At 34.5% G+C, this 72,089-nt stretch overlaps 2 protein-coding genes and 1 non-coding gene across 3 annotated transcripts; all 3 read right to left on the bottom strand.

Moving 5' to 3' along the window:
* Positions 1-11,849: 11,849 nt before the first annotated feature.
* Positions 11,850-40,136, bottom strand: x16 (x16 splicing factor). Its single transcript, XM_073968215.1, has 3 exons — positions 39,917-40,136; positions 39,234-39,715; positions 11,850-13,723 (listed from the first exon to the last, which is right to left on the bottom strand). The coding sequence occupies exons 1-3, from the start codon at positions 39,917-39,919 to the stop codon at positions 13,354-13,356; spliced, it is 855 nt and encodes a 284-aa protein (XP_073824316.1). The 5' UTR covers positions 39,920-40,136; the 3' UTR covers positions 11,850-13,353.
* On the bottom strand, positions 18,743-20,876 carry nop5 (nop5 ribonucleoprotein). Its single transcript, XM_073968189.1, has 2 exons — positions 19,424-20,876; positions 18,743-19,234 (listed from the first exon to the last, which is right to left on the bottom strand). Exons 1-2 carry the CDS (start codon positions 20,692-20,694, stop codon positions 18,928-18,930), a joined length of 1,578 nt encoding a protein of 525 aa, XP_073824290.1. The 5' UTR covers positions 20,695-20,876; the 3' UTR covers positions 18,743-18,927.
* On the bottom strand, positions 19,302-19,381 carry LOC141396008 (small nucleolar RNA SNORD53/SNORD92). The gene has a single exon (XR_012411104.1). It is a non-coding gene; the product is annotated as a small nucleolar RNA SNORD53/SNORD92 (small nucleolar RNA).
* Positions 40,137-72,089: the final 31,953 nt, after the last annotated feature.

Genomic DNA, 72,089 nt, shown 5'->3' on the forward strand with positions numbered 1-72,089 from the left:
TCTTATAGCTCATTTAGACTAGCCATAAATCCTCGACTGGATTTAATAAATCCAGTACAAATCTCATTGCATTTAGATATACATTTTGGAGGATTTAAATGTCAGTCAGCTGATTTTTGTTCATAGTACAATTACCAAGGTAGATGCATCAGCCCATCTGAGCGAATGTGAAACGTCAAAAGAATTTTTTGATAATTGAATTCGTGTCAAAAAACATACGTCAAATTACAAAGGTATTCTTTAATACTGAAAGTGTTAGCACATTATGCTACTAATGCTAACTAAAGAGCAAATAAAGAATTATTTTATCGCAGTTTGCCCACCTAAAATAAATAAACGAATTATTTTATCGTTTAGACATCATAAATATTAGTCTTGGTTGATTAAAATCAACTTTGTACATCAAAACAAATTTAATTTTTCCGCCTTGTTTACAAATTTTTACATTTTAAATTATTTTTAGTGTAGCAATTCACCGATGCATCTACCTTGTTTCTTGTGCCAGCTTGCAACTTTTTGTATTTTCTAGCAACATGTTGCAAAAAACAGAGTTGTATACGAGGATTTATGCCAGATTTAAAACAAATCCACTCAATAGGAGGATTTATTTTTGTATGGGAAATCTGGTAGATTTTGGCTGGATTTAGCAAATAAAACCTGATAATGCGCTAAATCCGGCTAATGGTGTCATATCTAAATGGCATATTAGTTGTATTTATGTCTTTGACCATTTTTACCATTTGTTACCATTTTTAACCTGCAAAGCGTTCCTTAACCCCAAAAAGTGGTAAAACTGGCAGCAATTTTTAAGAGAGTGAGAGAGGAGAGAGAGCACATATGCCTTTCTCTTCTACCACAGGCTACCAGACAAATTTCTGCAGGTAAAAAACGGCAGAACTGATTTTTCGAAGAAAAAATGGACGAAAAACAGATTAAAAAGTCGAACGCTGACAAAAGTAAATTAAAAACTGTGAAATAAAAGACGAAAATTGATTTTTTTAATGTTTCTTTTTGACATTGCTACCAGATCTGCCATTTTTCCGTTCCTTTAGTTTTCTGGTAAAAATGTTCATGTGTGAGCAATTTTGACACTTTTCTCTTTTACCTCTCTTACTATTAAAAAGGTAAAGGAACAAAGCTATTAATAGCCTTTATTTTATATGTGAAGTACATTTTAAACATTTCATCCCCCGTTGTTTACCAAAGGAAATATTCTCTCGGAGAGGCTAATGCAAAAAAAACCCACCAAACTCTCTGTCATTTATTTTGAGAGAGGATTATTAATGGGTATGTTTTTTACGTATGATTTGTCACTTCTCCCATACAAGATGTATACGAAAAATGACAACTCATATGTAAAAAACATATCGTGTAAAGTACCCATAAGGTAGATGTACCCAGCAAAATTTATTTGAAGTTGTTCCTTGTGAAGTAGTGATTGAATAGCTTTTTTTTGAAGCAGTCCACGCAGAGTCATGAAAAATGCAGTCCGTTCTTCACATTTTGACAATGTCCGATTTGAATGCATTTCATAAATTTTTCACATTTTAGGAATTTCAAAATTTTGCAAAAAAAAACTTAAAAAGACAAAGAACATAATTTGTTTCTTGTTAATTATAATAACAGCAATATGTTTGCATCCATAAAAAGTAATTTGTATACAAAAAATAATAAAAGTGATTTCGAACTACATCTTTGTTTGTAGCCAAAGAAGTAGTTGAATCATATGTTGTTGTGATTTATTCACTACAAAGAACTAATGCAAAATATGTGCTTAAGAAGTAAATTAGATAGTATCCTCACTGCACCATGCCCTTGTAAAAATCATGACTTCTTTCACGTAAAAAGATGTAGTCCGACATCACTTGCACTCATGATTTAACTACTTCTTTGGCTACAAACATTTTGCTGGGTATTAACAATCTGTTACAACAATGTCAAAAAGATTTTGTAGAATTAATAATTTTCTTATTTTCATAGCACAACTTCATTCCGAAATTATTCATAATTTTGTTTTTTAGTTCTTATGTTAAGTTTACATTTACGAAATCTACTCGATTTCATCTGTCTATTCCATAGCTCAAACGTCAAATGAAATCTCATCTGAAATCCATTGGATTTCATTTGACGTTTAACCTATGGATTTGACAGATGAAATCGAGTGGATTTCGTAAATGTAAACATAGCATTACTTTCAAACAAACAACTTGTTTACATCTACCTTCATAATATTCCCTAAAGTACACATAGGTTTTCATTGTTCGATTACCGGTTATTCTCGAAACATTCGATCAACGATTTCGATCGAATCTCGTCATGCCGCTTTTTTATCGTGTTGAAATCTTTTTCACGAGCAAATACTCGATCGAATCACGTAATTAGGCCCCTGATTGTTTATTAAGCCCTCGGCACATACGGTCCGTTTAAGCGATCGGCACATACGGTGCGTTGTGCGTTGCGTTACAACAACCAAATGAAAAAAGTGTAAGTGATGCCAAGTTTTTTGAAAAACAACAACATGGCTGACGCATTAAAGTTAAACATAATTTAACTGTTTTATTATTAATACCTCGATTTGCATTAATAATTGGTTCCGGCGAACTTCAACGCAATGCGAAACAACGCAAATTGAAACACAAATTGAAACACGTTTGTGTGAAGAATATATTAATTGGTTACAAAAAATTCGTTTTGGAATTTATTTTCTAAATTTTGCAGTCAAAATTCATGTGAATGTGGTAATTGATACAAGTGCTATATAAATGATATTATTATTAGCATATAAAAACATCAAAATCGGTTAATTTGTGAAAAACTTAACTAAAAATATTATAAATTTATTCTAATAAAATTATTTTTTTTATACTATCGTTACATTATGCGAATGATTCAGAACATTTCAAACCTCTTTTTTCTGCTGCAATCTTATGCTAAGTTTACATATACTAAATCCACTCGATTTCAACTGTCAATTCCATAGCTCAAACGTCAAATGAAATCTCATCTGGATTTCATTTGACGTTTAACCTATGGATTTGACAGTTGAAATCGGGTGGATTTCGTAAATGTAAACCAAGCATTAGTAGATGTAGTTGGTTCTTTTTTTTTTTTTTTTTGGATTTTGCTTTCGTAATTTTACGAAAGATGGTTTGGTACCCAGAGTACTCATCACCAAAACTGATTACTCCTAAGACTGGTTATGTATAAGACTGGTTACTTGTTATCTTCGTTTGTTTTGATACGTTGTTTCGATGCTTCGTATTTGTTTACAATTCTATCTTGGATTTGTGGATGAATTGACACAATTCCTTAAAGTTCTCAAACGAAAAGGTTTTCAGTAATGAGGGTAAATCTTTATATTTTTGAAAGATTCTGTACTGCGCCCTCAGATTGCTGTGTTTGGTGCAGTGAAATATCAGATGGTTGTCGGTTTCTTGTGTGTTGCAGCAGCTGCACATATTTGAGCTTTCTACCTTGATGCGATTTAAATATATTTTGCCGTAGGTATGACCCGTCAGGAGCCGATTTATTAACTTAATGTCATGAGGAGACATTTTTGAGCCAATGTACCAGTGTTTTTTGGGAGGTGTTGGAAAAAATTGGAAAAAGTGTGTGCCTTTGGTTGTCGAAATCTCTCTGTATTCTGTTACCCATTCTTCCCACAAGTGTTGATATATTAGCGCATACGCATCTTTTACAGCTATATCAGTTTGGATTGTTGCTCCAACTTGTGCCGCCTGTTTCGCGAAGAAGTCAGCCCTTTCATTTGCAGGGATACCAATGTGTGATGGTGTCCAGATAATAATAAGTGAATTGATGTTAGACTTGTTGATTTTTCCAATAATGTTGTTTACGAGATAGTTGTTTGTTGTGTTACGTTGCAGGATTTGACAAGCATTTTTGCTATCCGTGATAATAGTTGCCTTTTTAATATTATCTTCTAAAATTATATCTATGGCCTTGTTGATGGCGTGAAGCTCTCCTGTAAGAGACGACGTTTTGGAATGTATTCTGAAGACAAAGTTTTGGTTTGTGGAAATATTACAGGCCGCACACCCTGTACTGCTGTCTGTCACTGAGGCATCTGTGGCCCAGATGGAGTATCCAGAGCATTGGAGCTCCTTGACTTTTTCTTGAGTGATTGCTCTGAAGAATTCATTTGACTCAGAGTTTTTTGTGGTTTTGAAGAGATCTAATATAAATATGACTTTATCGTTTGGATATTCAGTCTGATTGATTACTATTTTATCAAGAATGTGTTTGAATTTATTGTAAATTGTACCAAAGCTTGACTTATTTGTTGGGTAGGTAGCTACATAATTGTAGTAGTTTCTATTGTAGATTTTGGATTTTATAAGTTCCTTTGCAGCAAGGTATTGGCTTCTTTGGCGAGGAGGAAGCATAAGTGATAATGCGTAAATGTTATGCACGGGTGTTGAAGGAGTGAGACCAAGATTTCTTCTTAGTAGCTGGTTTTGAAAGGATGTAAGTTTTCTGTTTAAGTATGTAGGCATGTGAGCCATTGAGGAAATAGAGTATTCTGTTTTTGATATAACTAACGATTTTGTTAGGTTGATGGATATGTTTGGAAAAAGACCATGTTTGGTACTGTTGACCATTTTTAATGCGTTGAGGGTTGGAGTGCATGACTTCATGACTTCATCGTAGTGTTCTTTTAATGATAGACTATTTTTTATATGTCTTCCTAAAAATTTTATCATTTTGACATGAGAGATTGTTTTGCCTTGTAGTCTGATAGACGGTACTTTTCTTGGCCCTTTTGCAACATACATTACGACTGTCTTGTCAGTGTTGTATTTTAGATTTAAACGTGTTAAAAGATTGTGGAAGCTATTTGCTTTGAGCTGGAGATTACAGTTTGCCGAATCAAAATCTTTATGAGCCGATACGATGATGAAGTCATCTGCGAATTGGAACAAGTATGTGTTTGAGTTTGTGATACCATGTAGACCAAGCGTGTAGATGTTAAAGAGGGTGGGGCTCAAGCAGCTTCCTTGAGGTAGCCCATTGAATATTTCTAACTGATCGTTGCCCATTACAAGTATTCGTTTGCTTAAGAAATTAATAATCCAGTCATTTATGTCTTGTGGCGTATCAATCTCATATAGAATTTTTTTAAGCAGTTCTATGTTTACACAGTCATATGCTTTTTCAATATCCAGTGATAGAATAATAACCTTTTCTCCTTTTTCTTTGTGGTGATTTATAGTAAAAAGTAGTTGGTTTATACACGTTGATGCAGATCTGTGTTTCCTATATGCATAGGTGTTTTGTGGAAGAATGTCTCTTTCATCAAGGAATTTTTGTAAACGATCTTTTACCATAAGGTTTATAATTTTGAGAAAAACTGGTATGAGGGAAATAGGCCTGAAATTCGTATACATTTCTAAATCCTTACCTCGTTTTGGTATTGGGATGATTTTAATTTTACGCCAATTTTCTTGTATATTACATTTCTTCCATGACTCGTTCATAGCTTGAAACAGATTGAGCTTTGCACTGTCAGATAAGTGGTTTACCATTTCATAGGTGATGCCGTCTATACCTGCTGCCGACGGTTTTTTCTTTTGTTTAATAACAGATAAGAACTCCTCATATGAAAAATCAATTGGTGCACTTACGTCGCTGCGTGTAAATGATAAAGCATTGTTGTGGGGGACTTGGTCCCTGAGATGAAGCAGAAATTTCTTGTTGTTATCTGATTGCCACATGTTTTTGCAATTTGTTGATTGGCTGTTTTTACAGCCGCGAACGATTTGGAAAAGAGCTTTGGAACTGGGTTGTTTGTTAAGTGTTTCTATTCTACACTTAAAGGAATGTTTCCTTGCATATTTGGTTGCATTTCTGAAGTTTTTAATGGCATCGATTAACATTTTCGCGTTTGTGTCGTTGCTAAGTAGGTCAAATCTTTTTTGTGCTGCTATTTTAAGTCTATATTGTTTTTCTACATATGGGTCCCACCAGTCTTTGGGGCTTGCATTGTTTTTGATGGTATATGTTGATTTCTTGATTTCTGAGTGAATTGCGTTGCTTATATCCTCAAAATTATTTTTAATGTTTATATTGCTAAGTCTTTTTAGAAGTTTTTTCTTTGCTAGGAATTTTTTACCGGTGTTGTTGATGGAGTTAATATTTATAACTATAGGTAAGTGATGACTACCGCCGATGGTAATATTGAGAGCTTTCCATGATAACGGTATGAGGGAGTTTGTAAACGATAAGTCGAGTACTGAACCTCGTGGGTCGGTGATGCGTTTTTTGAACGTGCAACTGCCATCGTTTATACAACGAAAATTGGACATTTCAAAGATCTCTTTAATGATTTTACCTCTTTGTGAGACGAAGGTGTCGCCATAAATTGAGTGCCTGGCGTTGAAGTCGCCGCAAATGAAGGTGTTTGGTACCGATTCTAAAAAGGACACTAGTTTTGATATTTCGGATTTTATCGTCGCGCTCTTTACTGAATGTGGAAGATAAATCGAGACAAGTGTGGTTCTTCATCTAATGTATGTTCAGAGCCAATGGAAAATATGGAAATGGTCGCAGAGAAAATCATTAGATAGAAACTCGTTTTATTACCAAATAAAACGAATTAGGCCCAGACTTTTTGGCATATCGTGCATATTTGTACATATCTGCATAAAATGAGCATATCGTCACCATAATGCCAAGTTTACACTTGCGCTCTAAAATCCACTGGATTTCACGAAATCCTGAAATACACCCCGGTGTTTACACTTATTTTTTTGTTGATTTCAAGCATATCACAATAATCAAGGTAGATGCAAATGCGCAGCTGATCGAACATGAATTTTCGAAAAAAGTTGTTGTAAATTGAATTAATCATCAAAAATTTACGACAATATAGAACTTTACTGCTTATATTTCGAAAATGATCGTAAAATTATCTATATATCGTATTAATTGTTTATAATACTATAAAACTAAAAAATGATTTTATCGTTGAGACATTACAATAATAAATTTTGATACATAAAAGTTGTGTTCAGAAACTGCAAAATATTACTACTTGCAGTATTTTCCCCGTTTAGTGCTAGAAATGCGTTCCAGTACTCCGAAATCTAGCAAGACTTGCACTTGATTTTGAATAAAAGGCTCTTCTCCTGTTCTCTGCTATAAAAATTTTTTTTGGAATTTTGGAATCTGGACACGATGGCTGATACGCTGATTTTGGCATTTTTGCTGGAGTTTTTGCAATTTCCGTCATTTTTTCGTTCCCGTATTTTTTAAGAAATTTGTATGGGGAAGCAATTTTTGACAATTCGGTCTATTTTCTAACATTACCATTAAAAAAAGTACGGGAACACAATGAAAAATAGCATTGTAACAATGTAATTTAATATTTTTTCACGTTGTTTACAAATTTTGATATTAACATATTTTGTTCCAGCAATTCTCACATCTACCTTGTTTATTGTGATACGTGAAAAGTGTTGCAACTTTTGGTACTTTTTAAGGCAAAAGCAAGGTTGTATATCATGTGTACTGTGATTTCGATGTTGATTTCGCTGAAATCACGAAATAAGATGATTTCATTTTTGTATGCGAAATCATGATAAATTTTGCATGATTCCGCGCGAAATCACGAAACGCCTTCGAAATCACGAAAAGACGCCGAATGTAAACCAAACATAAATGCCGGAAGACGTAACCGAAATTCGTTTTTTATATACTCGCCTTCATAAGATTAATATTCCATAAAACAGTTTTAATTTTATAACGTTTTTTTCTTCTCCTGTGGGTTACGTCTTCCGGCATTTATGGTGACGACATGCAAAAACATATTCAAGGAAATGGCTGAAATTTGGTATTAAGTCTTCGTTAGGGGTATTCAACTTTACAGCTGAGTTCTGTCTGCATAGGTCCACGTCTTCATATAGCCCCCCCCATAGAACGGTACCTACCGATATTCGGTATTTTGAAAGTTGTAGCCTCAATATCCCACCGAAATGACTGAAAATTGGTATATAATTTAGTCTTCGTTTGGGGTATAAAACATTCCACCTGAAATTTGTCGGCATAGGTTCACGTCTTCATATAGCCCCCATAGAATGGTACCTCCCGATTTTCGGTATTTTGAAGGTTGTGGCCTCAATATTGCACCGAAATTACTGAAATTTGGCATTTTGTATTCGTTGAGGGTATAAAACTTTCCACCTGAAATTTGTCGGTATAGGTCCACGTCTTCATATAGCCCCCATAGAACGGTACCCCCGGATTTTCGGTATTTTGAAGGTTGTGGCTGTGTTTCTACATTTCTCTATTTTATTGACTTGTCTGAAGAGAATTTTAAACAGAAAACGAGTACACATTATTGTACCTATTATTGAAATATTTGTTGCATAAGATAATATGTATATAAAACGCATATGGTAATATTCAAAAATGTTTTTCAATCGTTGAAGTTGAGGTTCACCATTTAATAAGTCGCGAACTGTTAATATATTTTATAAAATATTAATATATTTATATTAATTGAAGTGTTTTAACCACGATCTCATAATATGGACCATAACAAATAATTTTCGTGGAAGCTGCGTTGGCGGTAATATTAAAAAATGGGTAAAAATGTGTTGAAGTTTACAAGTTTTTTTTGTGTTTTTTCTTGATTTCTGGTCAAACCACGGAAAATTCAGACATAAGCTCAAAGAAAGAATTGAAGAATACCCCTTGGGCAACATGGTTCTAATGTATGACTTTTCGATATATACACTGCATCCCCCTAAAATCGATGCTGACATTTTGAAGTTTTGAAAACTGGGTTTTTCGAATTTTTCTTATAAATAGTGGGTGCAACTAGATAATAATCCAAACTAGTTTATAGGATTGTAGAACTCGCGATTCCACGTCGTTCGATGTATATCTCATGAGTGTGCTCCGTACAGCTTCCTAGTAATAGGAGTCCAAAGGCGAAAATTTTCTGAAAAAACCTATTTTTTGGCTTTAAAATTTACAACTGTCGTACAGGTACCCCTGAACCCTGCGTGATTTTAGTTTTTTTCGTGCCGGATCTAATGAGCTCTTCCGCGGTCGAATCCATCCACTAAAACGCCGGATATAGATACCTTGAAAGTAGGAAAATCTGCAAAAATATATTTTGACAATTCCGCGAATTGAACCGCGATTTTCTTTGATAATTTTGGCATAAATGTAATCCTTTATACGCGATTATATTATTTGCCAAAAAGGTGTGTCACAAATTACAAAGATTCAGGAGTAATATATGCCATTTAGATATGACACCATTAGCCGGATTTAGCCCATTATCAGGTTTTATTTGCTAAAACCAGCCAAAATCTACCAGATTTCCCATACAAAAATAAATCCTCCTATTGAGTGGATTTGTTTTAAATCTGGCATAAATCCTCGTATACAACTCTGTTTTTTGCAACATGTTGCTAGAAAATACAAAAAGTTGCAAGCTGGCACAAGAAACAAGGTAGATGCATCGGTGAATTGCTACACTAAAAATAATTTTAAATGTAAAAATTTGTAAACAAGGCGGAGAAATTAAATTTGTTTTGATGTACAAAGTTGATTTTAATCAACCAAGACTAATATTTATGATGTCTAAACGATAAAATAATTCGTTTATTTATTTTAGATGGGCAAACTGCGATAAAATAATTCTTTATTCGCTCTTTACTTACCCTGCGTTTACAAATGACAGGACAGTTGACTTCATGTATTGATTGTCAAAATACCAAAACTTGCCTGTGTGACGTAGGCGTCCAGACAACTGCAAAAACTGTTGTAAAATTATGAATGAAAATCATCGATTTCTTCTCGTTTTCCGTTCACATATTTTGTTTTTGTTCATGTTCTTTTGTTTTCAACACATTTCAATTATCATATCACTTCTTTTTTACGAAAATGTCAAAAATTTGTTAACCCGACTGTCTGTGAAAAAATGATGGACAGCTGGGAGACAAAAGACAAATATATATATATGTGTTAGTAAATCAGAGTTGTATTTGAAGACAAATTGTCTGGTGTAAACGCCTAGTTAGCATTAGTAGCATAATGTGCTAACATTTTCAGTATTAAACAATAAATTTGTAATTTGACGTATGTTTTTTGAGACGAATTCTATTTACAAAAAATTCTTTTGACTTTTCAAATTCGTTCAGATGGGCTAATGCATCTACCTTGGTAATTGTGCTATGAAGAAAAATCAGCTGACTGCCATTTATATCCTCCAAAATTTATATCTAAATGCAATGAGATTTGTACTGGATTTATTAAATCCAGTCGAGGATTTATGGCTAGTCTAAATGAACTAATATCCCTATTTATCCCAAAATAGAATGCGGTGGCATATCCGCAGTTCTTGATGAATCTGTCTAAAATAATTTATATTGACGTATTTTTAATGGGCGGCCATTGAAATCGGATGCACCTTATAATTATATGCACCATCGCGTAATTTTTGCCCACTTGAAGGTTTTTTGAATAGTAAGGTGCAACTGATGGCACACTTTGGCCGCTGAATGAAACATGGGACAATCCATGTATATTGATAGACATGGACTCCCTGTATCCGAAAAGCGCATGCACCTCAACCGATTTAAACCAATTCGCGAATTATACGGTTTTTAACTTCTATGTTTTTTCTTTGATTGTAATTTCAATATTACTCTCTACTTCTTATTTCTATTGCTTATCACAGAAAGTAAATATACTATCACGATGACTAATTACTTTTCTCGTAGAAGTTTAAGCAAAATACTTCAGGATTTGGATCGAAATTTAGCGAAATAATAGAATAACTCCCAACATTTATTTTTCAAATTTTTCGTATTTAACCAAAAAATATTTTTGAAATAATTTCCAAAAATAAGTTTCCGTTCTTTGTTGTTGCTGTAATATGCAAGTTATAAACGTGATCTTTATAATTTTGGTCTCACATTTTTCTACGCGTTGTCTAGATTCTGCACGTATTTTTAAATTATTTTTTTTAGAAATTTTTTGGACTCTGATTCAGAATAAATAAAATTTATTCCAAGATTTCTTCAATATTTTTTGATTTTCCGCGAAAATAAAAATAAATTTAGCATCTACGGATAGATATCAAATGCTGCTAACGATTCATATATACATGTTCTTATTACAACACAATAGGAATTTTTAAATATTTGTTTCTTTACAAGAGGGTAAAACCGCATATAACTTTTGAGTGCAGCATCCAATTTTGTGAACGCGAACATATTTGAAACCACAATTTTTTTCGTAACCCATGTACCAAAAATGGCGGATGTGCTCGCCAAAAAAGTTTTTAATTTTTTTCTATGTAATTGTAAAGGAAATTTGAAATTTACCATATGTCATAGGCTGACATCGTCGCGACTTCATAAATGCAGCATGTCTTTTTATTGACATCGTCGCGACTTCATAAATGTCACGCGACACATCACACTGCGCAGCAATTGCCGAATTTGTGCAATTTTTCCAAGTGGACTGCACACCAATTGACGTTTCTTAAGTACTGTTATGCCAACTGACATTTGCAAAGGAAACAGGAAAAATACGTAGGAAACTATTAGAAAAAACGGAATTTTACAAAAAGTCAAGCAATGTGTGCGTTCATGAATGCAGCAAAATGACACGTCTCTTTTTTGACAATGTCAGTGTTGCCAATCATATTTACCTCGTCTTTTTATGATTGTGTTATTTTTTGCAATGCCCAGTCCCAAAATTTGACATGAATCGGACCAAAAATAGGGGTTGCATAAAATTCCGCCGTCTAGTAATAAAAAAAATTACATGTAATAATGAGTCCATAGGGTTAGAAGAAAATGCAAGTAAAATATTTAATTAAACGTTTATTGATAGAAATTATGCTTAATGATTACACTTTATATCAAATCAAAATTACATCATATTTATATTTGACTGACGTACCGATTTGGGGTTGAGGTTTGTCAATATTAATTAGTTACATAATGAAAAATTTAATATGATTTCACTGTTAATTTGTTATGATTCTTGATTCTTTTTTTTTAATTCTTATTATAAAGAAAATGGATTTCAGGTTCTCTAAGGTATCGATTATGGATTGCAACTCAACTATACATATATGCGAAGCCAAAAAAGAAAATAGTACAATTAAAATTTGTGAAACGACAGAAAATGTAAAATTCATTAAGTATCAGTGTTTTGAACTTTCAGCTCTTACCCCCTGTTTTTGTAACTATTTTTGGTTCGTTCGTCTATATTCGTAATAATTTAGGCATCCATAGCTCAGCCCCCAGATGACATACGGACCTAATTTTTCGTAGACACGTTCCATATATAGTTAAGAAATCCTCTTTTAAAAATCAGAGCTCTACATTTGCGCTGAGGCGAGTAAATCGATCTACAAAATTTGACAGTTCGTGTGAGAAGAATAAAATCTATTACAAAAACAGGGGGTTAATTGTAAAAAAAAGAATGAATTTTAAAGCAGAAATGGAATTTGCTGTCGGCAACGCAACTGGAGTCGGGTTTCAATGCATAATCTGCCTATAAAGTTGTATGTTATGTACCAGAGATCAACATAATTTAAAAAAATACCACTAATTACGGTATGTATATATCTTCAAACGTTATTGATGTATTAACGTTTTCTGTGGAAGTTCTAAAAATATTTCAGTTGATAAGCAGTTGCAATAAAATATTTATTTCAACTGTAAAACAAAGAAAATAAAAAATACGAATACTTTTATACTAGTACCTATTAACGTCAGAAACTGCTCTATCTCGATTTTCGTACGTAAAATGTATAGAAGCAACTGTCACAGAAATCAAGATAGTCATTATCATGGTAATAAGCCCTAGTATATAGGTTCAATTTCAGTTTTATTTGTGTTTTAATGCATTATTTGATTCAGTTTAATTTGGCCTAGGCTGCTGTTTTTTAAGGTTTTAATTTGAATAGACAATAAATTAAAAAAAAAACTACTAAACAGCTTTGTCCAGAAATATAATATGTAATGATTAAATAAAATTGTTTAAAAATAATCTTATATAAAAATTATACAAAATCTAATTAAATAAGAAAATGTTTTTGCAATTTGTAGTCTTTTTAAAATTGAATACTGTCACAGCAAAATATTGAGACTTTCAGACGACAGTGGTGTTTGCTTTATGGATTTTGTTTAGTGTGTATTCATTTAACATCTAGATCCTAGTTTCTAAACTTTAGTTAGCAGCTATTTATAAGGTGTAGTTAGTTCAATGAATTGATTTTGGAAAATATAGGAAATTATATGAAGTATGTATAATATGTTTTCACTTTATATATGCTGCTACTTGATTTTTGCTCAATAATTGCTAATCTCTGTGTGAGTTTGATCGCGAACGTGAAATTGACGAAGCACCTCCTCCACCGTGTCTACGAGAGGATTCTGTGCGGCTCCGTTTAGAATGAGTAATACGCTTAGGAGAAGGAGAATCGTGTTCATAACGTCTCTTTGGAGATGGGGAATCTGCAATAGCCGCGCCACCATTACGTTCTTCTTCACTGTACCTGTAAGCTGATTCTCCATTTTCACGTCCATTTTCTCGAGATCGACCATATGTTTCTCTAGCCTTGCGTGAAGTCTCTCTAGTTCCTGAAACAGAGCGACTGCGGGAACGGGATGCAGATCTCGAATGAGATCGACGACCTCTTGATACACTGCGTGACCGGCTGCGTGAATGACTGCAATGAAGAAAAAAAGTGAATATAAACACGACTAAAAAAATATGTTACAAGAGAAATATGTGTATACTAAACCAAGGCGAATAATAGATGAAAATGAAATAAAACCACTGTAAAATACCATAATCAGGCATGTCACAGATTCCGATCGGAATGGTTTCAATTCCGTAATTTCATTTCGATCGTTTTTGTTTTAGCTTCTTCAGATTTCGATCGATTTGGTGAATTCCGAAAATCATATTATTTAGTATAAATATGGCAACATTAGAGGAATCAAAGGAAACAAAACAAAAACATATGATTAGAAAAAACTGTAGAAGTGGAAACTGTGAAAATATTTGGTCTGTTCCTTTACTTTTAAAAATGGTAACAGTGGCAAAAAATGGTAAAAGTGGTAAACTGCTCTCATATAAATTGTATGCTTTTTAAAGTAAAGGAACGCTTTGCTTTGCTGGTTAAAAATGGTAACCTCAGGCACGTAAAGGAACAGAGCAATTGTGTTTTAATAATGCTTTTTTGTGCGAAAAGAAAGTTAATTTTTATTGGATTTTTAATTTTTCTATTGTTACATTGTTGTTATAACATTGAAAAATACTTCGTTTGAGTTTTATCTTCTTTTGTTTTCTTTCATCATTTATCATTCGTAATGTCAGACTGTTTAGTTTTTACAAATTTACAACGAAAAAATTATGTGGCAATACTATGTTAATAATTGGTTTCGTTGATTGAGAAATAATGGAAATGTTATATTTTTTTAAATAAAATTATAAAAAATATGAAATTAAATGTGATTTTGTTAATAAAACAATATTTTAATTGTATTTAAGTGTTTTTGGAGTATTTCAAAGCGGCATGTTTGCAAAAAATACAATTCCACTTGAAAAACCAAAAGTGGTTTCATTCCGAAAAAAAATTTTCGTTTTTCGGTTTCTGAAGAAGCTAAATACGGAATCAATTCCACTTTCGATCGGAATTGGTTTCTGTGACATGCCTGAATATAAACAATTTTTGGTACAGTATTCATAAGTTTGACCTATTGCATAACTGTTCTTCCGGGTTCGTAATATTAACATCATCGACTTTCATCGCCAAAAAGAATTTTTCGCCCCCCAGCCTTTTCAGTTTTAATGCCCAGTCTTCCGACCTTATTATACTACATTTTATGTTAAAATAACAAATTTTATGACTTAAATATAGTAGCTTAAAAATATTAAGGACGGGATGCTAAACTACTCCAAAGCAAACAAAATACTGTGCATAATTAAGATTAAAAAGACTTTTTAATTGTACACCTCATTACAGAATCTTTTCTTTTTAATTTAAAATAAATGAATTAAAACTACTCAAGGAAGGAGTGAGTGGGGGGTGGGGTGGGGTATTATACTACTCCAAACAGAACTCACTATATATATATGTATATATCATTGGGTTTTGCCTACTCCAAATTGAAGTAACTTGCAGACAGTTGTGTATACCTGTTATAGTCGAAACTTCAATTTTTCGAACTGCATGTGTATACGTCGGAAAAAAAGCAATTAAATTTAGCCCTGATATGTCTGTTTCTATTCGGATAAGCAATATAGACATTGAGTTTGTTGATCTTGTTGGGGGTTATAGTTAATAGAAGTTTAATATTTTCTCAGCATATTAATTCAATTGTCTCTAAAGTAAATTTTCTGTTAAGAAAACTTTATTATGTAGAGCTTTTCCTGTCTTTAGAGGTTAAGAAGAAGTTGGCGCATGCTTTGGTCATGCCTGTAATTTTGTATTGTGTTGAGGTCTATTCAGGAACATTAGCATGTAATTCTGGAAAATTAAGTTGGTGTTTAATCGTTTGATTCGTTTCGTTTATGCTTTGAATGTTCGTCGGCATGTAACGTCCATATTTGTGATTTTATTGGTTGTAGGTTTTTAGATTTCGTATCTTTGCGTTGTATGCTTCACTTTTATAAAGTAATAAAATGTCAAACTCCATTGTTTTCGGTAGATCAATTCACATTTTCGAGATCAGTTGTATTGTATTGTTCCTATGGAAAATACTAAACGAAACGATTGGAAATGTTATTTAAAGTATTTTTACATACACTGGCCAGAACAGAATCAATCGTTGCTTGCTTTGCGTGCTTTCCAAATGTCAAATTATAAAGGAATTCCAGAGCCTGCTAGAGGGGAACGCATGCGGACTGGCAACGAGGTTTTGGTATTCCTTTATAATTTGACATTTTTTGAAGCAAGCAAAGCAAGCTACAATTGATTGTGTTCTCACCTTTAAGGCCTCGTCACATAAGAGGATTTCTGGCTTAATTCATTAAGTCCCGGGCCACACTAGAGTAATTTCACTGAAATGTTGACATGAAATTATGCGTTTCTAGACCGAGTTCCATAGTAGAGTAAAATCATGAAATGCTGTAGTGGGGAATTCGATCTAAGAACGCCTAATTTCATGAAATAAGTTGCATGTTCTTCCAGCTTTAAGTCAAAAGTCAATGCAGAGATGCGGCAACTCTACGCGTCTGAATGTGTGCTGAAACGCAATTTTTGTATGCTTTGACTTTTGACTTAAAGCCGGAAGAACATGCAACTTAATGAATTAAGCCAGAAATCCTCTTATGTGACGAGGCCTTTACATTGATTACTGACAATGAAATTTTATCGGCAGTGAGGTTGATAGTTGGTGTGGCAATGAATATGTGTGAGTGTATTGGTATTTTTCGAACTGTCACTTGCATGTGTAAACGGGGGTAAGTTTAATCGGTTACTTAAAACCAGGGGTGCCAACTTGGTGGTTTTCCCGCTACTTGTGGTGATTTTTGACGTACAAAAACCACTGTTTAAGCAGGAATGTCAACTGTTTTAAGGTAAAAATCGCTACAGACCTATGATGAGTATGTGGCTGTAGCGATTTTTACCTCGAAACAGTTGGCATCCCTGCTTAAAACCGGTTAAAAAATCGGTTTTAGCGTCGGAATATCCGGTTCAAAAATTGAGATATCCGGATCTATCCCCATGAAAATTTGTTATTAAGGGCCAACCCTATAGCTCTGCGTGTGCGTTCAAAAATACAAAATACATGTATTTCAAATTGAAATAAATTTATTTTGTTTTTGTTTTTTTATACGCACACGCAGAGTTATAGGTTTCGCCTTTACAAAAGCTATTTGTGTTTAATCTTTCAGAAGCACCCAGATGATCAATAACCAATCGGTATGTCTACATACCAATAAATTACCAATGGCGAATATACAGAAAAAAACAAAACATAGTTTATTTCTGAACCAAAAGCGAATAAATGTCAAAAAGGAAGATGAAAACGGGACAATATTGATTAGATGCCAATGAGAACTGTACCTAAAATCTTCTGAGCAACCTTCTTTTACTACGGTTCAAGAAATAAAGGATCAAAAGGACATGAAAAGAGTTGAGTTACAAGGATGAAATATTCCACGATGTAATCTCAAAACAACGCTACGGTATCAAAAAGTTCATCACGCGATATCTCAGAAACTTGACCTATGACGAAAATTTCTCTTTCGGTTCTTAATATACCCACCAAGGGCTTTCATCTCCAAAAGGAATTTTCCACCCCCCAAAAACGCTGCTGCACAGTGTTATAAAAGAATTTCACCTTTTTAATTTTCCGGAAAAAATCCGAGGGAGTACTCAAAATTGCCCTGTATATGAATTGGATCTGAAAAAGCAAATGCACGAAAATATTTCTACACGAATGGGATTCCGCCATATTCTCCTAAACCTCTATCATATAATAGTGAAGCGATCAATCATATATTCAGGCGAACAAATAACACTTGGGAATAGTTTTTTTGTGGAAGAAGTTATTGTAAAATCGGCACACGTAAATGAAGGGATCTGAGTTGTTGTTGTAGCAGCATGTAACCTACGTAGAAACATAGGTTTGATGCTGGGTTAACAGCCGCTGGCCGAAACACTATCAGGTATGTGATGGAAAACGATTCGACTCGTTTTGCCATAAATCGAAATCGTATATCTCTAACAAGGAGCGTTTGCGAAGCAAAACTATATATATCATCAAAGGCACTCCAATTATATACCATTTCGATTCTGCAAATCGAGTCGATTCGGTTTTCATCGCATACCTTTATGATTTCGGGTCAATCCGGTACGAAAGAACCTGTTGCTGGATCCGAGATTACGTACTTCCCTGCCTTATGTCATGTTCACACGAGCGTTTCAATTACGTTGTTCGCCTGTCGAACGACGTACACGAATTAACCCGTTTCCACGACACCATTCGTAATTAACAGAAACATAAACAAAATTTCCTTAATTTTTGTTTCCTTGTTTTCACGAAAATTTGAACCGAAAACACATAAAATATGCATTAAATCAATAGGAAAAACAATAGACTTTCCTTCAAATGTATCTTCTATATTTAACTACACACATTTCATCAATTTTTTCCATAAATTCAGAATAATTTTGTATTTTCAATATATTTTTATATGTTTCTATTTTCAAAATTAAAGAGAGAGAGACATGTCAAAACAATGTTTGTGTATACAGACTTTCAGTTATGTGTTTCCTTTTTGTTTCTGATTTTTTACGCGATTTTGAACTAATGGACAAGAAATGTGTAAGGAATTAAGAAGGAAACACAACCACTTTCCTTCTGCATCTATATAAAATGTTAAGTTCATTAATTTTCATTCATCTTTTTCCTTTTTTCTAAAAATTTTTGTGTTTTCAACAAATTTTTCAATTTTGAATTTATACATGTCATAATTGATTTTTTCGATAAATTCTCTCATTTGTTAGAGATGGGACATATTTTATCGTTGTTCGGAGAGTATTTCTAATCGAACAACGTAGAAAAATCGTCGTTCGTTCATAAAATTTTGTGTGGGGAAATAAGTAATTTATTCGTAGTTATGGGTCGAACAACGAATAGAGAACGAACGACGTACCGTGGAAACGGGCTATTACTTACTACCCATTGACAAACAATGTCAAACGTTCCCAATAAATAAAAATTGTCATAAATAAATTTCATTTCATTCTTTTGTAATATGTAAATTAAAAAATACATTAATCTAATGTACAGAATGAATTAACTCACTTCTTGAAAGTCTTAAATGCTAAAGGTAGGTGAATAAAAACATAAGTCTATAAGAAGATTTAATCACTAACAAAACTATTGAACGAGGACCTTATATATAGGAAGCTAGCTAATCATCAGATTGCTCTTTTTCTTTTTTGGATTTTTTCTTCTTTGACGGCGTAGGTGTCTCCACAACTACTTCTGTTTCCTCTGGCGCTTCCTGATCCTTGTTCTTGTTTTTCTTCTTCTTCTTTTTCTTTTCTGATTTAACTTCCTCTGTTGCTTCCTCAGCTTCTTCGGCTGGCTCCTCAGCTTCATCTAAGACTTTGGGAGCTTTGACTGGCGTTGTAAAATCTGCAGCCCCAGATTCCGAATGTTTACGTTTTTTAGCAGACAGGGTGCTATCCGCCTCAGGCTGATAAGTGAAGACCTCACTGCAAACAATAATTTATGATAGTAAATAAATCTTTGAATACATTATTTGATTGATAAATTTCTGTTTTTTTCAGACAGCCAAGGTTTTATCATCATTGGGAATTAGTTCAGATGATTGCGAAACCTTTGGGGTATCATCACAGAAATTCAGATAATCAAATGTAACTATTATAATGTTGTATACTAACCTCTTGGCTTGGTACTTTTCAAATTTAGCTTTGGCCTTTCCAGTTCCTGACAGTTTACGTAAGTTTCCTTCTTCTAATAGTCTTAAGCGAGCTTCCAATTTCACTTTGTGACTAGCACCAAGCTCAAAAGTAGCCTCCTCACCAAAAGCATCAACACGTGTTGCCAGCGATGCTTTAGCAGCCAATGAGCGTGACATTTTACCTTTGTTTTTTAAACTTGCTTGACCAACTAACTGAGCATGGAATATTAAACCATATTTAGGTGTATCCTTTTTAGTTTTAAGAGCTCGGAACAAAGCTTTTTCTGCACCCAAAATTTGAACTGTAGACGATGGATGCTTTGCCAAGTTAATTAAGGAACCCGCATGAGCAATTAAACGAGCACCAACAGTTTCGCCCACAAGGACTGTTAGATTGGGAGCCATGGCCATCATACGCGTCTTTAGGTAATCATATAAATGTGATCTATAATCATTGATGGATAAAATTTCATCACACAAACATTGAATGTTCATTATATCCTCTTCGGAAATTTCAGTTCCCATTGAAATCTCTGCGGCTTCTTTGACTTTTTCTTCCACTTCTTCGGGTAAAATATCTGACAAGTCAGTGGCGGCCATGTTTTCCCTTGTACCAACCAATTTTATGGTCTTGACGAAGGCAATGTTGTCAGTAATGATTTTACCCAATTCGGGGAAATGCCAACCGTACCATTCTCTGGCCCTCATCATGTAGTTGTTAAGTTCCTTATCAAGGTCGTCAAGCAAACATTGTGCCTGCACAATCATTGTATCGATCTTATCGGGTGAGAACTTTAACTTGTAACGCGACAGGCTGTGTGCCAAACCCAAAGCCATGGCGGTCATCTCTTTCTTTGGCAATCCGCCCAACAAACTATCTGCCTGTTGACGTATGCACCTCATCAACTCCTGGACTCCGGTATTGTATACACATTGAACGGAAAATTTTTCTTTGATGGCATTGCCCAATTTTGCATCAGCCACCAACAACGATTCCTGCACTTCATCGTTCAACAATTTCTTAAGAGTTTTTTTCAATGGTTTAGACACTTTGCCTTCTACGGCAGCCGTAGCTGCTGCCAACGCTTCTGTCGTGTCATTAAATTTCTCAAAATGTTTTAGTTTCAACAATTTGTTTGCTTTTTCTGGCGTCTGGAACTCCAAATAGAGGTTATCCACTTCTTGCACCTTTTTCTCATCCAACAGTTTGAATATGGCGTAACCCGCCGGGGTTTCGTATAAAACAAACATACTTAAACTTTGTTGCAATTACACCAGCACAATTTATGTTTTATTTAATACTCTAATTCAATAATTATTTTCTAATACGTGCCGTGGACGAACAAAAATCACAGGTCCACGCGCTTTCGTTGAAAATCTTAAATGAAAGCAGGCGCACTCAAAACACGTGTGAGCAGACATTTTGATAAGCGACTGCAGCGCCACCTGGGTGTCAAGTACAAAAAATTGTTGCCACTTGTAAAATATGAAGAGTAAATTCAACTATGTTAGTTTCCACTAAATGAAAGCGTATAAGTTTTGTTGCTTGATATAAATAAAATTCGTTTACACGGACATCTGAAACTATTGATTTCGCAAAATACCTACCAGACGTAACATTAAATGAATATAAAAAATAAGTAGGAATGCAGTTTCTGTTACAAGTTATGGTGATGTTATGTGTGATTAACGAGAGAAGAAGTACATCAGGAAATAATTGAGGTTATATACAGACAGGGACAAAAGTTTACATACACCCCATAAATCTCGGGTTTTATGATAAGTAATGATTTTTATGAAATTCCAAGCATGGTTTAATAAGAAAGGTTAGCCAAAGCTTTATGTAAATTTAATTTTTTTCATTCGAGTATGCCTAAAACTTCAAAACAATATAAACAAACTGTGTATGTGTGTGTGGTGTTTGAATAATATGCCAAACAATTTTAAAAACAATCGAATTCAATGATTTTTAAATTTGTTTTTAAATCATTTGTATGGAAGAAATTGGTGAGATTTGCATGGAAACAATCAGTTTATCATATTCACAACTCGATTATGTGGAGAAAATTTAACGCCTCATTCATTTTTCGCGTTTTTTATAAAATGCTCAAAAAATGCATTGTAAACAAACCCACTTGTTGCTTTTATTTTGAAGTTTTAGGAATTCAAGAAAAACAAGGGTTCTATAGATTTTTTTTCATTTAAATCTACCTCTTTACTTATACCATGATTCCAAGTATGCAGTTTTATTTCTTCTCACTAATAAACAATATTTGAAACAACAAAAGTATAATCCATAATACAAATAACGGTAAATTTTACAAAAACCAAAAAATGATGGGGACAAAAGTTTACATACACCCAAGGAAATCTGTGTATTACCGTAGAATTTATGGAATTAGCAGCAAAATTTGTACATTTTATTGTTTCAGCGAACGTCTCTGGGTGTCCAAGATATATTTTAGAGAAACAAAAATAATTTTTGGGGGTTAAATGCCGTTATTTTAGGTCAGAATTCATGTATTCCTCATCAAAGCTGACCCTTGCTTAATTCTTTGCGTTTTAAGGTATTGTACTTTAAAAAACTCACAAAATTATTGTCGGATGGCAAATATTGAGACCCTAGAAAGCGTTGACGTTGTTCTTGTGCATAATATACCTTCCTGGACGTCGATAATACACGTTTTTCCTCGGATTTCGCTGGAAGTTAATAGATGACGCAGAATTCTTTGCGCAAATTACATACAGAAGGCCCTGAATTGCCTTTTAATATGGTCTGATACAATCCTTGGACATTAGTTGAACCAGAAATGTGAAATATTCTGTTACAAACCTGCTCCCAAAGCTTCCATAGCATCAAAATATAAACACTACCAAAAAAGCATGAAATTTGTACCGTGAACAATGTCGTTTTTGTATTATGATCATTACCGTCACTATAGGGGCGAAAAGTTTCGGATCATTGTACATTTCTGGTTCAACTGATGTCCAAGGATTGTATCAGACCATATTACAAGGCAATTCAAGGCCTTCTGTGTGTAATTTGCGCATAGAATTCTGCGGAATCTATTAACTTCCAGCGAAATCTGAGGAAAAACGTGGATTATCGACGTCCAGGAAGGTATATTATGCACAAGAACAACTTCACAGCTTTCTAGGGTCTCAAGATTTACCATCTGACACTAATTTTGTGATTTTTTTAAAGTACAATACCTTAAAACGCAAAGAATTAAGCAAGGGTCAGCTTTGATGAGGTATACCAGAATTCTGACCTTAAATAACGGCATTTAACCCCCAAAAATTATTTTTCTTTCTCTAAAATATATCTTGGACACCCAGAGACGTTCGCTGAAACAATAAAATGTATAAATTTTGCTGCCAATTCCATAAATTCTACGGTAATACACATATTTCCTTGGGGTGTATGTAAACTTTTGTCCCCATCATTTTTTGGTGTTTGTAAAATTTACCGTTATATGTATTATGGATTATACTTATGTTGTTTCAAATATTGTTTATTAGTGAGAAGAAATAAAACTGCATACTTGGAATTTCATAAAAATCATTACTTATCATAAAACCCGAGATTTATGGGGTGTATGTAAACTTTTGTCCCTGACTGTATATGCAGTTGGGGCCAGCTAATTAGGGACAATAAATTCAGTTTAATAGATTACTCGATTTCATTTAAAAATGTGAAGATTTTGATGAAATACAGTTTGCATATAAGGTATTGGTATAAGCGCTGTCGAGTGATGTCAAAACGTAAGGAGATTCCCCATACATGGGTGAAATACAAACACTTTTCTAAAAATTGTCCATGGCCAGCTTATTGAGGACATTAGTAGTAAAATTAACTTTAAGGTTAATTGATGCATATTTTTCTACAATAATTGCTCGTATTAGTTAGTTTATAGTGTATTAAACTGATTTCATACTTTACCGCCACCGAAAGTCCTTTAAGGGACCGAAGTATTACTATATTCCCTAATAATGTGCTTTAGGCCTTATTTTCCGTTAATACACCAAAAATATGCATATTTTTTGGAACTTTATAACAAAAATTATATTTTTAGTAACCCCAGACATCATTCCGAACAATACACTACAAGTACCGCTACGTACTGGGTGTCCATTTATCCTTAAATTACTTATTAACCGGTTTGGTTTAGTAATTAGGGTGAATATCCTATTTGAAGGATGTGTTATGAGGCATTTCTAAGGCAACAAAACATGGTAATCTGGAAAGAAGGCCGAGCAAATTTCGAACTGGGTTGCCCATTCTTTTTTATTCTTTTTTCAGGAGCAAGCAAGGTAAGCAAGCAAGGCAGCTTATGTACCCAGGCCTTAACAGCCTGTTCATGTATGTCGACCGAAAGGTTTTTTGCGCTTCGGAAGTGGAAAAAAATCATTTTCTGTTCATGTAAACGTCTTCGAAACGAAAATCTATGCGACCGACAAGACATACGAAATAACACGTAAACGTACACTTTTCTTTTAAATTTAGGTTTATGTATTTCAAAAGGACTGTCTCTTATAGAAAGAGAATGTCAAAATCACTCACTTGCTTTGTAGCTGCCGAGTAGAACGTGAACTCGCGAATAACCCCGAAAATCTTAAAACAAATTTATGCAACACATTCTTGAAACAAAATAAAAATTTTATAGACACGTTTTAATGGCGGTTTCATTCATTATTTTGAAGAAATCAATAAAATAAAATAATTCAAAATACCGACACATTTTATTTTTCAAACAAAACTAATCACACATCCCAGCCAGCATTTTTTGAAAATTATAATCAAATTCGAGTCTTTTTTGATCCGACTGCACTATTAAAAAGCTGGAATATGAGCTCATTTTCTGATCATAAATGACTCCTTTGTCAGGAGGAAAACGTAACCTAAGGCGACTCTTCTAAACAAATAAAAAATGAGTCTTCCTCTGCATTAGTTTCGAGTCATTTTATAATCATGTTAATAATCGTTTATGAGTCTTTAGGGAGTCATTTATGAGTCTTTTTATTAGATGAAATAAATTAAAAGAATTTTCTTTTTATTCTTTTTTGTTTTTTGTTTCTTCCCTTTGTTTTGTTGTCTTTTCTGCTTTGTTAATTTGTTAATTATCCTTTATGTTGCGCGGTGGTTAGTATACTGCTTCTTCATTTCACTTAGCAAAACCTGAACATGTGTTGTATTTGTCTATACTCTTAATATTATACGTTACATTTATATTAAAGTTTTGTAGAAAGTGTGTATGAGAATTATTTACAATCAAACAAAATAAAACAAAACAATCAGTTTTTAATCACCTAACTGTTCAAAATATGAGCTGAAGATACATAATTATAATCACTTTTCAAACACCTGAATGACCCTTTTTTGATTAATCATTTTTCAATCTTCATGAAGATCAAAATGTGACAATAAATAACGAAAAAGTAGTCACATTTTAAACGCCTCAATGATTAATTTGTGATTTCTACGCATTTGTTGTTGTATTTTAAATTGAACTATTTTTAATCATTACAGGGAGTCACTTCCGAGTCCCTTTCTGATCATACAAGCGACTTAATCAGTTTTTGATCACCAAAGGGACTCTAAAAAGACTCCGCAATGTGATTTTTGAAAAAGCAATCTTCCAAATGCTAGCTGGGATATTCCAATGTTTGTATGTATATGTGGATGTTGTTTTCATTTCTCAATTGGCTCTCATTTATGGAACATAGTTGTACAAATTTACATTCGAATTAGTATAGTATTTCCTTTCGTACAGGTTTCCGTGCGACATACATGAACAGGCGGTAAAATAACGGATGAGGAAAAAAACAAATTTTTATGAAAAAAGTATAATAAAACTGAAAGTAAAAGATAGACTGACGGTGGTGTTAAGATGTTTTGATTTGTTTACAATATTCACAAAAAAGTCGTTCACACTTCGTTGTAAAAATCCTAGTACCATGGCACAATAATACAGGTACAATGGCAAAACAACAGATTATCACATTAGTTGTCAAAATGCATTATTGTGAATAAAATTACATACAAAAGGTAAACAAGCAATTCACAGTAATGCGTTATTTTGACGTTAGGTGCGGTAAATGGCCCGAATATTGTTATCGATGTAACACCTTCTTATTCCGCCATGCCTAGGTACATATACAGGAGTTGTACATCACCATGAATGAATACCGCTATTTAAAATACAAAACTATTCAGCATTTATGAAAAAAAAAAAAAAATGAATGAAAAGTGCGTAGATAAATATAGAAGATACATTTGAAGGAAAGTCTATTGCTTTAATGTATATTTTATGTGTTTTCGGTTCAAATTTTCGTGAAAACAAGGAAACAAAAATGAAGGAAATTTTCTGTTAATTACGAATGGTGTCGTGGAAACGGGATAATACGTGTAAGTCAACAACGTAATTGAAACGCTCGTGTGAACATGACATTATAAAGTTTCGTTGGCTTATGCTAGGTTTACATTTACGAAATCCACTCGATTTCAACTGTTAATTCCACTCCTTAAACGTCAAATGAAATACAATGAATTTCAGATGAGATTTCATTTGACGTATACGACGAATTGACTGTTGAAATCCACTTGATTTCGTTGATATAAACTTACTATTATGCATTTCCACGCATTTGGCCTAAAAAATAATTTTTTTGTAATTTTTGATGAAAAATGAGGAGAAGCTATGAAGTAATGAAGAATTTTCTAAAAAATGAAAGAACATAATTGTAATTAAAATAATGAATACGAAGTCCATACAAAATAAATTAAATGCATTTGTTCACGTTTTTGAGTGATTTAGTGTGCTGAAATCCATAAAATGAGGGCCTGCCGTGAATAGCGGCCGCATACCGTGCACATTTATGGAGGTTCCTTAAAACGACAGATGTGAAAAATTTTGGTTTTGTATTGGAATTAAAATATTACGATTATATAATAACACTTGGACTGTATACAAACTAGAGTTATGACAATCTAGTTCAATAGAACCATTTAGGTCACTACGCAGTTCCAGTCGTCTTCACCGTTTGTATGAAAATAATGCGTTTACGTATTTTTACACGTTATTTTGACATTACTCATACTGTTTGGAACTAGGACAGTGAACTAGGATCTAGATTGCCCAACTCTAATACAGACCCTGTCTTACCATTACCAACTTAATAATTTGTTACATTATGCTTCGTAGGGCCTTAATCGCCAGTAAGTTTGAGAATATCGTCGGTGTCATGCTTAAGTGTTCCATACGCCATTTGCCTGATTCGAGAAAAACTCAAGTTAATGTTTAAGGCCATACAGGATACAAATGGTGCAATAATCCAATACTTTAAGAGCTCAGTTCTACTTAACTAAACTCACAGTATATATCAGTAGTTTATTTTAGTCAGATATCTGTGATAGTCTAGAAGTTATGACAAATTTTTATAATTGCAAAAAGTTGCTGAATTGTTCCATGGAATCTTTTTTTCATGTTTTTGGCAGTTTGTGTCACATGGAACACGTTTTGTCACTTTTCAACCAAAACACTTTTTATCAATCGTGTTCCACCTCCCTTATATGAAGTGCTACTGTGGAGTTGAAAAATCAGGACTTTAAATGAAACATTTATTTTTCTAATATAAATACAATAAGGACCATTATTATAGGTTTCCTCAGCATTTATTTAAGGGATTGCCTCCACTTATCACTATTTTTTTGTGGTAAAAATTTCGATCGGACAAAACGGATTGATATTTTGCATTTCTAAGGTAACATAAAACATTTAAACGCGTTTTTCTTATAATATCATTTTTGTAGTCGGTGTCCACACTAGCTTCAAGTCGAATAAACGTTTTTGCGTATATTTTTGTGGACTTACATCAAATTTTTTTCTTTAAACTAATAATTTTTTGTTGATTGATAAATTTTCGTTTTCATATAACAATACAATATTCAAAAATATTTGGATTTAGAAACTATTATTCTTCAGTTTTTAATCCAAGTCCTTTAAAACAATTTGTTCCATACGCCACACTTTTCCGTAACTTGGCAAAAATTAGCAATTTCTTGTTCCAAACGCCATCATTTTTGGTGGGGAACAATTCGTTTTTGTCTCTTTTTGTTCCATACGCCAAACGACATGGATATGGAACTAAAAAGTTCAAAGTTGTTTTGTTCCATACGCCAAGCTTTATGGATATGGAACAAAACGACAAGATTTTTTGGGTCACAAAGCGGATATGGAACATACTGGCATCTGAATATCTCAGAAACTATAAGAAATAGAGAAAAACCGACCAAAAAATCTGAAAGAGCATGGTTCAAAAACTTCTAAAGTACCTTTATCTCAAAATGTCAAAAATGGCGTATGGAACACTTAAGCATGACACCGACGATATGTCAAGAGGGGCTTCCGTATACAGTCCAAGTGTTTTAATATAATCGCAATATTTTTCTAAGGTTAATTCCGATACAAAACTAACATTTTTCACTTCTGTCGTTATAAGGAACCTTCATAAATGGGCCCGGTATGGGGCGTTAATCACAGCAGGTCCTCGTTTTATGGACTTCAGCAGACTAAATTGGATTAAAAACTTCTGTTCCTATTCATTATGTAACTTTTCTAACTTTATAAATTGATGTATTCAGTCTTAAAGATATCCTTAACTAATAAAAATCTGGATATGACACAAAAATAATGTAAAAGGTCATAATTTTGAACCTTATTTATATAGCGACGGAGTGAGTTGCAATTTTGTTTTGTCTTGCTAAAATATGGGATATTTCTTTTAAGTACGCTATTAAAAGTGGACCACCGTTATAAGGTACAAAAACTAATTGTGGGTGTTTTCTTCGGAGTATGAAAAACATTATAATGCTGAAAAACTGAACAAAAACTTGGTTTTTACAAATATTATAGCGCTAAAACTAAATTGTATGTGTCAGTTGCAAATGTTTTGTCCGATACTGTATGTATATGAAATTGCTTTTAGAGTATGGTATGCAAAGCAAATAAATAAAAATAAAAAATATATTCCTATATGGCATATAATCATGCATGTTACATTCATATAAATTCAGGGATTTATTAGGAATGTAGTAAGAGCATTTTCTCAATCAAAAATTAAGAGATTGGCTTGTAAGAATTCACTTCAAAGTTTTCGGCATTTTTAAAAGTGGCGATTGCAGGAAATATATACGTTTGTATACGTTTTAGAGAAAAACATAATAAAAAAAAGATTTTTAAGGGAACCATAAATATAATTTTCACATAAAGTTTTGTTTTCTCGCAAAAAACAAAAAATCGGCGCTAATGGGTACTTAAACACGATATGTTTTATACATCTGGGTTGTAACTTTTTGTATACAAAATGTATATGCAAAGTGACAACACATACATACATATGTAAAATAACATTGTGTAAGGTACCCATAAGTGGGTTAAATATTATGCATTTTCGTTTACTTTTTCAGCAAAATCTATTTACCAAGTCACGTAAGTAGCACAACAACAACTCTATTTTAACCGAAAATTCTTCAATATGCTAAAATGTTTGTTTACGTCTTCATACAATTTATTCACAATAACAAAAAATTTGGCAGAATCAAACCACGACGCTGGCGTTTTACGCCACCTTATACTTTCATCATGCTTTTTCAGTACCTTTATGTCCGTGTTTAGACACACACATTTCTCGGGAAAGTAAATTCAGTTTTTAGGCAATAGGGGGTAGGAAAGAGTATAGAGGAGCTCTTTCCTCTCCGCTCTCTCCCAAAAAAACTAAATTTACTTTCCCGAGAAATTTGTGTGTCTAAACACAGACTAAGTAAACGCCAAAACTCAATTATTTCTTCGCTGTTTTTTCGCTTTCCGAAGCCAAATTATAGAGGAAAACGACGGCGGAATTGCAAAGTAAATTCATTGTGCAACAAAATTCATTTTTTTTTCAAAAAGATGGGAAAACCCGAGTATATTATGAAAGTAGAGATACAAATATGAGACACGTGTATCGGCGTTAATAAAGTGTTACGTCGGGAAGTAACCTAAGTAGGCGGGGCAAGTTACGCGCATTTTTAGTTTTTTTTTTTCTCGAAATATACGAGTTAAGATATCTCGGAATCCTTGCATTTTAGGTATATAGTGTCTTTGGTAACTTTACTCAGGAGAATGTTAAAAACATTAAACCTCATGCGTTCTCAAAAGGTTCTTTTTGGTCCTTTTTTCGAAAATCTTTTAAAAACACCTTTAAAATGTGATCATATCTGATCAAAATATTCAAAATTGTTCGTCATAGAATGTTACTATAGATCTCTGAATGTACCAAATCTTGTAAATCTTATCTAATCGCCCGGAAACTTTAAAAACTAAAAACACGTTTTTGGGTTAAAGTCGTACTTCATCTGAGTTTTTTTAGAAGTGAGAGATGACATCAAAGACAAAAATACTCTCCAAATTTCAGATTTCACTATAAGTCACAAAAGAAAAGTATGCATTCTCTATCTTGAATTGTGGGAGAATATTGGTCTTTTTGTGGGAAAAATCTCCTCAGCAAACAGTGTGGGTCAAGGGACAATCGGAAGCTTCAAATTCAATTACCGTAAATTTCTCGTCCAAAATCGCTTGGCTACAAACAGCAGACATGATTGCTCCAAGACTTTTGGGTCTACTCCGTATTGCAACAAGCGTCGAGTGGCGTTGCCAGTTGCAATTCTTACAGTACGGATGGCAATAGTTTCCTGATGCTGCCAAATTCTGTTGCCATAAAGTTCATTTTCGGGCGACCACAAATTAGTAGTCGCCGTGCATGTTCACAAGTAAATAAAAACGAAAAATTGAAATGTACTTTGGCTTTCCTTTTTCACTTGCAAATAATTTCAGATCATCAAGCTTAACTCTAAACGAGAAAATTAACAAAAATCATTAAAAAATGATCTTCGCCATAAAAAGGCAAAATTTCAAAAAATAAAAAAACAGGCTGAGCCCGGCTGGGATTTGAACCCACGTCCTTGAAAAACATATCAAAAAATGTTGTCATGGCGTGTTAGCGTTCAAAGCCAACTCATAACTTCAAAGTCAGCGCAAAAAGCGTTTGTCATGAAGAATACATTTCTGTGGCCAAGTATCCGCGCTAATGTACAAAAACACATTTGCATTTGAAAAACGATAAGTTCTAGGACAGAGAAGCCATTGCATAGTCGATACGTCCGAAGATTTGCTTTACCACCAATGAAACCAGGTAACGTAATTTGGTGACTATGTGGGTTCGAGTCCTTGGCTTTCCTTTTTCACTTGCAAATAATTTCAGATCATCAAGCTTAACTCTAAACGAGAAAATTAACAAAAATCATTAAAAAATGATCTTCGCCATAAAAAGGCAAAATTTCAAAAAATAAAAAACAGGCTGAGCCCGGCTGGGATTTGAACCCACGTCCTTGAAAAACATATCAAAAAATGTTGTCATGGCGTGTTAGCGTTCAAAGCCAACTCATAACTTCAAAGTCAGCGCAAAAAGCGTTTGTCATGAAGAATACATTTCTGTGGCCAAGTATCCGCGCTAATGTACAAAAACACATTTGCATTTGAAAAACGATAAGTTCTAGGACAGAGAAGCCATTGCATAGTCGATACGTCCGAAGATTTGCTTTACCACCAATGAAACCAGGTAACGTAATTTGGTGACTATGTGGGTTCGAGTCCTTGGCTTTCCTTTTTCACTTGCAAATAATTTCAGATCATCAAGCTTAACTCTAAACGAGAAAATTAACAAAAATCATTAAAAAATGATCTTCGCCATAAAAAGGCAAAATTTCAAAAAATAAAAAAACAGGCTGAGCCCGGCTGGGATTTGAACCCACGTCCTTGAAAAACATATCAAAAAATGTTGTCATGGCGTGTTAGCGTTCAAAGCCAACTCATAACTTCAAAGTCAGCGCAAAAAGCGTTTGTCATGAAGAATACATTTCTGTGGCCAAGTATCCGCGCTAATGTACAAAAACACATTTGCATTTGAAAAACGATAAGTTCTAGGACAGAGAAGCCATTGCATAGTCGATACGTCCGAAGATTTGCTTTACCACCAATGAAACCAGGTAACGTAATTTGGTGACTATGTGGGTTCGAGTCCTTGGCTTTCCTTTTTCACTTGCAAATAATTTCAGATCATCAAGCTTAACTCTAAACGAGAAAATTAACAATGTACGTAACATTTGTATTTATTTTAAATTACTGGGTGTTTCAATATTCATAATGGCAAAAATTACTTAAAAAAGCAATTTGAAATGCTGGTTGAAAAAATAGAAGCCCATAGGCGAAACTACAGCCACTGTTAAAGATGTGTAGAAGGATGTTGCGGAGCATTTAACCGAGGTTAAAGTCATTGCCATGGAATCTTTGAAAACTTCCTTCTGCCAAAAAATCGTAAAGGTGCACACACTCTAAGGAGTGGTTGAATGGCTGTTGAACTATGGATTTTTAATGTCGTTTTTAATGCCTCTACTATATAAAGAACAGCCGAAAATAGACGTTAAACCATAGGTGACCAAGAAGAGAACGACTAAAACGAGAATGTATTGCAGAAAACGCAATTATTGCAAATGTATTAGTAAACTGTTTAGTCAAACAAGCTGTTGAACAACAACAAATCGAAACATTTGTTCTCTCTTTCTTGGCAATCGTGTCGTATGTGTGCAAATTTCCGAAGAACATCGGCACCGCCGTGCCAAGCGTGAACACATTGGCTTTAAACATAAAAAGTAAACAATTATTTTAATGAATGTTGGAAACAAAACATATACCTACTCACAATACTGATGACAGTTCTAAACTCGATAAACATCTTCTTATAGATGCTACGTTAAGTATATCTTCTCTATCATCAAAAAAATAATTAAACTGAGCTTATCATTCAAAAAAATATATACCCTTTGTTTACAATTTGTTCTGATATTTTTTCCCAGTTATTCAAATCAAAACAAAAAAACGTAGTCGATGACTCATTATCGGCAACTGTAATCGGTCGCTTCACGTAATATAAATTTTAAATTTGGTCGCAGAGACAACGAGCAACGCCACTCGACGCTGGTCGCAATACGGAATGGACCCATTTGAATATCAAACAGCTTTATGGACAGCGGCTATATCTTGGGACAATGTGACACATCAAGTTTTAGGTAATGTTTAGAACAACCTGCTGACGAAAGTGCAAATTATACTGTTGTTATACAATTAGACATTGTAATAACACATGGATGTTCAATTATTGACCTTTCAAAGATGAGGGAATGTGATAACATAATACATATCCAAAGTAAAGAATATGAGACTTATGTACATTTTAAAGAATCGGACAAAAGAAACTCAACAGACGTAGACACCCCACATTAGCTCAAGATATAGAATCATGCAGTGTTCTATTTACATTTACCAACAATAAGAAATATAATTGTTACCACAAAAAATCGTAGAAGGAACAAGGGAGATTTCTCTGTTATCATTGAGTGTACGCCGATTCATCTTAGCTCAATGAGATGGGACCTATTTTTTATCGCCAAGTCTGAACGGCGTGACCAGCAATATTAGTCAATTAATTTCAGATCCTGCATATATACCAATTTATATAAAATCATAAAAAACTGTATGGTATTGATTGAAATCAATAAAAACAATCAAATCAACAAAAATAACGAATAATGTCCCTACATACACATGTGGGGCGTCCTATCGTCGATGACATATGTGATAGGTTAAATGTCTACATAGCTGACCTAGTGCAGTTCCTCCGTCTGAGGAATATGAAAATATCCGCCGCTAAATCCACTGCCACACTGTTGAAATGATGCTCCCACTGTTTTTGTAACTAATTTTTGTTTGTACGTCTATATTCGTAATAATTTAGGCATCCATAGCTCAGCCCCCAGATAACATACAATCCTAATTCTTCGTAGACACGCTCCCTATACAGTTAAGAATTCCTTATTTAAAAATCAGCCGTCTACATTTGCGCGAAGGCGAGTAAATCGATCTATAAAATTTGACAATTCGTGTGAAAAGAATTATCCCAAAATATTGGGTGTAACTAGGCGTTTACAACACAGACAGTACTGGCAGGACAATAGTAAAGTTACAAACCATTTTCATCAATACATTCATACTTTTCTCTATACATATTTAAAAATTTATAAATGTATTTGTGAAAAAAAGGTTTGTATTTTTGCTATTGTCTTGCCAATACTGGCATTTGTAAACGCCGGGTAACGTTCGATAGCATGTTTAAGTCGTCCGCGCAAACCACAGATATACGCGATAAGATCAGAAGTAGAAACAAGGTCCTCAAGTCGCTGGCCGGCACACAGTGGGAAGAAATACCGATTGACTTCAAGGAAACACTAGTACAATATTGAACTAGAGTGTTGACTGTACTCAACGGTATATGTAATAATTAGAAATAGTTAGAATAACGGTACATTTAAAATTGATATTTTCTTTTTTAGGTGTAAAATTGCGATAGACGTGTGAGTTCTGTGAATATATTATTGCGGAAATAAATTAAATAGTTTTGTAACCCATAAGTTATTTTAATTTAGTTGTTTCGGGTAAATAAATGTAAGGCCCAGTATGGAAATTAGTTGAGTTTTGCTTTAATTTTTTATTTTGTTATGTATCTTGTCTAGAATAATGTCTTAAATTTTTTCCTGCGACTTTCTGCGACTTTTGGTTTTATAGGGAACTAAGCTTTTTTAAGTTTGGTTCAAATAAAACTTCCATTATGGGAAACATTTTGACAAATAAGGTCAAACATCACTTATCACTTAGAATTGATAGCAGATAAGAAATTACAAAACGACAAGTCATTCCTACGATTCCAACGATACGTGTGGAAGTAGGAAAATTAAGGCAGTGATGCGTCTCCAAACAAACTGTTAAATACAAGTTTTTATTACCAAAAAGTGTAGAATGGGGTGATTTTGAAATCTTATTACACCCTCCGCCATAAATTATGTATATTGAAATCAGATTTCAGCCATTTCGTTTCCATGATGTGGGTGAAATTTTAAAAATACCGAAAATCGGGCGGTACCGTTCTACGGGGGCTACATCAAAAAGTGGACCTGTACCGACAATTCTCTGTCGGAATATTTTATACCCCCAAAAAAGACTAAATGCCAAATTTCAGGCATTTCAGTTGGATAATGCGGCTAAAATCTTTAAAATTACCAAAATCGGGCGGTACCTTCCAGTGGGGGCTATATCAAAAAGTGGACCTGTACCGACAATTCTCTGTTGGAATATTTTATACCCCCAACGAAGACTAAATGCCAATTTGGACAATGCGTCTAAAATCTTCAAAATTACCAAAATCAGGTGGTACCTTCCTATGGGGGCTATATCAAAAAGTGGACCTGTAACGACAATTCTCTGTCGGAATATTTTATATCCCCAACAAAGATTAAGTACCAAATTTCAGCCATTTTAGTTGGATAATGCGGCTAAAATCATCAAAATTACATAAATCGGGAGGTACCGCCCTATGGGAGTTATATCAAAAAAATATATAAATAATACAAATCGGCCAAATATATCAATAAATGAAGTAAAATTGTCAATCTAAAGCTATTGTTATCATAATTATGGATAAAAATACAATAGCGGTATTCACTCATGGTGGTAGAAACAGTTAAATCTGGTAAAAACAGTTGCAACTTTGGTGGATTTGTGCCGGATTTAAAATAAACCCAGCCATTAGAGGGTTTAATTTTTGAATGGCAAATCTGGTCAGATTTGAGCAGATTAAGCAAATAAATCCTCATGAAGTGGGTTAACCCGGCAAAAAGCAGTACTGTAACCGTGCTATTACTTGCAAGGCAGGTCACACGTAGTTTTATTTGAGGATTGTCATTCCAAATCAATAAATGTACCATCAGATGTTCCTCAAGGGAGTCATCTGGGCCCTGCCTTATTTTTATTATTTGTAAATGATTTACCGTTGTCAATAAAAAATTCTGAACTATTTATGTATGCAGATGATGTCAAAATTTTTATAACACACAAATATTTACAATTACTGCAGGAGGAATCTGTGGATTCCTTTGTTGGTCTAGGTGTCCTATTGGACCCCAAACTAGATTTCAAAAATCACATTATAACAATGGTTAATAAAGCAAATGGAGTTTTATGATTCATTAAAGGTTGGGCAAAGGAATTTTCTGATCCCTATGTCACCAAGCAATTATTTGTCTCACTTGTCAGACCTATACTTGAATATGGTTCTGTTGTATGGGATCACTATTATACGAAATATTCCGATAAAATTGAATCTGTGCAAAAACAATTCCCTTTTGGTAAAAAAAAATTTTGGTAAAAAAAAAAATTTTGGTAAAAAAAATATTTTGGAAAATGTTGTTATTGCACGGGTAAATTGGAAAAAAATATGTTGGTAAAAAAAAATTTTGGTAACAAAAATATTTTGGAAAATGTTGTTGTTGCACGTGTAAATTGGAAAAAATATTTTTGTAAAAAAATATTTTGGAAAATGTTGTTGTTGCACGGGTAAAATGGAAAAAAAATTTTGGTAAAAAAATATTTTGGAAAATGTTGTTGTTGCACGTGTAAATTGAAAAAAAATATTTTGGTAAAAACATATTTTGGAAAATGTTGTTGTTGCACGAGTAAATTGGAAAAAAATATTTTGGTAAAAAAATATTTTGGAAAATGTTGTTGTTGCACGTGTAAACTGGAAAAAAATATTTTGGAAAATGTTGTTGCACGTGTTACAACTCTTGTATATGTACTAGAGCTTTATACAACGAAGTTTGAACGTCTTTTTGTAAATATTGTAAACAAATCAAACATCTTAACGTCGTCGTAAGTTTATCTTTTAGTGTCAGTTGTATTACACTTTTTTCATAAAAATTTGTTTTTTTTTTCTTTGCCTCCATTCTTTTATTCTTTTTATTTTTCCCATTTGTCTACCACAAAACAAAACTCCGACATAAAATAAAACTTACAACAAATTAACGGCAAAACAATCAGCTTTGGTCCAAAGGTATAAAAGAGAACCTCTAGATCAACGATCAGGCTGGCTTGGATAGCATGCACACTGACATGGTTGCACAGGCAGTACAGAAATACAGTGTGAATGCCGTACTTGGAGACCTCCCTCCATCCATCGCAGCAGAAGAATGCCAGCAGCCGAGGCAAACACGAGTGGTTGTAGCCCAGTTAAGATCCGGACGATTCAGCCGCCTCAATTCGTATTGGGCCCGAATTGATGCCACGATACCCAACACATGCCCAGCATGTGGATTGGTACCACACGACACACTGCATTTGTTTAGCTGCCCAGCTACCACTCACCTGTCTCTTGATTCTTTATGGACGCAACCAGTCCAGGTTGCAGAATTGTAGAGTCTGGACCAGAACCTGATAACTGAAATAATACACGAATGAACATATATGGGTTGCTACAACAACAACAATGTCCCCATGACTTCTTGAATTTCTATTTGTTGGTGTCTTAACTATGCCCCAATTTACATTAGGCGAGTTTACTTGCGGCAATTTTTCTCGCTCCTTTTTAAACTTGCCTCTTGCGTTTATAAAAGGCAATTCTGTTCCGACAAGTTTTGTTTTCAAAACAATGAAAATAATGTCAAATACCAAAAATATAAAATGAATTGCCGGTACGAGCAATTTTTTTCCATTCCCATTCCCCTTACGTGTCTCTTCTACAAACTGGGACTTGCCGCAAGTAAAATCGCTTAATGTAAATTGGGACTAAGGCTACGATTAAGAGTAACATACGATTTCGTACTGGTTTGGAATTTCGCTGACTTAAACGTCCCCAAGAAATAATAAAAATTAAGAGTGTCCAGCATAAGAATGCATAGAAATAGTGGGACACGTATTCTCTTAAATATTAGAAATTGTTTTTTATTTTACTATCATTTTTAATTTTCTAAAAATAATCTAGTATGAAACTTGATCTAAGAACGCATAATTTCATGACACTTTTTCCACAACTTTTTCCAATTTTTAGATTTCGTCAAAATATTTCAGTTGCACACTATTGCATTGTTCCTCGAATATGCAACTAAATGCAACAGAAATAAACACGATTCACACATGTTTGTTTTTTTACTGCGTTACTAATACGAAATTGTGACGTTTCGCATTTGTTAAGTATAACATAGAGCTAAAGCTCGAAGACATTTAAATTTATCATTCATTATTGGATTAAAAGGTCGAAAAACTTAACAAAAACATTAATAAAAACGTTATAAATATGTTACAATATCTTTGGTCTGTTCCAGAACTGCAAGAATCTACTAATTTTTAATATTTTTTACGATAACATAGAGGAAAAATGTTATCGTAGTAAAAAATAGTAGCTTCTTGCAGGTTCTGGAACAGAGCACTTGCTAAATGTACATTTTCGATAGTAAATAACTAACCAATACACTCAAAGTCAGTAGAATAGAACACCTACATTTTTGTTAATGTTAGCTTATTTATCCAAAAACGGATAAATCTACGTTTTTAATCTTGTACGGATTTAAAGTCTATGATGTTCCGTATCAAACACAGGAAAAATTATGTTTCTAGCTCTTCGCAAAATGATTTTCTGAGCAATTTTCAGATAGTGCTATGAAAAATAGGCATTTATTTTTGGTCATCAGGATAGAACAGTTATTTTATTTTCGCGAATTTTTGAGATATTAACGCCAAATATTTTTTTCAGTCGATAAAGCAAGGCTTTCTAATCATTTTTCACCAAAGAAAACCTATAAATAATTCCGCGAACACCGAAATAACAGCGTAAAAGGCTTTAAAATGACAATGAATATCAGTAAGAGTAGCGCAGTAAAGTCATATTTCTTCACAATAAGATAGAATATGACACCGACAACCTCGAAGGATACAATCGAGTGCTTCGGATGCTGATAACATGGAATATTTTCAAAATAATTATAAAAAAACGTCAAAATGTTTTATATGTTCAATAAAATGATTTTTCCACGAACAAGTCTGCCGTTTAAATGTTTGGAAATATGCTCCACATTTAGAGGAAGATAGTATGATTTGATGAATTTAGGCACTTTTAACTTTTACCCAAAAGTACAAAAAACAGCAATAAGAATGTTCATATATGTATATAGCGCATTTGGGCATTTGGAACAAGTAGAGCATAGGACCCGTATATTTATGATACATATAACACAGATATCCCTTGGGGCCCTGAGTAGAACGGTATAAATATTGTCTTGCACATGTCCATACTTCCCGAGATATGGGCGTTCAAAGTTCCACAATTACCACTGAAATTTCTCATACTTTAACAACCAACCAATAATGCAATATATGTAGTTCCTTTAAAAATTGGAAGTTTAAGAGGATGGCCGGCCTTCGGCCGATAATTTAAAGCCTTCACCTATGGACAGGGTCCAACACCGGTTACGCGGTCCCCTTTAAAAATTAGTAGTTTTCCAACATCCGCTAGCTGCAATCAAAACGTCCAGAGGTTTACAATGATACCCATATATTGCCCTGGTCGGCTGTAAAAATATGAAATATATCATTGAAATTTACTGAACTTTGGACTTATGGAAGACAAAATTCATATCGCTGTATTCAGGACTGTGGTATCATCAAGATCCGGGACCGGGCCCTAAACTCGACTTGCTTAGCATTGATTGAAATGCATATTTTATACTTTTGTGATGAATAAAACCATAGGTATGTGTATTTTAAATAGAAAATGATACTTGAACTTGTAAACTTTTAAAATTATGTACTTACCGTCTCCTACTGCGTCCATGGCGATGACAATCACGGGCATAGTGGCCACGATCGCCGCAATCATAACATTTATTCTCAGCGACACCTGCTCCACCACTTCCAACACCACCTCCATTGCGACCACCGCTTCCCATACCTCGACCACCGCTACTTCCTCCGCCACCACCATAGCGATCTGGAACCCCGCCTCCTCTACGGTCACCACCACTACGACCTGGTTTGGTGCTTTTACCCGTAGATAGCTCAACGCGTGCCCTGCGTCCACAGATTGTTCGACCATCTAAACCTCTAACTGCATCCGCCGCATCGCGAGCATCTTCAAATTCCACAAATGCAAAGCCTGGAGGCGAACGTGCTATCCAGACACTACGCAATGGACCGTAGGCACCGAATGCATATTCCAGTTCATTTTTGCGAGCACTATTTCCCAAATCACCAACATACACCTTTCGATCAGTGGGATAACGAGACATTTTCTTCGACTAAAATAAACGAAAATAGTTTAATTAACATACCAACCACATAAAAACAAGCAATATTATCATATATTGTTTTATTCTTCATCTACCAGCGCAATTTTTGTATAGCGAAAACAAGGGTTAAAAATACAACACCACACGCAAAAAATCGATTATACTTTTTTTCTTTTATTCCTTAAAACCGTCGTGAAGAATGTAGCTTACCATTTTGATAGATTTTTAAATATTCCGGCTTTATTATTTAATAAGAAGACTAGTCTTAAACTTTTTACTTAATTATTGATGTTTGTGTGTTATAAATTATTGAAACATGCTCACAAAAACGAAAAAAGTATTCAGAGAAAATGTTTTGTCCTTTTGCAACAACCAACGCGCGACGACTTATGCCAAAATACAGAGGTGCCACATTCTTCAATTCCTTTTCAGAGTTGACTTAAAAAATGCACAGCAGTTGCATTTTAGTGCTCAAGGTACATTTACAAGGTAATCGCATCAACCTAATGCTAGGTTTACATTTCCGAAATCCACTCGATTTCAACTGTCAATTCCATTGCACAAAAGTCAAACGAAATCTCATCTGAAATCGATTGGATTTCATTTGACGCTTAACCAATGGAATTGACTGTTAAAATCGAGTGGATTTCGTAAATGTAAACCAAGCATAATCATTGCACAATTACCAAGCTATTGGTTGTTCACACCAAAGTCGTATAGAAATAAAGACTTGAACAAATGCATTTTCCAAAAACATATGATAATAGATCCATAGTTTGGTTACAGATGGCTAAAGAACTTACTGGAATAGATAACAACAATGTTAATCACTTTTGTTTCCCATTTGTCGCCATAGAAAACATAAACGTCGTGTTTTGTGGCTAATGTGCATTTTACATTAGCACGAAAAACAGGTTTTATGGCTGTTTCGTCATTTATTTGCTAAAACAGGCACCATTTTGCGTCATTTACAATACAAAAATAAATGACGATAGCTGCGTGTGAGAAGAATATTTTTATTTTTTTTTTACAAAAAAGGGCATAACTCCACCTACAGTTAATTTTTCACAATTGACTTTTCCCATCTTACTAGGCGTTTACACCAGACAGTTTGTCTTCAAATACAACTCTGATTCACTAACACATACATACTGTTACGGAATTAGATTTAGCTAATCTCCGTGTAGACGTTGTTTTATTCCCCAGTACGATTTGTACCAAATAAAACAGGGTTCGTTTTAGATTACGTTTCTACAATGCTTTATTTACTTTATTACACTTATTCAGAACCGACTTTAATTACTAAGCACACAGCAAGTCTCTAGTTAGCACGCAGCTATTCTTTAACCGTTCTGTTCAGTTCAACGCTTAAAACACAACTCATTCCGTCATTGCCATTTCCCCGGTATTTATACCCCAAAGTCTCCCTGTTCTAGAGTCCTCCAGAACACATATGGCAACATCTCGAATCTGTGCAGCGAACACACAGACGCACATTCGCACTAAGCGAACAACCATACTCACATACATACAGTTGCGTTCAAAATAATAGGAGCGCCCATACAAAAAAAGAAAATTGTCAAAAAATATGGTTAAATTTACCCATTTTGGTTTATTTTGGATTCGTTTAACATTGTTGACATCCCAACAGTTAATTCATCAACAGAAATGTGGCAATATGTTTTAAATTATTTACTGTTTACACCAACATTATAAATCGTGTTTAAAGTTTTTGTTCAAAAAAATAGGAGTGTGGAAGAAAAAGGACGAGAAAAATAGTTTTAGTTGAGTTTAGGATCAAAATTGTCAATATTTTAGTTAACAGTAGTAAATCCAATAGATTTTATGAGATTTGATTGCTGTTTGAAAACAAAAGTCCTTTGGAGGTAGCCAAAAAACAGGCGATAGTCCTTGCAGACATTTTTTCCATAAATTGAGCACTTATTGGGCAACCCAATGGATTTTGTAGACAAAAGCTTTAACGATTAGATTTGTTTGATGCTATGGATGTTATCCCTTACAATATATAATGATTGGTATCCCATAATTTTGTGTATTTTGATCCTTGAGCCATGTTTAAGACAGTTTACATTAGCCCTTAAGGTAAGGATCGGCCAAATAAGCGTATCTATAAGGAATTTGTTCCCCAACCAAATAATATTTGGTAGTCCTTAGGATGCTAACCTTGTGTATGCAATCAATTTCGCTTCTATTCAAAAAATGTTTAAAACGTGAACGGTTGAAATGTACTTTGAACCATTTAGTGATAGACAGGCTGGGATTGCACTGTGGTTGGTATACGCCGTAATATATTTTTCAATATAAACTTATGTTTTTCAATCAAAAATACTTCATTTAGGTTAGTTTCATTAGAAAACTATTTATTATACGATGCAAAACCTAATAAAAATAATCTTAGGCCAACTTCAAAAGTTTGTCATTAAAGTTTCCTTCTCATCAAAGCGTTTTGAAAAATGTCTCATATGTGCCAATTATTCAAAACTGAACCATATAATGAATTCTGCGTGCAGTTAAGATGATAAGGACCTCAAAACATCACTTGATCGAGACATGAATGCCTTATCGATACGCTTGTTTTAACCGATCCTTACGTAAAGAATTAATGGAAACCGGCTTTAACTTGGCTCAAGGATCAAAATACACGAATTTCCGGGATACCGATCATTATATATTGTTCGAGATAACAGCTACAAAATCCATTGAGTTACTCAATAAGTGCTCAATTTATGGCAAAAATCGCTGCAAGGACAATCACCTGTTTTAGGCTACCCCCAAAGGACTTTTGTTTTCAAACTGCCATCAAATCTCATAAAATCTATTGGATTCACTACTGTCAACTAAAATATAGACAATTTTGATCTTAAACTCAACTAAAAATATTTTTATTGTCCGTTTTCTTCCGCACTCCTATTTTTTTGAACAACAAATTTGAAGGCGATTTATAATGTTGGTGTAAACAGTAAATAATTTAAAACAGATTGCCACATTTCTGCTGATCAATTAACTGTTGGGATGTCAACAATGTTAAACAAATTCAAAATAAACCAAAATGGGTAAGTTTAACCATGTTTATTCGACCATTCCCTTGATGTGAATGAGCACTCCTATTATTTTGAACACAGCTGTCCATGGGGGAATACAATTGGACGACAAGCACAGTAATGACGTAACAACAACAAACAAGTGCAAAGAAGTAACAAACTAAACAATAATTACATGATTATGGCAAAACAAAATAAAAGCACATTAATGAAAGGTAAAGTAACATCTAGAATAATGAAGAGAGTTCTACATGGTAGTTGTTGTTGCTTAAATAAAGTAACTGCGTAATAAAAACTTTACGTTACAATTCAAATATTTAAATTAACGGAAATTAAACTAAACTAACTTAAACCTATCAGTTACATTCGTAACATTGCCTCCCGCTTAAGCCTGTTCGTCCCGAATAGGCACAGTTCCCTCTCGGTGGTATGGGCATTGGTAACACTGCCTCCCGCTTAAGCCTGTTCCTCTTAACTAGACGCAGTTCTCGTTCCGTAGTGGTGGCAACCAATTTAGATGTACCCTCTACTGCGTCAGCTTTGGACTTTTGCTCTTCTGGACGACGTTGCTTTCTCTCCAGGAATCTTGACGTTATACCTTCTTTCTTCGTGGTCACCTTCCTAAGTGCCACCTGGTCTTCCTCGGACTTGTCCTTCCTTGCTGTACGGCCGTTTTTCGATGGACCTTTCCTCGACGTACATCTTCGCTTTTTCCTCCTCGTTGCGAGATTTTTCCACTTTCCTACGGGCCATTTGTCGGCGGCTTCCACGTTCAGCGTACGGACATCGACAGCAATCTCGCCGGATTCTGCTTTTGGGCGATGTTTGCTTTTCTCGTTGTAGCCCACACTTATCGGTATTTCCACATTGGACCAAGTCATCACACGGTGCTTTATGTCCAGGTTGATATCGAAGGCAATCATGAAGTCTACACCAAGTATAACTTCGTCCACAATATCGGCCACTATAAAATCGAAATTTACCGATTTCCTACCCATACTTAGCCTTTGGTAGGCCTTTCCATGCACCGTTGTAGTCTCGCCTGTGGCCGTCCGCAACTTAACTCCATTTAACGGCAATACCTTCCCTTTTACCAAATCCGGTCTAATAATGGACTTTGTTGCACCGGTGTCCAATGTCAAGGTACGAAATACACCATTGACGAAGCCTTTAACCGTCAAGTTGTGATTCTCCTGCTGGACTATGGCTATAGAGATAGTGGGACCATCGTTTTCATCCTCTGCCAGCGGCGCCTCGTGATTGACGGAATTCACTTTATTTGATTCACCTGATGTCTCTCTTTCCAGATTCTTGGCCACCGGTTGGTCGTCGCTTTTTAAAGGCGGTGAGGCGGATCTGGACCTTGGTCGTTGCAATTTGCATTCTCGTGCAATGTGTCCAACTTTCCGACAGTTGTAGCAAGTCCTTCTCGTTTTGCCAGCCCTTCGTTTCACTTTATCTATTACCTGCATTAGTGCATCTTTCATTAGTTCGACAACGGTCTGAGGATTGTTGTCCTCAACTTCCAGCTTCCGCACATTGCAAGCCTGAGGTTTCACCATTGTCTCTTGCTTATGTCCGCCACCGTACTTGCGTTCAAGAGCAGCCATTATATCTCCATAACTGTTTCTAGAAGCGGCGGGAATACTCTGTAATACGTCAGCAGCATCACCCTTCAATGCCATAAGGAGTGATACCGCCTTTTCGTTGTCGTTCCAAGAATCTCTAGCAGCCACTGTCTCGAACTGTAATTTGAACACATTGAAAGATGTAGAGCCGTCGAACACTGGAGGCTTAATTTTTAACGCGTTATGGATAACTCTCACTGGACCGCCTTTAATTTCCAGTTCCGACATTTTCTTTTCTATGCCCAGAATCTTCTCATCTTGAGCCAGAAATTTCTCGTCAACAGACAAAATCTTTTTATCCAACTCTTTCATTTGTACCTCCACGTTTTCTACTCTCTTTTCAATCACTATCGTGATATTCTCGAGTTTCTCGTTAATTTGTCTAGAATTCTCTTCCAACTTTTCCTCTAATTTGTCGTCGAATTTGGCAAATCTTTCCTCCAATTTTCTGGAATATTCTTCACTCTTTCTGGAATTTTCTTCCATTTTAGCATCTAATTTCTCCATCATTTTACTGGAATTTTCTTCATTCTTTCTAGACATCTCTTCTAACATCTTACTGTTGTCAGATTTCATTTCCAGCATCATCATAGCCAGCATTGATTTCAAATCGTCACCCCTGGCAGCTACCGACGAAATTTCCTCAACGCTGGATTCGCCCTTTGCCGATAACTCGACTTCCTCCTTACCGTCGAACTCATATTCATCGATGTTCATTCCACGGCGCTCGAACTCTTCCAACAAGCGTTTTTGTAGTTCGGCCTTGTTGCCAGTAGAACACAACTCCAACTTACTTAGCTCCTTCTTCAAGTCTTCCACTCGTAGATCCTTAAACTTCATTGTAGGATGATCGTAATCTCACTTCCTGACACCAATTGTTACGGAATTAGATTTAGCTAATCTCCGTGTAGACGTTGTTTTATTCCCCAGTACGATTTGTACCAAATAAAACAGGGTTCGTTTTAGATTACGTTTCTACAATGCTTTATTTACTTTATTACACTTATTCAGAACCGACTTTAATTACTAAGCACACAGCAAGTCTCTAGTTAGCACGCAGCTATTCTTTAACCGTTCTGTTCAGTTCAACGCTTAAAACACAACTCATTCCGTCATTGCCATTTCCCCGGTATTTATACCCCAAAGTCTCCCTGTTCTAGAGTCCTCCAGAACACATATGGCAACATCTCGAATCTGTGCAGCGAACACACAGACGCACATTCGCACTAAGCGAACAACCATACTCACATACATACATGGGGAATACAATTGGACGACAAGCACAGTAATGACGTAACAACAACAAACAAGTGCAAAGCAGTAACAAACTAAACAATAATTACATGATTATGGCAAAACAAAATAAAAGCACATTAATGAAAGGTAAAGTAACATCTAGAATAATAAAGAGAGTTCTACATGGTAGTTGTTGTTGCTTAAATAAAGTAACTGCGTAATAAAAACTTTACGTTACAATTCAAATATTTAAATTAACGGAAATTAAACTAAACTAACTTAAACCTATCAGTTACATTCGTAACAATACATTTGTCGTTTGTCTCTCAGCTGTCCATCATTTTTTCACAGACAGTAAGGAAGACAAATTTTTGGCATTTTTGTAAAAATAGGTGAAATAATAATTGAAATGTGTTGAAAACAAAAGAACATGGACATAAACAAAATATGTGAACGGAAAACAAAAAGAAATCGACGATTTTCATTCAAAATGTTAAAACTGTTTTTGCAGTTGTCAGGACGCCTACGTCACACAGGCAAGTTGTGGGATTTTGACAATCAATACATGAAGTCAACTGTCCTGTCATTTGTAAACGCAGGGTTAGTATATTTACATCTTTGTTCACACCATGGCACAATTGCCCAGGTAGTGGCAATATATAATATATAATATTTTGAATATGTTATGTCAAAACTTTCTGTATGTTGTTGGAGAAATTACAACAAAAATAATTTTTTTTATAAAGGGATTTGACTTTTCATTTTCGGTCAGCTGGTGTGATACCACTACCTGGTAGTTCTGCCATGGTTCACACGTTGAAATATTGTTGCAAGCAACTACTTTTCTTTATCGGTGTTTCAAAAATAAGTAGTGATGAAGAAAATAAATGTACGGAAAATATTTTTATAGCTCATTTAGACTAATCCAGAACAAATCTCGTTGCATTTAGATATAACTTTGGAGGATTTAAATGGCAGTCAGCTGATTTTTGCTCATAGCACAATTACCAAGGTAGATGCATCAGCCCATCTGATGTAAGCTTCGTTCCCGTACTTTTTAATAGTAAAACTCGTAAAAGAGAGAAATAGAGAAAAATTGTTGTCACAAAAAAGTTTTTTCAAAAAGTTCGGGAACGGAAAAATGGAAAATACGTCAAAAAACTGGAACAAATGTCAAAGTCGGCGTATCAGCCAATCAGACGCCGGCAACCATGTTACTATTTTTTTACTCGCCCAAATTTGTCGTGTAAAAAGTTTTTAAAGAGAGCGTCATTCAGCGCCATTTTTGTTTAAAGAGAAGTGAACATTTTACAACTTTTTTGTGTACGGGAACGCTTTTTCGAGTAAAATGTGTAAAAGTCGTAAAAATTGTAAAAACTTTTTAGTTCTGGAACACAGCTGTAATTTGAAACGTCAAAGGAATTTGTTGTAAATTACATTCTTCTCAAAAACCATACTGCAAATTACAAATTTATTGTTTAATGCCCCGGTTACACTTAACCGGATTAACCCAGTGGGTTTGGGTTTCAAATGTCAATTCCATAGCGCAAACGTCAAATAAATCCTCTCGAAGTGGGTTAACCCGACAAAAAACTCTAGTGTAACCGTACTATCACAGTTTATACAGTTGGACACTAATAGCACGGTTACACTACAGCTTTTTGCCGGGTTAACCCACTTCATGAGGATTTATTGCTTAATCTGGTCAAATCTGACCAGATTTGCCATACAAAAATTAAATCCTCTCACGACTGGGTTTATTTTAAATCCGGCACAAATCCACCAAAAATACAGTGTTGTATTCGGTATTTGTGCAAAAAAATCCAACTCTACTCAAAAAGTACCAAAAGTTGCAACTGTTTTTGCAACAGAGTAAGTCGTGTTTTACACGTTTACGATTTGTCGCATGAGGTTTTATGGAGTTAATAAATCTAAAGTTATTAGAAAATCATAAAATTATTTATTTTTTTTACCTTAGACACTTTTTTAACAAAAAGTACGCTTGATACCATGATACAAAAATGTATCCCTGTGTGTAAAATATACCAATATGATCAAAGAGGGGACGATATCTCATACGAGAAATTGTAAAAGTGTAAAACACGACTTTATTAGTTATTTTGTATGTATACGTAAACATCCATCAGCTGACTGTTTATATCCTCGAAAAGCTAAGTGTAACCAGCAAAGATTAATCCACTGGATCTATTAAACCCAGTGGGTTAACCTTCAATAGTGTAACCGGGGTATAAGCCCACCTGATTGTTATGTTTGTTGTCATGGTACAATTATAGTAAGTTTACATTCACGAAATCCACTCGATTTCAACTGTCAATTCCATTGATTAAACGTCAAACGAAATCCAATGGATTTCAGATGAGTTTTCATCACGGTACAATTACTTAGGTAGATGCCTCAGCCCAGCTGATCGAATCTAAAACGTCAAAAAACTAGGAATTCGCCATGAATAATCAAAACAAAAACCATATGATTCGGAAAGTAAGAGATAGCATGTGTTCGCTTTATAGACAAACACATGCGACAAAAAGACATAACAAGAGACCATTTGGCGAAAATTTTGACATTTTACATTACAAAAAAGTTGCTTTGTTGTAGCAATTCGCCGATGTATCTACCTAAGTAATTGTGCGATGGTTTGTTGACAAAAACATTATTGTGATTTAAAATACAAAGAAACTCAAATCACTATAATATAAAATCTATTATGTTTGTTGTCAAAAGTTGTTAATAGCTCATTTAGACTAGCCATAAATCCTCGACTGGATTTCATAAATCCAGTACAAATCTCATTGCATTTAGATATACATTTTGGAGGATTTAAATGACAGTCAGCTGATTTTTGTTCATAGCACAATTACCAAGGTAGATGCATCAGCCCATCTGATCGAATTTGAAACATCAAAAGAATTCTTTGTAAATTGAATTCGTCTCAAAAAAAAAAAAAATACGTCAAATTAGAAATTTATTGTTTAATACTGAAAATGTTAGCACATAATGCTACTAATGCTAACTAGAGAACAAATAAAGAATTATTGTATCGCAGTTTACCCATCTAAAATAAATAAACGAATTATTTTTCCGTTAGGCATCGTAAATATTAGTCTTGGTTGATTAAAATCAACTTTGTACATCAAAACAAGTTTAATTTTTCCGCCTTGGTTACAAATTTTTTACATTTGAAATTATTTTTAGTGTAGCAATTCACCGAAGCATCTACCTTGTTTCTTGTGCCAGCTTGCAACTTTTTGTATTTTCTAGTAACATGTTGCAAAAAACAGAGTTGTATACGAGATTTAAAACAAATCCACTCAATACGAGGATTTATTTTTGTATGGGAAATCTGGTAGATTTTGGCTGGATTTGGAAAATAATACCTGATAATGTGCTAAAACCGGCTAATGAAGTCATATCTAAATGGGCTATAAGTCCCAATTTACATTAGGCGAGTTTACTTGCGGAATTGTCAGTTTGATGGAGAGAGAGGTGAGGTATATGGTAACTCTTTGCCTCTCAACACCCTCTCTCACCCCCAAACTGACAATTGGCGCAAGTAAACTCGCCTAATGTAAATTGGGACTAACAGAACTTTGAATGACCGACCTACTATAGTCCGTGTTTAGACACACAAATTTCTCGGGAAAGTAAATTCAGTTTTTAGGCAAGAAATTTGTGTGTCTAAACACAGACATAGGCCTTGCGTACTATAAGGGCGAAACCTATAGCTCTGCGTGTTGCGTGTGCGTTCAAAAATACAAAAACAAAATACATGTATTTCAAATTGAAAACAACAACAAATACATGTATTTTGTTTTTGTATTTTTGAACGCACACGCAACACGCAGAGCTATAGGTTTCGCCCTAATATAAGCACAATATGCTACAACAACAAGCACCCAATAGCTTCCATATACTGTATTTTTGACATTTTTTCAGCTTCGGTTTTAGGAGACATATGCGGGGTTTACATTCGGCATCGTTTCGTGATTTTAAAGGCGTTTTGTGATTTCGCGCGGAATCAAGCGAAATTTATCATGATTTCGAATACAAAAATGAAATCTTCTCATTTCCTGATTTCAGCGAAATCAACATCGAAATCACAGTGCTCATGATATACAACCCTGTTTTTGCCTAGAAAAGTGCCAAAAGTTGCAACACTTTTTACGTAGCATAATAAACAAGGTGGATAATAAATTGCTGAGACAAAAAATTGTAATATAAAAATTTGTAAACAAGGTGAAATAATTAAATTCGTTTTTGTATACAATATTTTTGTGTTCTCGTATCTTTTAAAGGTGTAGGTAGCATAATAGCCCGTTTAGACTAGTCATTTTAAATCGACACAATTTCTAAATCCAACTTTCAAAACCTAGTTGTTTAGACTAGTCTAAAATGATATAAGATGCCAGTCAGCTGATCTTTGTTTACGTATACATACTCGAATTTGCAAAAAGAATTGCTTGCAAATTGAAAATGGAATGGAATACTATACAAAATAATCTGACAAATTGCTATTAAATATGTTGTTTACGATTTATATTAAATTAAAGCTACATCCATTTTATTTTTATTTAATATTTTTTTTCTAATTTTCCGCTCCTGTTTGTTTTTGTGTGTTTGTGTTTACCGTTTTTTAAAAAATGTAAATAATAGGGTTATGACTTTTTTACAACCTTATATCCCTGTGTCATATTTTGATGAGCTTTTGCATAAGATTAGATAAAATCTTAATTAACGGGTGTTTTTTTAAGCTAGATAGAACTTTAAATTGTAAAAAGTAACACAAAAAATTAAATTTTGATGAAACTTTTTTTTATTTGTTTCAGTATACTCTGACAAATCATAATGAGTAGACTCACGCTTGAACAACGCTACGAAATTATCCAAATTTACTTTAAAAATCAGTCGTCGATTCGCTTATAGACGACTTCGTCATTTGTATGGCGTACATAATCGTCCATCTGAACAAGCGCATTTTTGGCTTAACGGGTTTGTTAATAAGCAAAATTGCCGCATATGGAGTGAGACCAATCCACAAGAGACCCTACAGACTCCATTACATCCAGAAAAATGAACCGTATGGTGCGGTTTTCACGCTGGTGGCATCATCGGACCTTATTTCTTCAAAAATGAGGCCGGAGCTCGCGTTACGGTCAATGGAGATCGTTATCAATGATTTTTTGTTTGAAAATATGGATGACATTGATCCGGAGGAGATGTGGTTTCAACAGGATGGCGCTACGTGCCATACGGCGAACGCAACCATCGACTTATTGAAATCAAAATTTGGCGATAAGTTGATTTCGAGAAGTGAACCTGTCAATTGGCCTCCAAGGTCGTGCGATTTGACACCTCTCGATTATTTCCTGTGGGGCTACGTGAAGTCACTGATGTATGCTGATAAACCAGCAACAATTGATTCCTTGGAGGCCAGCATTGTTCGTGTTATTCGTGACATACGGCCAGCAGTGCTCGAAAAAGTGGCCAAAAATTGGACGTCCAGAATGCATTTCGTCAAGAACGGCCGCAGTGCCTATATGCCCGAAATCATTTTCAAATGTTAATTTCATGTATTGATCTTTCGAATAAAAAAAATTTTGATTACAATTTAATTTTTTGTGTTAATTTTACAATTTCAAGTTCTATCGGGCTTAAAAAAACACCCTGTACAAAGTGATTCGATAGAAAAAAGCTCATGCACAAAAAGCTTTTAAAGTTTTTATAGATGAGCTTTTTGGAAATATTTTGGAGTCACTTTAAGCACATAAATAACTCAAAACAATCGTTAAAGCCACACGACATATCCAGAATAACATAGCTTTTTTCTCATACATTTTGTCGTCATTTTATTACATACATATAATTTTATATCATATATTATTCCATGTATCACATAAATTGAATGTGGTTTGTGCGGGACCTTTTTCAATATTTAAATGGAATGAACGTAGTTATTTTTGGCATTAATAGGCAAAAGTTCATTCACTCTCGCTACAGGAAATCATTTTTGAGAAAAAAAGGTCAAAAATTCATAACCCTAGTAAATAAACGACACATGAACATAGTTGCCAATATTGGTACATACCGCAATAGTTGCATTTTTAGGAGCAAAAAGCAGTGTTGTATATTAAAATATTTCGATTTAATGCTAAGTTTACATTTACGAAATCCACTCGATTTCAACTGTCAATTCCATAGCTCAAACGTCAAATGAAATCTCATCTGGATTTCATTTGACGTTTAACCTATGGATTTGACAGTTGAAATCGAGTGGATTTCGTAAATGTAAACCAAGCATAACATTTGATTTAAAACAAATCCAAGTTTTGAGTTGATTTAATTTTGTATGGTAAATCAGGGTGGATTTGGCTGAATTAAGCACTGAAATCGAGATAATGCCCTTAATCATCGTATAAGGGTATAGTCTAAACGGGCTATAAGAGCAAATTGTCAAAAATTGCTTTCCTATACAAATTTGTTCAAAACGGAGTGCACTTTTCATAACTACGTGTGGACTGCATCGAAAGATCCCAGCAAAAAAATTGGAAGCTGTGCAATTTTTCATAACTCTGTAGGATGACATCGAAAGATGTTGTGAAATCAGAACTCCAATTGCACAACTTCCTTATATAGATAATTTTACTATCATTTTCGAAATAAAGCAGTAAAGTTCTATATTGTCGTATATTTTTAACGACTAATTCAATTTACAACCATGGTAGAATCATTACAAGGTAGGGCATAGCAAACAGCTGATTACAATTTTTTTTATTGGTTTGCTTATTCTTTCAAATCAGTATACACAAATTGTGTATGTATAGCTTCGTTCCCGTACTTTTTAATAGTAAAACTCGTAAAAGAGAAAACTGCAAAAAATTTGTTTTTACATACAAGTTTTTTGAAATAGTTCGGGAACGGAAAAATGGAAAATACGTCAAAAAAACTGGAACTAATGTCAAAGTCGGCGTATCAGCCAATCAGACGCCGGCAACCATGTTACTATTTTTTTACTCGCCCAAATTTGTCGTGTAAAAAGTTTTTAAAGAGAGCGTCATTCAGCGCCATTTTTGTTTAAAGAGAAATGAACATTTTACAACTTTTTTGTGTACGGGAACGCTTTTTCGAGTAAAATGTGTAAAAGTCGTAAAAATTGTAAAAACTTTTTAGTTCTGGAACACAGCTTATATGTATAGTTTTGAAAAATATGACAAAATATTTTATACATATTAAAATTCAGTCGATATGAAAATTGTAATTAAAACATTTATTATTTATATATATTTCAACATTGTGATGAAACAAACTTTTGAACATATACAGAAGCTACAATTGTAAAGAAAACGTAGCCTGCCATTCATTTTTCGCGGTTTTAGTTAATGTTCCAAAATATCAAATAAACAGTACAACCTGTTGCATATTCAGTTACGGTAATTCTGACAGAATAAGCAAATACACCCAGGCCTTGTTTTTCACAATTTGTTCGAACCTGACCTACCTTCCAAATTATTGTACCATGTTTACAACAACTTGTATTGAAAATCCATGTTCGGTCAGCTGTGCATATGCATCTACCTTGATTATTGTTCTGCTATATAAATTTGGTCTAGTAAAAACTAGCAGCATGTTTATTGGCATCTGAATACGCTGATATGTTGATTTTAACAATTTTCCGTCATTTTCCCTTTCCCGTATTATTTAACAGTTCGCTTTTTTTAAACATTACCATTAAAAAAATTCGGGCGCACAATGAAAAATAGCGTTGTTACCATGGTAGAATAAAGTAAAGGTAGGCCACAGCTAACAGCTGATTACAATTTTTTTCTTTTTATGGCCTAATCTGTCAAAAGCAGGGTTGACATTTTGTACTGTTTTTGACATTATGCAATCATAAAGGTAGATGCATCGCTGAATTGTTCCAACAAAAAACTTCTGCTGTAACACTATTGGTCTGTTCCAGAACTGCAAGAATCTACTTATTTTTACTATTTTTTCCGATAACATAAAGGAAAAAATTCTATCATAGTAAAAAATAGTAGCTTCTTGCAGGTTCTGGAACAGAGCATATATCTTAAAATTGAAAACAAGGACAAAAAATGACTATTCGCTTGGCAAAATAAAATTGTTGATTTTTTTAGCAAAACTTACGAATGAACATTGGATGCCAGCAATCACGATGTCAGATTACCCAAACTTGTCAAGTAGAAAATAAGTGAATGATATTTTTCACTGTCAAAAGTTTGGGAAGAACTTTTGCTATTTTTGGAACACTTTTCCAACAAGAATATTCTGGATCCTAGCTAAAGAAATGTTTTTACACTATATGGCAATTTTAACATATAAAACGTGAAGCTCTAATGGCCCCGGCACATACGGTACGTTGTGCGTTGCGTCACGCGTTAAAAACAACAACCACATGAAAAAAATGTAAGTGATGCCAAGTTTGTTCTTGAAGTTTTCTTGTGGTTGTTGTAACGCGACGCACAACGTACCGTATGTGCCGGGGCCATAAGTTCCATATGTTTTTGTAATACGGGATAGCTATGCAGGTACATCTACCATTATTATTGTACCATGCCATTTGACGTTTTAAGCCATGGCTGCAGGGTGCCATTTCTCAGTGATTTTCATACCTGGCCTGTACCATGGTTGTTACAAAGTAATTTGATATTTTTTCACATTGTTTATAAATTTTGACACTAGAATTTTTTGTTGCAGCAATTGACCATCTACCTTGTTTATTGTGATACGTGAAAAGTGTTGCAACTTTTGGTAGTTTTTTAGGCAAAACCAGGGTTGTATACCAAAGGTACTGTGATTTCGATGTTGATTTCGCTGAAATCACGAAATGAGATGATAAATTTTGCTTGATTCCGAGCGAAATCTCGAAACGCCTTCGAAATCTCAAAACGACGCCGAATGTAAACCAAGAATTATTCCACCGTGGTACAGACCATGGCACAATAATAAGGTACAGCGCCAAAAACAGCTGATTTTCAGACCAGGGGCTCAATTCTGTTTCTATGAAAAAGTGAAATGAAAACTTTTATAAAGGAAAAAACTGTCAAATGAAAAAATTATAAAGGAAATATTTTTCATTTCAAATAGAACAGGAATCCGACCCCAGTTGTCAAAATGTATTATTGTGAATAAAATCTCATACAAAATGTAAAGAAGCAATTCACATTAATGCATTATTGTGATCAAATTTGACGTTTGGTATGGTAAATGGCACAATTATTATGTGTGTTCGTTTACTTACAATTTGTACGAATTGTTACTGGATGTTGTTCGTTTACTCTACAGTACAATGCAAAAGACCTTAGTCAATTACAAGAAGTTGCTGGACTTGTACAAATTTGTACAAATTATTGTGTAAACGAACCTATTGTTATTAATGTAATGCTTGGTTTACATTTACGAAATCCACTCGATTTCAACTGTCAAATCCATATGTTAAACGTCAAATGAAATCCAATGGATTTCAGATGAGATTTCATTTGACGTTTGAGCTATGGAATTGACAGTTGAAATCGAGTGGATTTCGTAAATGTAAACTTAGCATAACACCTTCTTATTCCACCATGGTACAGACCTTCTGATAGAAGAATAAAAGAGCAAGGGTATCATAGATTGATTTTTTTCCTTATCATAAAACTATTCATTGAAAATTTAATTTTAGGTGCATATGGATATGAGGGGACTTCTCTCATATCCATGAGTGCACCCCGATTCATATTTAGCTCAATGATATGGGACTTACTGTTTATCGCCGAGTCCGAACAACGTGTCTTAAGACACCACTTGTGGAGAAGTTTTTTAAAGCTGAAATACCCAGGAAATGTCGCCAATATTACTAAGGGGTATTTTGCCACCGTTGAAAAATGTTTGATGTTGCCTGGCCGGGGAATCGAACCCCCGACCTTGTGCGTGCAAGGCGGGCGTGCATACCATTGCACCACGGTTGCACTTAACCGGATTTAATAAACCCACTGGGTTTCAAATGTCAATTCAATAGCGCAAACGTAAAATAAATTCTCATAAAGAAGGTTAACCCGGCAAAGAGCTCTACTGCAAACGCCGTTGTATATCTAGGTGAAAACAATTTATAGAACTATCGATTGTTTTTAGAATATTGTAAAATATTTTAAAATTAAATATAATTAAAATATTTTAAAAACAGTCGAATTCAATGATTTTTAAAATTGTTTTTAGAACATTGGTATGGAAGAAATTATTCAACTTTTGTTGAAACAATCATTTCACCATACCCATGGTTCAATTATTAGAAGGTTGGGCAGGTTGACAAAATTTCTATAAAACAACTCTGAAGCTGGTTGCTTATAACTTCAAATATTATACATAATAACAAATGCAACAAGTTTTGTTTATGTTAAACCTTGTCGGTTTGTACTTTTTTTATATTTTCTGAAATAATATTTGTATTACTCCCATCAGACATTTGGGCCTGCAGTGCCGCCAGAAATGGCTGCAAAGGATGTCGCTCTGGTCTCTTTGAAAACAAGACAATCGGTAATGATAACTTCACTTTCACTACCAAATGCAAGGATCCCAAGGTTTGTACCATTATGTTGAGAGGTGCTATTATCGATGAAACTGAACGTAATTTACAGCATGCTTTGCATGCTGCACGTAACTTGATAATTGAACTACGTTTGGTTCCTGGTGGTGGTGCCAAATGGCTTAGTAACAACTTTTGTCTAGCAGCTGCTGTCGCCGAAGCTTTGAACACATAGTTCCCCGTACCTTGACACAAAACTGCGGTGCCAATACCATTCGTACATTAACTGCCTTGAAAGCAAAACATGTTCCCATTCGGGAGAGCATGATATGAATGACAAGGGCATTTGAGAGCCATTGACTGATAAAATACAAATCACTACTGATTTTCGTTTATTAAAATGCTGTTATGAAATAAAACGCTATATTTAAAAAAAAAATTATAATTTTCTATTATTCTAAGGATGTTTGGTACTAAAAATGGGCTTGCGACTTGCTACAATTCGAATAAAAGCTAAAATGTCCAATCTTAGTTTCAGCGATTTCGTAGTGCCAAAATTAAAATAGGAGAACAGTAGTAAAATTCAGTCTCCACAATGATACATTTGACAACGAAATGAGGTGATAGTCATCGCCGCGAAAAAATACATGGTAGTTAGCAACAGCAGATTCAAGCATCTTGACTTTTATAAGGGACCAGGCTGTCTCCAGATCAAGAAATCAAATAGATGGAAGGCATTCATCTATCTTGATGGATGAACGGTCGCCCCGAGAAGCAAACGTTGGTAAACTGCAATTACAACAGACACGGCATATTCCACTTATCTGGCCCTTTGCTTACTGACAGACAGCACCCATCCATTATAATAATAATAGATAATTCTTTCTTTCGAATAATGTACTTCTGTTTTTATATATGTATGTATACTTATGGGTACTTTACACGATATGTATTTTGCATATGAGTTGTCACTTCTCCCATACAAAATGTATATGCAAAGTGACAACTCATATGTAAAAAACATATCGTGTAAAGTACCCATTATTTGGATTTCCTTTTATTAATGTATATAATTTGATTTTCAATTAATTTATTTTGTCATTTGACAACTTTGTCAAAACTGTTTTGACACAATAGGAGGACCTCAGGAAAAAATTGTAATCATATGTTTTCTGTGTCCTACCTTGTAATGATTTTACCATGATCCATGGTACAAATACACAGGTAGCCGCTTCGGCAATTGTTGGCAACATAAGATGTCAAAATTTGACATCAATTCAATGCAATTGACACATTATGTTACCATCAGCTGGCATGATAATGCTACCTGTATTATTGTACCATGCCATGATCATACCCACCATGGTGGAATAATGCTTTGTTTACATTTACGAAATTCACTCGATTTCAACTGTCAAATCCATAGGTTATACATCAAATGAAATCTCATATCGATTTCATTTGACGTTTATCCTATGGATTTGACAGTTGAAATCCAGATGAGATTTCATTTGACGTTTGAGCTATGGAATTGACAGTTGAAATCGAGTGGATTTCGTAAATGTAAACTTATGCTACGTTTATATTTACGAAATCCACTCGATTTCAACTGTCAAATTCATTGCTTAAACGTCAAATGAAATCCAATCGATTTCAGATGAGTTTTCATTTGACGTACATATACGCAAAGGAATTGACAGTTGAAATCGAGTGGATTTCGTAAATGTAAACAAAGCATTAGCATAAGAAGGTGTTACATCAAATCATACCATGTTGCGTGTGGTCCCAAAATTGTATTAAATTTTACAATTCTTATCTACCGGCAGCATCTCCACAACGTGATATTCCAAGCTATCGGCAAAAGAGAAATAAACCGGATACGCGAAGCGGCCGATAGAGTAGGGCTTGCAAAAAAATCAGTGTTGCCACATAAGAGGGTAATTAGTGAAAACGTAACGTGACCATGTGTGGGCAATACTGGGTTTGTACGGGGCGATGAAAGAGAATTAGTAAATGTCAGGAAAATTAGAGAAAATGATGGAAAAGAGGGAAAATTCGGTGTGATGGCTGCCGTATATAAGGCGTAACGGAGAGAAAATTCGCCATTTAAGTTATTGGTGTTAATACAAAGCGTATCTTGGTTGTTAAAGAAAATATAATAAAAAAACCCGAAAATCCCCAAATTAAATAAAAATAACCATTAAATATTCAAGGAAAAAAATTCCTATAATTTTATTTAAATTGATTGTGTTGTTTTTCATGTGCTTGTGCGTACAAAAATATGTAAGTTGTCTGGCTTATTTTTTTTGTGAGTTGTAGTTTGGTGTTACAATGTGGTTCTTTTTGTTAAAGATAACGCCAAAGGTAAAAACGACAGCACCTATTTAAGGAAATCCTGCGAAGATTTGACCAAAGTAGACCAGAATTAATTGCCAAAGTTTATTGGTGGAGCCATTTGCACAGGGACGGGGATCATTTTGCTGTTGTGGCGTCTAGAACATTTCTCAGCCCAAGAGAGAAGAACCTCATCATCTGAAAGCATAAAAAAAAAACAAAGACCTAAGTACTTGGTCCACCAGGTAATTTAACTGATGTGAATACTTACACTCTCTGAATTCAAACAACCATCTGAGGCCAACTGGTTTGCATCTGATTCCTTTTCTTTATTGGAATGCGCATGCGCGCCTGTAATGATGCTTGATATCTGAAATTGAAAGAAAACGATTGATTTAAAATTTTTGCTGATACTTATGCTTTAAATTATAACCAATAACTAAAAAAACAAAACAAGAAGATTAAGAATTATTTATGCTTAGGTTAAGTGTGATTGTCCGTAGTTAGTATATTTTAATTTTAAGATTCAAAATTTTGTTAGGATTTCTAACGCCTTAGAGTTTACGTGAGCGTAGGGTTACACTGATGTACGATAGGAATAATTGGAATTGATTTTGTTTATGGACATATGGTAACGTCCATGATACCTTCGTAACAGAGCTCTATTAGGAGGTTGTAGTCTTTTCTAAAAGTGGCCATATTGGCGAAAAATATTCCTAAACGTATTAGTTGGTAGCCTGAGCGATTGGCTCACAATAGAAGCGTCGGTGTTAGGAGTTCAAAATATTGACTTTGTTTAAATGTTTTGCTGTTAGGTTTAAGTTTAAAAAAATGTCAATAAAATATTTTAATGTTTGATTTTATGTCATTATAATGAATTTCTAAGTGTTTCTTTGTGAGGGAGTGAATAGGATGTAAGTTACTGTTCGGTAAGTGTGTGTGGCTTTCGGGGCTCTTTAAAAAATGTTTCTATTAGGACGAAAGAGTCAAGGTAGGGTGGGCAAGTGTGGGAACGAAGACAGCAAGTTCCCTGGTCATGGTAGTATGTTGTGTTTGTGTCGTTTTATTTTGTTTGTGTATGTATTCCCCCTTCTCATTATTGTTTGACCCCTAGGGCTGATGGTGGCAGGGTTAAGAACCCCCTGAATGTGTGTGCCCCGACTGAGCGAGTTGGAACCCCACCATAGCGCCGCATTAGGCGGTACATAACAACCAAACAACATATTTGGGCGTAGTCACTGTTATCATGACTACAGCATTACACCATTTTTCCCCGGGAAAAACAACACCTTCCACTTTCTTTTCGATAGATGTCTCGCCCAGTACTTTCAGTTGGTAAACGTATAAATTAGAGCTTTTGGACTACTACGTCAGAAAGCATGGACTTACACACGAAAAACATAATATCGCTCCACCACGAGTAGCATCGGTATAAATATCCAAAGGATCTTCGAACAGACCCTACCTAAACTGAACTTCAACAAAAAAGTTGAACTTTTGTGGGGGAGGTACAATAAGGAGAAGCCCGATATGGACCATTTTAGAAGTTAAAGTCAATTTGGACAAAATATTATCCATAGTTTGGATCAAATTGTTTGCTTTTTTCATTCACCATTTTAGCGACATTTTTCAACTTTTGGGTTAGGTACCGGAAGGTGTGGACCAATATGGTCCATCTTCTAACTTAAGTATAGACTCTAAATTGTCTGAAGCGGTCTAAACATACCTGTAGTGGGATTCTGTAACTCATTTTTGCTGTTACCGACAAAAATCGGTAAAATTAAATCGCAAAATTATGACTAAAAACATAAAAAAAATTTGGCATCACTGTTTGTGTCGGTAGAGGCTAGCGACTACTTTTCATTCATCGTTAACTTACCGAAAAATTTCGTTAATTATCGAAATTATAAGCATTTTAATTTTACCGACAATTATCGATAACAGCAAAAAGGAGTTACAGAATCCCACTACTGGGGTCTAAAACGATGAACACATTTTGCCCATAAAGACTGAGGGTATATAAAAGCGGAAGGCTATGGCTGACTTGCGAAACATCAGTTGCTTTGTAAATCTCTTAGTCGAAAGTCGCACTAGAGTGGTTTCATTGAAACTTTTAGGGATTCTTAAATCGAGTTCCCCACTACAGCAACTTTATGATTTTACTCTAGTATGGAAATCGACCTAGGAACCCTAGATTTCATGAAATTGTTTCAATGAAACCAGCTAGTGTGACCAAGGACTTAGGTAGCCTATTCCATACCCTGCAAAAAATTTTGGAAGTTGTGCAATTGGCAGTTCCCTACAGAAAAAAAAACAGTTGGTTGATCACTACACATTTCTTCAAAAGACAAACAAGAGTGTATACATTTCGGAGAGTTTGTTATAAAATAAAGAAATAAAAACTGAAGTTGCGAACATTTTTGCTGTAATTCACGAGACGGAAAAAACCCTTAGTATGATGAAGCAAAATCAGATGCGCTTGGATTAATTGGAGAACGGAGGAAGTAAACTCAAATGTGATTGAATTTAATGGAAATTTTTTTAATTTGTGTTTAAAAAAGTTCTTTGTATTCTTGTTTTACACAAATAATTAATGCATTTTATTTATTCTGGGATATTTCGCAATAGCTTGCATTTTTACTGCATCTTTGGATTGATTAAAAACACAATCCGAAGAGTTCCTTTAAATTCAATCCAAAATACTACATAAAAAGTTGTGATTTGGATGGAAAACGAAGTGCATCCCAGCTGTGTGCTGAGGAAGCAAAATGGAGTGTATCCTAGCTGCGCGCTCTCTTGTAAAATTCATAAGTGAATTAATAGGAGAAGATGTACTCCAACGGCAAATGTACCCCAGCAAAAAGTTTGCATCCACGGAAGCAGTTAAATCACTGGTGCAAGTGTCACGAAGTGCTTCTTTTTCTATGAATTCCTCAGTGAATTTTACAAGGGAGCGCGCAGAAAGGAAGCACTCCATTTTGCTTCCGCAGCACGCAGTTAGGAAGCACTCCATTTTGCTTCCGCAGCACGCAGCTAGGAAGCACTCCATTTTTACAATTTTTACCACTTTTACGAGTTTTGCGTTCCCGTACACAAAATTTGTATGAAAATCGTTTACGACTTTTACCACTTTGTAAAGTACGGGAACAGGCCATTAATAAGACATTTTAATTTTATTCTTATAGGCCGTTTATATATAACAAGGTTAACCCAGTGTGTCTGGGTTTCAAATGTCATTTCCATTGTATATACTTCAAACAAATCCTCATAAAGAAGGTTAACCCTGCAAAAAACTATAATATAAACGCCGTATTACTTTAATTTCATTTGTTGAATGAAAATTGAATTTTTTATCGTTTATACATAAAAGTGCTTGTTGGATGTAATCCAAATGTGAGGAAAAGGATTGCCTTTTTCATTAGTCCACTGGAAGCGCATCCATGCATGTAATGAAATCCTCACTCCAACTTGCACCACTTCCATTTTTTTTTGCTGGGACTGTACACTTGTATTGATTCAACTGCATCCGCGGATGCAAACTTTTTGCTGGGTAACGTCGCATTTGAAATGCAGAGTAGATTTTGCAACGGTGTGCATTTTAAAATACTCTTACAATGCACGAGCTATAAGTGATACAACAGTTTTATGACGTTTCGGAAGTTGAATTGAATGTTAATAAGGATAAAAATGACAGAAGATAAATCTAATAATAATTTTTAATTTTATCCTCTTCTTCAGCAATGTGAACCTGATTTTTAGTACCACGAAGTTTTGGAGGTTTTATTTAATAAATATAAAAATGAAAACAGCTTGTCTTTTCTTATTTCGTATTAAATGTGAAGAAACTTTTAATATAGTTCCTCATAAACCTACATATATCCAAAGCAGCTGCATTCTTCTTCTGCAATAGGTTTAGATGGTTGCGATTGACCGCACTTGCGTATATCTTGCACCGTTATAGAATGTTGTCTAATGGTAGATTGAAGGGAATTCAAAGACGCCATTAATGATGTGATCTTGGACATGGGTGGGGACGCTAGAAGCAGGGATGGCATAGACTAAAGCGTAGCTTCGTTTGTTGGCATTGACCTTATCATGACCACCACGCAAATGTTACCGAAAGCATTCTGACTAGAGCGACCTCGCGGACACGGGGAATTCGCGCAACAGCACGACCAGGCATAGGTCTGGTGACCTGTAACAAGAAACACACATTCAATATATGAATACAAATGCACAAATGTATTCATCATCGCTTCAATCCTATTACTTACCAGTTTGTTTTCTATCAGAATTATGTTGCCGCGCATCAATTGATTGTTGTTGTTGCATAGGTTGACAGCCGCTGGCCGAAACGCTTTTGCTCGGGACAATCATTTGGTAGATTCGTTGACATCAGTTCATCAATATTATGCTTGGTTTACATTCGGAGTCATTTCGTGATTTCGAAGGCGTCTCGTGATTTCGCGCGGAATCAAGCAAAATTTATCATGATTTCGCATACAAAAACGAAATCATCTCATTTCGTGATTTCAGCGAAATCAACATCGAAATCACCGTACACATGATATACAACCCTGTTTTTGCCTAAAAAAGTACCAAAAGTTGCAACACTTTTCACGTATCACAATAAACAAGGTAGATGGTCAATTGCTGCAACAAAACATTTTAGTATCAAAATGTGTAAACAATGTGAAAAAATAATTAATTAATTTGTAACAAGGATATTTTCCATTGTGTTCCTGTACTTTTTTAATGGTAATGTTAGAAAAACGAGCGAATTGTCAAAAATTGCTTCCCCATACAAATTCCTTAAAAAATACGGAAACGGAAAAAATGACGGAAATTGCAAAAACTCCAGCAGAAATTTCAAAATCAACATATCAACTATTGTATTTAGATGCCAATGAACATGCTGCTAGTTTCTACTAGGCCAAAATTGTAAGGCAGAAAACAGGAGAAGAGGGTGTTAAGGCTTGCGTACATAAGCTGCCTCGCCTGGTTGCCTTGCTTTCCTGCTTCATTTCTGACATAATTAAAATAAAAGAATAAAGAAAGCCGAGCAAATTTCGAACTGGGTTGCCCTTTTCTTTTTTATTCTTTTATCAGAAGCAAGCAAGGTAAGCAGGCGAGGCAGCTTATGTACTCAGGGCTTTACTCGGCGCTATTTTTGTTTAAAAAAGAAGTGCAAGTCTTGCTAGATTTCGGAGTACGGGAAAGTATTTTTAGCACTAAACGGGAAAAGTACTGCAAGTAGTAATATTTTGCAGGTTCTGAACTAAGCTTTTATCTATCAAAATTTATTATTATGATGTCTCAACGATAAAATCATTTTTTTATTTTTCATTTGTTAGTACTATACACAATTAATACGATATATTGATAATTTTACGATAATTTTGGAAATAAAGTTGTAAAGTTCTATATTCTCGTATATTTTTGATGACTAATTGAATTTACAACAACTTGTTTTGAAAATTCATGTTCGATCAGCTGCACATATGCATCTATCTCGATTATTGTGATATGTTTGAAATCCACTAAAAATAAGTGTAAACAACGGGGTGTATTTCAGGATTTCGTGAAATCCAGTGGATTTCGGAGCATAAGTATAAACCAGCTATTAGTTGCTACCTTAAACACTGCTGGTAAGGAAATGTTCTTTTCCTCGATTTGCTAGTTCTTTTCAGAGTGTGTCTTGATGAGGACCAATATACAGGAAAAAAACATATGTATGTATGTATGTATTTTGTAATGTTGTCCCAAAATTACGAACATATCTTAAGCCCTCGGCACATACGGTCCGTTTAGTGACACGTTGGGACACGCTTTGTCACAAAAAAACTTGGCATCACTTACACTTTTTTCATGTGGTTGTTGTACCGCGACGCACAACGCATCGTATGTGCCGAGCGCATAAAAATAAAACGTAAACAAACAATATTTTGTTATTGTTGTCTTTGACATAAAATAACAACAATTTTCATATTGTTTCGAATGCATGGTTGTATTTGGCAGTTCAAGGACGAGATTACCTTTTTCCCAGCAAAAAGTTTGCATCCACGGATGCAGTTAAATCACTAGAACCATTGCCGCTGGAGTACATCTTTTTCTATGAATTCACCTATACATTTTACAAGAGAGCGCGCAGCTACCCAGCCAACAATTTTTGCCGAGATCGTACCGAATTCGGATGTATTTTCTGCACAAGTTTCCATTTCTGATGCCGTAATCGCATGCAAAACAGGTCCGAATTTGTGTGAAGCGGTTCGCAGAATTCGGAACGTTTTGTCGAGGGAAATTCGGAAAGAACATTCTAGTTTCTATACGAATTCGTTTAGAATTCTAAAGATTTTCTGATAACACTCTGAAGAAATATTCGAAAATCTGAAGAAAAAAGAATTCTTTTCGGAGATTTGTTTCGAGATTCTGAAAATTTTCGGAACAAATTCTAAAAAAATTCTAGATATTTTATCCGTAAATCGGAAACTATTCTGATGTTTTAATAGATATTCTGAATATTTTCTCCCAAAATTCTCAATGTTTATTAGGATACGATTCGAATTTCTCATTAATTAAATTGGAACTTTATTTAAAATATTTGTTGAACTTTTTATTATTACAATGTTGATGAAATAGTATTCGTCGCTGCTGCCTACTGAATTGCACATTTATAAAATTATAAAGCACAGTCCTTGCTAAAAAAATTTTCCATGTGATTTATCTAAAATAGAAATAACAATATTATAAACAACGTTTTAGAAAATGTGTATACAATCTTACACTTTCATTTATTGTAAAACATGTGCCAATTTAACAACATAACTTGTTCCGTTACGTCTTATTCACTTAACAGCTGCAAAATAACTAAAAAAACAAGCAATATCGTGAAGACACAAAAAATCTCTCCCTTGCCTTTAAATCAACTCTCGACGAATGTTTGGTCATTTTGTTCCCGAGAGAGAGAAACGAATCAAAATTTCCCATTAGAGTATGTGCAGATTACTCGAAAATTTTTCGAAAACAAGCGCACGAAAGTGTGCAGAAATTCTTAAACGAAATCTTGCTGAAGATCACTTCAATTTCTGAGGGAAATTTTGAGAATTCCGTACATTTTCTGAACAAACTTTGGAAAACCTCTTTAAAGAATCTAATATCAGAGCACTCGGCAACAATTGTTTACTGGGTAGGGTGCACTCCATTTTGCTTCCACGGAACACAGCTAGGATCCACTCCATTTTCGATCCAAATCACAGCCTTTGATGTAGTGTTTTGGATTGAATTTAAATGCAGTCTAATGATGCTATAAAATGCAAATATCCCAAAATAAATAAAATACATTGCTCATTCGTTTAAAAAAAGAATATTAACTTTATTACATTAACACAAATTATAAAAACCCTCCATTAAATTTGATCGTAACTGAGTTTACTTCCTTTGCTCTGCTTTTTATGACACCGCAACTGATATTGCTTCATCACCCAAATGGTTTTTCATTCTTCCTGCAACTCCAATTCAGACTCCCAAAAAACTCCAATTCCACTTCATAAATAATTTGCGTCTTGTGAATTACGGCAATGTTCGTATCTTTAGTTTGTATTTCTTTATTTTTTTTAAAACAAATTCTTATAATTTTAGAAACTCTTTCTTGTGTTCAGAAAAAAAGACTGCCACTGTAGGGATCAAAAAATTGGTTTGCTTGGCTAGGGACCTTTAAGCCAGTGCTTCTAAAATGTATCGAGCCGAGTGCATTTTTCATAACTCCGTGTGGACTGCATCGAAAGATGTATTGAAATCCTAAATCTGCATTGCACTACTTCCAAACTTTTTTGCTCGGTTATTATGCCATGACCCACTTGTTGTATTTGTGTTTACTGATTTTGAAGTTATACCCCGGTTACACATAACCGGATTAACCCAGTGGGTTTGGATTTAAAATGTCAATTCCATAGCGCAAACGTCAAATAAATCCACTCGAAGCGGGTTAACCCCGCAAAAAACTCTAGTGTAACCGTAGTATTACATAAATTCAGGAAAAAAACAGGGTTCTATAAATTGTTTTCATCTAGATCTACAACGGCGTTTGGTTAGAGCTTTTTGCGGGTTAACCTTCTTTATGAGGATTTACAGGGTGTTTTTGTAAAAATGCTTGCCTGTCACACGAACCGTTCGTACTAAAACGTATACGTTCAAAATTTGGTTCTTGTAAAATTTTACGAACCATTCGTTTTTATCTGAAAGCTTTCGTCTATTTCATAAAAGCTTTTATATTTCAGTGTTTCCATGATACTTACTTTGTGAATTTTGCATAGGCATCTGCACGTAAAATGTGTTACTTGATGGCAACCCCGATAAACAGATGACAAACAAAAAATAAGAAAAAAATGTAATCAAATTTGTCCAAAAATAATTGTGATAATATGAAGAAACGGATGTACATATACGCGTGTGCTTCTATGGAAATAAATAAAATTGCATTCCCTTCCAGTTTTCGTGTGTTTTGTGCCATTTATTACTCAAATTATTTAATTTTCATTCAAAACGATGGGTCTTTTCCATTCGTTTATTTTTGACGTATTCGTTCGTCTGATTTTGTTACGAAAACCAAAAAAATTACGAAAATAAAAAGCTTTCATTTGTTTGTCACACGAATACAAACGTCAACCGCTATGAAAACCAAATTGTGTCTTCGTTCATGAAATCGACGAACGAATGGGCAAAAACTTTTTACAAAAACACGCTGTTATTTGACGTTTGCGCTATGGAGTTGATTTTTGAATCCCAGTGGATTTAAATCCGTGGAAGTGCAAACGGAGAATAAACAAGATTTTACATCTAACATGTTTTATAAAACGTGCATCATTTAAGCTGTCATTTCCATAGAATATCTTTCAAATAAATGACGTACTCGTAAATTAACAAAACACCTGTTTTAAATGCAAGATTAAAATGCGTTTAAATGAAAAATTTACACATGAGTTGTCACATCATTTCGATAGATGCAATTTTTCATAGTGTTCACACTATAGCTCTTTTCCTTTACGTGCAAGAATCTTCAAATTTTACCACTTTTTACACGAAAAGCCTTCCCTTATAGCTCATTTAGACTAGCCATTAATCCTCGACTGGATTTAATAAATCCAGTACAAATCTCATGATCTCAAATCTCTCTCAATCTTTATGATTTTGAAATAACTTTAGATTTATAGAGACCATAATATCTTATACCCCGTTTATATATAACCGGATTTAACAAACCGACTGGGTTTTAAATGTCAATTCCATTGCTTATATTTCAAACAAATCCTCTCAAAGAAGGTTAACCCTGCAAAAAGCTCTAATATAAACAGCATATTATACGTCCAATCGTAAAAGTGTAAAATACGACAAACTCTGTTGCAACTTTTGGTACTTTATGATCATAGTTTTATTTTTTGCACATACATCGAATACAACACTGCATTTTTGGTGGATTTGTGCCGGATTTAAAATAAACCCAGCCGTGAGAGGATTTAATTTTTGTATGGCAAATCTGTAGTGGGATTCTGTAACTAATTTTTGCTGTTACCGACAAAAATCGGTAAAATTAAATCGCAAAATTTTGACTAAAAACATGGTATAAGTAAAGAGGTAGATTTAAATGAAAGAAAAATCTATAGAACCCTTGTTTTTCCTGAATTCCTAAAACTTCAAAGTTAAGCAAGAAGTGGGTTTGTTTACAACACCAATTTTGAGCATTTTATAAAAATGGCGAAAAATGAATGAAGGACCAATGTTTCTCCGCATAATCAAGTTGTAGATATGATAAAATGTTTGTTTCAATGATAACTGACGAATTATTTACATAAAAATGTTCCAAAAATAATTTTAAAAATCATTGAATTCGATTATTTTTAAAATTGTTTGACATATTATTCAAACACCACACACACATACAAAGTTTGTGTATATTGTTTTGAAGTTTTAGGAATACTCGAATGAAAAAATTTAAATTGACATAAAGCTTTGGCTAACCTTTCTTATTAAACCATGACTAAAAACATAAAGAAAAGTTGGCATCACTGTTTGTGTCGGTAGATGCTAGCGACTACTTTTTATTCATCGTTAACTTACAGAACAATATCGTTAATTATCGAAATTATAAGCATTTTAATTTTACCGACAATTATCAGCTCTGTTCCTTTACGTGCCTGAGGTTACCATTTCTTACCATTTTTAACCTGCAAAGTGTTCCTTTACTTTAAAAAGCATACAATTTATATGAGACCAGGGGCTGGATTCTTGTTTTATGAAAATTTGAAATGAAAAATATTTCCTTTATAATTTTTTTCATTTGACAGTTTTCTCCTTTATAAAAGTTTTCATTTCACATTTTCATAGAAACAGAATTGAGCCCCAGTTCACCACTTGTACCATTTTTTGCCACTGTTACCATTTTTAAAACTAAAGGAACAGACCAATCGATAACAGCAAAAATGAGTTAAGTGGGGTACACACGATCAGTTTTGACTGTCAGTTTTGCTCAAATAATCGGTTGCTTGCCAGTGTGGCCGTTCATTTTTGTCAGTCATCAGGCAACCACAAAATATTTTGTGGCAGCTGGATAGTTTGACATTTATCGATACTCCCGAAAAATCGACAGTCAAAACTGATTGTGTGTACCACGCTTTACAGAATCCCACTACTGGTCAGATTTGACCAGATTAAGCAAATAAATCCTCATAAAGCTGTAGTGCAACCGTGCTATTACTTCAGGCATCATACAATTCATATGGGAGCAGTTTACAACTTTTACTACTTTTGCCGGTTTTACCATTTTCAAAAGTAATGGACCAGTAGGGGGTCCATTTCTGAGTTACCGACAAAAATCGGTGAAATTAAAACGTAAAATTATGAATGAAAAGTTCAAATAAAAGAGGACAGCACTCTTGCTATCGGTAGAACTTAGCGACTGCTTTTTATTATTCGCTTACTTGCCGATAAACATCGGTAATTACCGAAATTATAAGCATTTTAATTTTACCGACAATTGTCGGTAACTCAAAAAATGAGTTAAGGGGTGTTTACACTATCTATCAATGTCATATGAGCCGTCACTTCTTTTATCCATTCGACATCCTTTATGTTTGTCAAAGTCCATACCACTTTTAGTTTTTGCGTTCACACTAGCATACAATTTCATATGACCACAAAATATATATCACGCAAATAACGCAAATAATATTGTTAAAAACTCTAATCGCACTCGCATTTTCGTTTTCTTTACCTATTTCCTTCATTTTTTGGTAAAATTGTTTTCATCTAACAATTAATTTCTCAACTGCATACGAAAACACATGGCCGAATAGATCGCCCCCTAAATGAAAAATATACATATGAGTTGCCACATCATTTTGATGGATGCAAATTTTCATAGTGGTCACACTATGAGCACAACATTCACAGGTAGCAAATTTGACATGTCATATGACATTCATAGATAGTGTAAACACCCCTTTAGAGAATCGCACTATAGACCGTATGTGCACAACATTCACAGCAAGGCGAGTTGTAGGCCAGTTGTGCGATTCTCTAACTCATTTTTCGAGTTACCGACAAAAATCGTTAAAATTAAAGCGCAAAATTATGAATGAAAAGTTCAGATAAAAGTTGACAACACTCTTGCTATCAGTACAACCATGGTGGAATAATAGCACGGTTACACTACAGCTTTTAGCCGGGTTAACTCACTTCATGAGGATTTATTTGCTTAATCTGCTCAAATCTGACCAAATTTGCCATACAACAAGTAAAAAAGTATCAGTCGGCTTGGCCGACAGAGATATACCCTCAGCCTGTGTATATTGAAACAATTTTTTCACAAAAAACGTATGTGTTTAGAGGGACATAAAAAATTTGGGCGTATGAACCGACAAAAATGTTGATTAGGATAAAAGAGCAAAAGTTTTGCGGAGGAAATACTTGAAGTAATGGATCGACATGGACCATTATGGAAGTGGATCTCCAGCCAGTACATATGGTGCCATAGGGGGTTTTTACACCATAGTGATTCGATAGCAGGTCTTAAGTGAACTTATCCGAAAATTTGTGTGGGAGGTACCGGATGGAGTGGACAAATATATTCCATATTTCAACCTGATCTATATCTGGTAGATATATTATGATGTGTAAAGTATAGACCAATTCGGCTACTCGCTTCAAGAGTTAACGTACGAAAAATTTTTATGAATATTTTTGAACTTTTGTGGGGGAGGTACCTGAAGGAGTGGACCGATATGGCTTATCTTCGAACTTAAACTATGTTTGGACAAAATATTACTAAGGCCAAATTTTGGACCCAATCGGCAGATCCGTTCGAGAGTTATCTTGCGCTCCAACCACCTCACACGGTGTCATAGGGGTTTTGTGCAACTTTCAGGCTATTTTCTCAGAAAGTATGGACTTGCCCCTAATGAAACTTGTACCGTCGTATGGAGGGCAGTCAATACAAGTTGCTAAAACAAAAATCAGATCGATTCGAGAGATGGCTCTAAACTGAACTTTTCCGAAATTTTGTGTGGGAGGTACCGGAAGGAGTGAACCGATTAAGCCTATATTGACACATTATCTAAGTCTAGTACACTTTTTACGATGGGCAAAGTATGGACCAAATCGGTTACTCCCTTCAAGAGTTATCGTGCGCACAAATTTTCCGAACATTTTCGAACTTTTGTGGGGGAGGTACCGGAAGGAGTGGACCGATATAGCCCATCTTCGAACTTAAACTAAGTTTGGGCAAAATATTACGAAAGCCATAATTTGAACCGAATCGGTTCATCCGTTCGAGAGTTATCGTGCGCACCAGCCAGACAGACAGACGGACGGACATTGCTCAATCGACTCCAAATTGTCTGAAACACATTTCGTCCAAACATACTTGGGGTCTAAAACCATTATTTCGATGAGGCACATTTTGCCCGTATGAAAGTGTATATACCCTCGTTAGCATAAATGCTGAGGGTATAAAAATTAAAACCTCTCATGGCAGGGTTTATTTTAAATCCGGCACAAATCCACCAAAAATACAGTGTTGTATTCGGTATTTGTGCAAAAAAATGCAACTCTACTCGAAAAGTACCAAAAGTTGTAACTGTTTTTGCAAAAGAGTTTGTCGTGTTTTACACGTTTACGATTGGTCGCATGAGATTTTATGGAGTTAATAAATCTAAAGTTATTTGGAAATCATAATTTTTTTTTCATTAGACACTTTTTTAACAAAAAGTACGATTGATACCATGATACAAAAATGTATCCCTGTGTGTAAAATATACCAATATGAGCAAAGAGGGGACGATATCTTATACGAGAAATTGTAAAAGTGTACCACACGACTTTATTAGCTATTTTGTATGTATACGTAAACAAACATCAGCTGACAGTTTATATCCTCGAAAAGCTAAATGTAACCAGCAAAGATTAACCCACTGGATCTATTAAACCCAGTGGGTTAACCATGAATAGTGTAACCGGGGTATAAGAAGGTGTTATGCTTGGTTTACATCATGGCACAATTAACCAGGTAGTGGCATCGTAAATTTTTGAATATG

The sequence above is a fragment of the Musca autumnalis genome, unplaced genomic scaffold (genome assembly GCF_047663935.1).
Source record: "Musca autumnalis isolate F117 unplaced genomic scaffold, ASM4766393v1 scaffold_2, whole genome shotgun sequence".
In the NCBI taxonomy this organism is placed as follows: domain Eukaryota; kingdom Metazoa; phylum Arthropoda; class Insecta; order Diptera; family Muscidae; genus Musca; species Musca autumnalis.

What these genes read in the sequence shown, in the direction of transcription:
- nop5 (XM_073968189.1), bottom strand. Translation starts at nt 20,694, where the DNA reads ATGTTTGTTTTATACGAAACCCCGGCGGGTTACGCCATATTCAAACTG. An exon ending in GAAAAGTACCAAGCCAAGAG is followed by an intron (nt 19,235 to 19,423) that starts GTTAGTATACAA and finishes TATTGTTTGCAG; the next exon opens with TGAGGTCTTCACTTATCAGC.
- x16 (XM_073968215.1), bottom strand. An exon ending in CATGGACGCAGTAGGAGACG is followed by an intron (nt 13,724 to 39,233) that starts GTAAGTACATAA and finishes TCTTCATTGCAG; the next exon opens with TCATTCACGCAGCCGGTCAC.